Source organism: Homalodisca vitripennis, chromosome 2, assembly GCF_021130785.1.
Source record: "Homalodisca vitripennis isolate AUS2020 chromosome 2, UT_GWSS_2.1, whole genome shotgun sequence".
Lineage (NCBI taxonomy): Eukaryota > Metazoa > Arthropoda > Insecta > Hemiptera > Cicadellidae > Homalodisca > Homalodisca vitripennis.
Genome location: NC_060208.1, coordinates 178,560,496 through 178,632,584, shown reverse-complemented (window position 1 = coordinate 178,632,584; position 72,089 = coordinate 178,560,496). Strand labels below are relative to the sequence as shown.

The following is a 72,089-nucleotide window of genomic DNA, read 5'->3' as shown; positions in this document are numbered from 1 at the left end:
ACTTAGAATTTATTCTAAAATATGTTTTTACTACAATATATAAACTTTTATTGTTTACTAAAACATAATAATTTATGTGTACGGTATAATCTCTTGCATGTCTTTATAAAACAGCATCTTGTAAGAAATGCAGAGAAGTGAATATTGGAACAGGGAAGCAGAAGTTGCCGCGAACGAAATCAATGGAAATGATCCGAGTATTACTGATCCCGAGGAAAGTTGATTTCCTTTTCATTTTAAATTTCCTCTAGCCTTTCTCTCGATGAAGTAAATATCTTTTATGGAAAGAACATTTTAAAATATTATTTTAAAAACGTTTGGTGAAATCACCGATGCTTAACTGGAATTGTATAAATATTAAGTTCTATAAAAACTATATAATTACTTTTTATTACGTCTTTGAACGTATTTATATTGATGGGAAGAACTGCCAAGTCTTCTCAGGCAGTACTTTTGTGTTTAATGAATTTAAGGAATGTCAATTGAAGTATTATTGATATTGAATATCGCATAAGTTTCTCTAACTGGTAAGGGCAAGGTTTCGTTCCTGGAAAAACGCTATGGAGGCTTTTGAATAGGGAATGTCTAATGAAAAGTACAACATTCTAGTTCAGACTACCAGTAAACTTTTCCGATAGCTTTACTGTTTTTGAAAGTACTCTTTCTTCCTGACACATTCCCCTCACTGAATTACGGACCTTCGAATTTTCGTTTTCAGATTCTTCATAATTGATGTACTCTATTACTTGCTAAAATTCTAATTACATTGATAAGACAAAGTCTGTTACAATAAAGAGAGAGCCGATGGCTGAGTTGTCTAGGGCGTCGAACTTCGAGTTTGGGTAGAGTTAGAGCAGGTTCATATTTTGATGTTTTATCATTACTACCAAACTTGTACTTTACCGACTCTCTGCCTTATTCTGTTTGATATGATCGCACCGACCAGCGGCCCATGAGGAGAGGCAAAATAAGGGTAAAAGTGGATCGGCACTTAACTTTTAAGACTGCGTCCACTGATCCGCCTCCTTGAATGAAGCGGCAGTGTCAAAGAATACGACAAGACGAGCAAGAGAGAAGAGAGGACAATTGATAAATTTTGGCTCGACGTGCCAACTGAGGCAGTTTTGGTTTGTAGTCGTGGGTGATGGTAAAACCTCGTGGGTAACCCATGGCACGTATTTGGTAAATGATTGTTATCTGTAACGGAAATTCGCACTTAACAAGGAAACTATTTAAAGCTACAGGGTAAAGAAGTTTAATACGAGAGAAAATCTGAAAAACTCCGACAGTTTTACATGACGTGCAACTTGTTTAGGTTTACTATTGGTTGACAAATGATTGGGTGCTCTAATGAATTTTAAAAACCTACCGGATTACTAAAATGTAAATATCTGCGAGTAGCGGACTACGTAGTACTGAGCGATAATTTAAATTAGCGTCTGTCGTTAGTATAGTAGTTAACGCAGTTTACAAGATTATATCGAGTTCACCGCACCAATCCAATGTACTCATTATTTGCTCATAAAAATAATATCTGGTGTATTTGGCGTGGAGTAAAATCCTGAATATATGTTCATTGAAGACTATAGCCAGAATAAATTGGTAGCATTTGTTACCGTCAGATACGCTAAATCTTCTTACTCTTGGTCCAGTTTTTGTGAGTAATTACTTAATTTAAATTATTTCACTGTAGAAAATGTGTATTTAACAATCTAATAAGGCGATTAGGGGTCAAACGCTCATACAACTTTTAATTTACAAAATCCTTTAGCTTCCAGGCCAAGTACCCCCCTCCCCCTCCGGAGGATACATCGCTGTAACTGAAACACTTTAGACTAATAGAAACACAATTAAATCTTACAGATAAAGTAGAGAAGAAAATAAATAGAATAGAATATTCGTATAGCCTGGTGAAATTTGTGCTTCGAGCTTTTGTGTTGAGTGCAAAAAAGTACCTTTTAGATCAAATAATAAAGGCCACAAGAAAGAATGATTTAACTCATGAAACTGCAGAGCTTGCTGAATAGAAACTCTTATCATACTGAGCTGTGTGATTTAGTGCCATATAAAACTCGGGTAGTGATGGTAGCTTGGTGTGCATCACTGAGAGGGATATCCGCTTCTCCTCCCCACCTTTTGGCAAAATTTCCAAAGCAAATAATAATCGATTTAGTACAGTTCTAGTTTATTCCGTTTTAAGAGTTATTTAGAGGTTACTGCTGTTTATGGTTCTCGTATTGAACAATTTAAGAGAAATTATTAAACATAATAATAATTTTCCATATAGTCATGTACTATTTTAAATCAAAAGAGTGTGAAAACAAAATGGCTTGGTGAATAATTGAAATAGAATAATAAATACGAGCCATATACTGAAGAGTATATTACTTTTATCAAATCAATGCTTAGTTTGAAAATCGCATAAATAGGAAAGCGAATTTAACTTAACCTTTTTGGTAAAGCCCATTAAAATTTCTTTTACGATAGGCTTTTTCTATTAAGAGTATTATCTGCCTCAAGCATATTCCAAACAATCAAAGTAACTTTGGATGGGTAACTATCGTCTGCTTTAAACCACAGTCCTCATAATAAACTCATGACCTAATGCCTGCCGCTTCACAAGTTGTCGAAGTGTTCTCATATTGGTTTTATCATGTACTATTGACACCCATTTGGTACTCACGATGTGCAAGGTGGTTATCACGATTACACTCCTTAGCCATATGTAAGGACTCATCTTTAATCGGGCGCGATTTCAATTACGTTCTCTCCGCTAAAGTACTGAACGCCCAAAGATCTACAAGAGTTGCCCAAAATCCACTGTTGTGATGCTGATGTTGGCTGATTGAACGTAATTCGGCTTCTGTTTAATGATAATAGTTGTAGTAACAAAAGCTAGTCAGGAATGCACTGAAACCTAGACATAGGTCCACGACCTTCTTTTGCTTGGAGTTATCGAAGTGCAGATGAGATATGATATGTACAGGATATCATGAGAACTTAAACATGGAAGGACAACCTCCAAGATCGTCGGGAGAAAAAGGAGAAAAAATAACTGCTGCCTATCGTGGTGTGTAACCTTGTCCTAAAAACTACTGCAACAAAATCTTGATTTTCTGTCTCAAAAAAAATTAAGTGAAATTCCTTTTACCACCAACAGTCTATCCAGGAGTGATTTCAATAATAAGCGACACGCTTACCTGCGTGACGTCTGCCACGCAAATTTCCGCAAAAAATCCTGAATTGTTGCTTCATATTGTGACATATTGAATGACATTCTTGATAGTATCTCTAACGATTTCGCAGGAACGATATCAATAATATGCTCAATAAATATCAATAAATACAACTGATACGAATGTGGTATCCTCTTCATAAACTACTAATGTATTTATATCAGATAAATACAGTTAAAACCAGGATTCGTTACTACAGTTACAACTGGAATGACAAGTAAAATTATTAAAAGCTTTACTTTCTAAAGGTAATCGTCATGATTTATGGATGAGTAAACTAGTAAATGACTTCGATGTATCATTTGACAGTGGCATTGCTATTCAATATGCAAATTAAGACCGGGTCGTGCATGTTCGAATAGAAATGGGCTCCATGAAAGTTTCAGTGTTTCAATTATGCCATATATTGCGTACCGTAAAGATCGAATATAGTTAAAACTAGTATGAAAGCATCAGTGTATTAACCACAAGCGTTATGTTATTCCCGAAATACCAAGGAATTGACAACATTCTCTGTACCTTGTATAATGGTAATTAAACTCGATTGATAAATACAATAGGTTTATTCTTCCCATAAAATGCTGAGCGTTCTCTTTGTTGAACGTCCAGGACTCTGTAGGAGAAGAAGGTTCACATTACACTCAAATATAAAATCTTTGCTAGCGTGTAATATTTTTAATGTTCTCTTTCAACATAATTGTACGATTATTCTATGGATAGGTTTTTGAGTGTTTTTATACATAAGTTAGTTATATTCTCACGCTTCGTGTCAAGCGTACCGCTTGCGAAAGAATTGCAATTCACAGTACCTAATGACGTATCGTATAGTCATGCTTTTAAATTAGTGTTATTTTGTGTAGGGTTCAGTTGTTCAGTAACATCAATACGCATTTCTTCGGGGTGTTTTAATTGGCCTCGTCTACTATCTGCTCCATTTTGTGTGTTTATAAATTCCAAAACACTGGCGGTTTTGTTGGATACGCTAATAAATACTGTATTTTGACATTGTAGGCATTTGGTACCGCCGTGTAAACAATTCATTTTTAAATTTAAATATGGTATTGTGATATTTAATTTGAGAGCAGGCTACTTTTTGTATTGAGTTTTGTTGTTGCAGTTTTGGTAATTCTTTTACAATTTGCTTGTAAAGGTATATTTGTTTCTAACACATTGGAATACGTAATAACTCGTTTCTTGTATTTACATTGTTTTTCTAACTTATAAAGGCACAGACGGGGTTTGATAATTTTGTGATGATAAAAATTGAACAATGTCGTTTTAAGTAGAATTCTATTCATTTTTAGGGTATTCACTAAATTTCAATAAACTTTACGAAATTGCCATATACTTGCATAAGTCGAATGGCTTTTCTTTACGTTTGCTCAAGTTCAATTTGATTTATAATTTTTCATACAATTTAATTCCTATTTATTACTATTTGACACTGTTTTAATTGAAATATTAGGAACATTACCAAAACACGCATCTTTGTTAACAGCTCCACTGTTGCACATTATAAGGTATAAGTAAGTGTAAATCATTGATGTTGTCTTACAACAACACGGCACGAACACAAACATTCTCCTAAATAATCAGCATAAATATTTGGCCAGACCCATCAATCGTTCCGTCCAGAATTAGATTGTTGACGTTAAGTTGCAACCACCAATCAGGAGCCACCTGTCTGTGGCCTCTCTGGAGTAGCATGTCGTTAGCTCGCGTAACTTTGTGCGGCCGCAACTTGAGCTGATTGAAAATCGGTCCGTTGCCTCGGCCAGAGATTGTGTTCTCTCTCTGTTAAGTTTCTCGGATTGGTAGTCCGATGCTGTTAGACGGACTGAGAACGCCCAAGTTCTGCGACAAAGACGCTGCAGAGGCGGCGGCATGGACAAGTCTGACGTGGAACGGATTCATTAGTCGATAAAGGGAGCCGAAGTGCTCGTTGTAAACGACCTTTATTAAGTGACTCAGAATTGGTTCGACTTTGTGCTGTACTTAGTCAAAGTGTGGCTTTGGAGAGAATCTTGTTCTCCACGTCTTTCTGCCAATCGTTATATCCCTGAAAAAGTACACTGATGTTTTGCCTTCTATAGCGCACAAATGTGCTATACTGTTCTTATTTAATGTAATGTAATTAAATTGGTGGCCTCGTCTCTTAGAGAAATTCAAACCAAATTAACTATAAAAAAGGTTCTGAAAATATAGAACCGTATGTGATCCTGCAGGTTTTGATAACTAATATTGTTGGAGGTTCCAATTTTCTAGAGCCTTTGGTAGTTGGATTACTAATATTTTCGGTTATACATTTCTCTATTAAATCATATATATATATATATATATATATATATATATATATATATATATATATATATATATATATATATATATATATATATATATATATATATATATATACATATCTTTAATAGTAGAAGTATAATATGGCACCTGTAGGTATATTAGCACTGAGCGTAAGCTCTTACAATGTAGATGTCACCGTCTTAAACAGGTTTTACCTCGAGATGTACATTTCCTTCCTGGGATTGGAATATGTTGAAGGTACATCAGAAGCTTATTGTAGTAAAAGTAACCATAGCTATATTATTAGTAACAGGAGGTGAGCACTGTGTACCATTTTTACATTTATCTCGTATTTAAGAGAGAAACTTATCACAATGTCAGTTAAATACCTATTACCGTTTTTTATACATAACTTGTACATATTTGAAAAGAACAGTAAATTTCTATGTAGTATGAATTAATTAAATTCTATTGAAGTGCCTTTTGTCGCGTGTAACCTCACGGCACTTTACACAATTGTAATAATTGAATGTTTGAATTGATATACACTTTTGAACGAGAAGGATGTAATAATAATTGTTTTCGTGAGTTGAAACATAGGTATGCATTGGCGGACATAGAGGAGCGAATCAGCTATGCATTTGTATAAAAGCAAGTGGAAGTCAAAGAATTTTTTATTTACCAGGCGAAGTTAATTCTAAGAAGCTCTCTCTAACTCTTATCCTGGGGGCCAACGGCTTAGAGGTGACTTCTGAACCACTACCAGTGGTCAGACAGGCGAGTTGCAAGGTCAGGATATTGCGATAGCCGCCTTTTCCACTACAATGCGTAATTTACCTATATAATCGAAAGGTAGTATATATACCTTTCTTAGGATGTCTTTTGATACTGGAAGGAGGACGTTCAACGGAGATTTATATGACTTCTAGTGCACGGCTGACTCTAGACTTGTGTCCAAGTTATTGAGTGCAGTAAGAGCCGCCAGTTACAGGAGGTGATGTAATGACGGACAAGCGGGCAATGACATGGGGGTGGTACATTGGATAACTACAGCGGTCGCGGTGCGGGCTACCTACACGGCATCTTGCAATCGTGCAGCTTTGATGACCTCCAATTTCTGTTTATCATAGTTTTCCTAGTCGTCCATGTTCTGTATGAATTCAATGTCAACATTTTGCTCTCAAGGACAGTTGGTAGTTAGACTGCCGTTATGCTGTGTCAAAATAGGAATGTGTTCTCTCGGCGAGGTATGATCACAAGATTGTATAGCCTGTCTAGGTAGGAAGTTCCTCGTTACTGTAGCACTTGTTTTCCAGTCTAACGATCACCAGAGTTCCGCAGTATCGAAAGCAGACGTACACCACAAAGTGAAATCTTCCTATACCGGAGCTTCATCACACGACCGCTTTCATTCAGTCCTCCAACTTTTGTTGCTCGTCTTGTCGCTGGAACTCCATATATTTGTTAAAACGACTGCCTTTCAGATTTGTAGCAGTTTTGTTTAAAAAAACTCGGGAACGGTTGCTTGTGACAGAGTTTGGCGAGGTTCAGCTGTTGTAACCAATTTTAAAATTGGAAATACATTAATTGATTGCCTTAATTGAAGTACACCTATAGTTTGTTGTGTGATGACAGTTGATTTTACTAAATGTAACCTATAGTTCTTATAAGAGGTCTTCGTCCCTTTCCTTATGCGGGTAGTAATTTAAGTAGGTATCCATTTCCCTCCAGAACCGTGTCTGTCTAAAATCTCTTTATTCCTCTTGCCGTCGTACTATATTTGCAACCACTCTTACACTTTTTGATCCTAAAATCTTCTGAGAAACGTTCAGTACTGTATATATCCAACAGTTGAAGTCCACATTTTGAGTGTGAGCGTTGAACCTGCCGTTTACCTTATTGCATTTTTATGTAAAGCAATAAAAAACAACAATTAATTAATTGGTTCATTTCCAGAACAAATGTAACAACAATGAAGAGGCAAGTCCTACATGTTGTAACACGTTCAGTATTATGTAATTGTGCTCGTTAACGACCGCGCCCACGTATCGCGGACTCTGATTGGCTGTTATCCGCGATGTTTATTGCTTGTTAATAATCGTGCGACGTTTCAGCGATAATTGTCGATTTTCACTCGCACAAACAAAGCCATCGCATTGTTTTTTGTTTACGTGTACGGCTTATGTTTTATTTGTTTTCCGAGCGATTCTTCAGTGTCTATGATATCATCCTTCTATCTGTTGAATGTATTCATATTTGTTGTAATAACGTCTTCCATCGTTAGCTGAGCGTTAGCGAAGCCTATTTTTTGGAGGACTCGGAGAAAATTTAAATAATTTCTGTCTGCGTTCTTATCATTATGCGTGTCCGCATGATATCTTAAAAACGAACTAACCTATATACTTGAAATTTTGAGTGACATTTAATTTATATATATATACGCTACATTGAAATTGATGATGGTACATCTAAATCCATGGGATGTGGCTGAGGTTTAGCGAATATATTTAAATTAGTCTTAAGGGTAACCGAGGTGGCAACGAGAAAAAAAATACAGAATAAATAAATGTGTACATAACATCATATGAGATTTTACCATGTGACGTAGTAAGACGTATCTATCCTAATAAAATGAGCAATAGACTTGATATTCCGTACGCGAAACGCCATTACCTAGCCAGATACCTAGTTGTCGGTGGGGGGGGGGGGGGTGTGGCGTACTCATATTATGTTCTAATAGTATCAATAGTTGATACTAACTCGACTACCATTTTCATCTTGTTTCTTGTTTGTATATTTATAAATATCAATGCAGTGCTAAGCATGAACAGAATTTCCACAATTTCGAACAACTGTTGCCTACTCTCAAGCTACGAATTGCCTTAAAATGTATTCTAATGAGATTTTTTTATAGACACAGTATGGCTTCTTATAGATATGTTTCCCGGACTTCAAAAGGGAAACAAGAAATCGGTTTAATTATAGATTTAAGTGTAATTTATATTAACTGATCTGTTATAAAAACTATGCCAAATAGGATACATTTCTCACTCAAAATGAAAAAAGTTAATTTCAAATTACAGTTTTATTTTCAATTATCTAATATATAACTAATCAGTCTTACCTTGTTCTTTGCAAAAAGTTAAGAAATTAAAAACAAAAAAATATATTTTATAACTTTGTTTTAATTTTGGATTGTTGGCGAAATATGAAACAATCACTATACTCTGGGATGATTTGTTTATTTTAACACACCGATTTTAATTATGTGTTAGATTAATTGTAATTAATTAATTAATTACAATTAATTAATTAAGACTAAGATTAATTGTAATATAATTAATAAATTGTAATTAATTCACTTGAAGAAGAGATCAGATTGCAGACTCCGAAACGCAGTGTTACTGATTTTGTTTATCACTGGAAGATGGCAAATGGCCGGAAAAAATAGGTTTTCCTTCACATCGTCAAAAACAAACTATAAACAATAAATGAAACAATCGTTAGATTAAAAGACAAATAATTGAATATATTTTACAATATTAATACATTGTGTTTTTTTATTGAATAAGTATTGATTGAGCAATGAACTAGACTATTGTCATATGTCTTACCACTCAATAAAACATTCTCAACTGAAGGTGAGTAAAGTCATTTTAATCTTTAAGAGTGGATAACTAAACCTTCAGGGTTTTTAACATGTCCGTTTTTATAAATTTGTATTTGATAGTATAAGTATGTATGTTTTTTATAACGTTTTACATTGCATATGCATTGTTCGTATGGGTGTGTGATTGTGTTCTTGTATTTATGTGTCTTAACATTTCTGCCAGTTTAAAATATTTACGTACGGTTGAGTTATTCAACTTTCTTTATAGTAAACTGTGGATAATATTACGGAATTATTACACTATATGAATGAAACACTCGAGTTTTCTTAAACAAGTAAGAACAATGTACGAAACAAAGTAAATAACAAATAACCCATATTAAAATTTTTACATGACATAAGTCAAAGAAATAACTCTACATATTGTGAGTGATCGCGTAACGTCTTTCCAACAGGAATTAATAAATTAAACCTTTAGTGTGTATAACCTTTTGTGTAACTAATGCAATCAAAGGATTAATTAAATGTTGCTCGTAAATAAATTAATAGTTTAGGATACGTTTAGCAAGGAATATGTATAATGTCGTGAAAATTAACAATTTAAAAAGTGACTGTTGCTATAAATCATGTAAAAGGCTTAGTGTAAAAAGAGGACCAGGAGGATTGGCATGTTGCCAGATCTTCCCTTGCTGAGGCGAAGAGGTTAGTGTGTTCAAGCACAGTGTATATCATCTGTGAACTGCTTGAAACGACATCAGAGTTCATGTCGTGCTCATGAGATCACTGTTAAAGGTTCAAATTTTTGAAGTCCTTATTTTTGTCGTACAAATAATGTGAGATGTTGCATCTGAAATAAAGATTGATATGTATCTAGCGGATTTGTATGTTTCATGTACAGTAAATACGTTTTAAAATGTAAAATTCTAATGTAAAAATATTATAAAATTAATTGTAATGTTGTATATTCTAAAATCAGAATTTAGGTGTTATATTTGAAATGAAATCATCCCCAATCAATTATATGATAGAAAACCAAAGCGATGACAGTGTTTGAAGTTTAACATATTGGCCAGTGCACCCAGCTCCTACCACATAATTGTTATGATAATAATCGAATGTCTATTGAATGGACAGTTCGATATCAGTCTGGTAAGAGATGGAAGGGAGAACCCCGCGTGGGAGGCTTGCCTCATTATCACTAAGCCTCTTAAATAAGTGAAGCGCCAAGCCCGCACTACAGTTGAATATAAACCACTCGTCTTAGTCAACATGTTTTCGTATTTAAATTATTATAGTACAGAAATATTATCTGCCCTCTTCTGGAACTAATTTGATAGATACATGTAATATTATATATTCATACTTGTGTATTAGTTTAAATGCATATTATACAATATATGCCTCATTACGTTATGAAAGAATAATATAAATAACAAAAAAATCTGAAAAATTTTGAAAAATAAATTAAATTTCTTATTTTAATTAATTCATTTGATTTATATTTATTCGTAAAGTACATATTTCAACGTGCACTATGTGTTGATTAGTGAGAAAAATGAGGAAGTAACTCCTGGTTACACTTATTTCTAAAGAGCAATGTTAAAAAGAAATCTTAAACAAATTGAATGTATACCTTCCAGGTATTTGAAGATCGACCATGTAGGTCTTGTGTAATATTGACTTTCCACACTCTATTACTTCTCTTATGTAGAATATGTTAAATATCGTATGATTGCACTTCGTTTGTAGACAAATTTATTTATTCTGGTGTTTTCTCGTTATCCATAAGATCGGTGTAAAAATATTCGCTGACGTCCAGCCGAATCCCATGGGGCGACATGCACTATCCTCGACCTCACTGTTGCCTATACAGGAATGAAACGTCACGCAAACTCATTTCATTTGTCAGTTCTTTTCCAAGATATTGTGCCGGCAGTAGACAGATAGACAAAAATGAAATTTTTCAGTCTTTCGAGTTATAGACTTTACTAACGCTCAGCAAATTAATTGCAAGAGTAATGAATAAATTATAATAGTAATGTTTACTTTTCACAACATGCCTGTAATGTTAAATTACCTTCCAGTTTACATCAATAAGTGAAAGACGAAAAAAGTGTGGCGTGGGTTTTGGTATATTGTAGAATAATACATTTCTTAATTTTCAGTTTTTTTTGTTATAGCATTGGAATATTTTCATAGTGGCAGTGTCTGAGTAAGACTGCTTACTCGTGCTTGTACAACATATTGTCTTCTGTATATGCGGTACAACATGTTCTCTTCAGTACATCCGGTACAACATATTGTATTCAGTATATCCGGTACAACATATTGTCTTCGGTGTATCTGTACACAATCTCCTGGAGCTGAACTGTTTTGACATAGAAGGATGTAATAAAGGGTTGACAAAATGTCGTATAAGAGCTATTGAAAAGTTGTTCTAAAATATCTTCGTATTCTTGAAATTACGCTATTACTTAACATGAAGGTGTATATACTGTATCGTATTCCTAATTAAATACAATACATTGTAATTTGAGTCTAAAGTGTAATTTCTATGGTGTAATAGTAATGAAAATAAAGTCACTTGAAAACACGTTGATTTATTCAATGTTAAGATTTTTTAGAAAACTAAAGATGGTGCATTAAATTGTCACAACTCTTCTTGTTTTGAATATAAAACGAATTCACTAAAAACTAAATAAGGAGTCTGGCTATCTTCCAGAATTAACATTTTGTCTTAAAGTAAAATTTAACTAAAAATGTTTCAAAATTATTTCTCAATTTTCTTTACAAATCTTTACCAAATACTGTAATTACTATTTAACTTTACTTTAAAATATGTTATGTATTTAAGGTTTGAACATTTAAATTAAAGTACTCATGAAAATTGGAAGACATTAAAATATATATCAAAAATTAAAAAAGTAAAATAAATTAAACTTAAAAATCACTCCGAAAGTCTCCAGAAAGTAAACTTCGTCCGGTTAATAAGACATTATTTACCTTTTTTTTAAATTTTTACATTCATTCAAGACATTCATTTCAGTTCGTATATTTTCTTTTTAACTCTCTAATACAGTAATGATTTGTGGCCATTGTCATAGCTCATCCTTGTATTTCATACAATATACGTGCATGAAAAACATGTATATCAATAGGCGATCTTACTGAATGTTGAGGAGATTCCAAAAGGAACTGTGGGGAAGTTACAACATTTTGAGGAGTTTTAAGCTGGGCAGTGAGATATTCCTAGACATTACGTGGTAATTGGGAGAAATCCCAACTCATATTTCCCATACTCTCTCGTTGTATCACAGTGGAACACCAACAGTTATGGGATGTTGCTTAGGGGGTCATCGACAATATTTACACATATCTAGGGCACTGGATAATCTTTCAGGTTGCTTGTAGCTATTGGAAGAATACCTATTTCTCTGCAACCCATTCAGTCTCGTGTGTTTCCCAGCAAGCTGGGGCTTCTAAAAGGAGACTCTTGCCTGGCTGGAATACTAAGCATCAGTATCGGGGTTACTTGATAAGGGCTTATGCTTAGAGCAAGTAGTTCGGTTTTGTTGGCGCCACCGTATTTCACATATTATACTTCAAATAGTTTGTCGTCTGTAAAATATATACATTTATCATTTTGTCATATTATTCACATATCACATAATTCTAACAAAACAAGTTATATTTGCTTACATATATAAGTTATATATAAGATTTACCTATCTAAAACAACAGTTTGTCCATAACGTATCACGGAGAATGATTTTTAATTCATAAAAGGTTTTGAAAGTAACAAAATGACATTGTCCAATCAAAGTAATAATTTTTAAAGAACTTAATTTCAAACGAAGGCGAATGTTTAAATAGTATTTTTTTTAGCAAGATCTTATTAAATAACCAAAGTTCTTAAGTGACTAATCAACAATCAGATCTATTCGGAAGATACTTTGATATAAGAAATCAGTTGGACAGAGTTCGATAACTTTTTAACCTTTGATTGTATTACGTACACAAAAGATAGATCATTCATATAGACACGTTTTTCTGAGGTCCCAGGGACTATTTTAGTTACTTTTGAGGTCCGACGCCAGGGCTGAGCCACGTAACTTTGATTGTTACTGTTAAAATATTTACTACTTGAGCCTTTAATTCTACCGAGAGCAGTCCCAACGCCCATTTTGCCAATGGCACAGTCTAGTGGATACGGTGGTTATCATGAGATAACCGAATCAGGCAACATCGAGCATGGCTGCTGCTTGGTTGGATGACAGCTGAACGATCCTGTCCTTCCAAGCAGCCCACCTACCCAGCCATTAGTAGTTCGGAAGTCACCTTTAAGCCGTTGATCCTCAAGTTAAGTGTCATTGAGGGATAAATGCAAGTTAATATGTACTTGTATGAATTTCTGTAAACACTTAAATCGTAACATCATTGTAAGGGGGATAACAGAAGTTACATTTATAAGCGTATGGCTGGATGTATTGACTGACATATATCTGCGCTGCATGGCGTTGTCATGCCCTCCCTACATGTTGTAAAGAACCTTATGTTCAACATTTTCTAAACAGGAAATTTACTGACTGTTGTGTTGATAGGTATAATCATGACACAACTCTTCTTAATTTAGTAAGCTATTATACGAGGTACAAAGATATTATACATCGTAATACGTGTATAAGCTAGAATCATTTAGACATATTGCAAATTACACAGACCTTATACTGGTAAATAAAATGCTCTATTTTGTGTTTCAGGTAAGTTTCAGTGAAGGTTGGGAAAATCAATAAACAGTGAGTATGATTTGTTTATAGAACACATTTTCAGTAATGCATAGCTGAAAAGCATTGATTCGTTCATTACTAAAGCATCATCAGCAGTCTCTGTTTTTATTTATTTTGCTGTATTGTATAAAATTATTGTAGAGATATTTCCACGATCAATAGGTATGTTAATGATTTAAGCATTGGAAAAAATTAGGGATTTCTAATACTGCTTTCTCACTTTTCAAACTTGCAAATATTGAAGAAGAAGCAGTGAACAATTATTTACCCTCAGGAATGTTGTTGCTATTACAATGGTTTTATCGGTCCGCAATAATAAAAATTGTGTTAAAAAGTATGTAAAATATAACAGTGAATCAATTACTATCGTGCAATTATTGATATAAATCGTGTTAATGTTAAAATGTTATAATTGTAACCATGACACTGTTATTATGTATCTCCCTGTAGGTGAGGAAACACAGTTGATAGGAGAACAAATAAAAAATGGAGCGAGTTTTCATCAATCTGTACAAAATAATTGCACCAAAAACCTATTCAAAACTCGTATAAAGTGTTTTTGTCTCACAAAGAGAACCACTCCGTTCGTTTTGAGTTGTCTAGTGTTTGAAATCGTTAGATCTGACAGCGGTGTCAATATGTGCTTTTTAAAAACGCAGATTTGCGTTGATTGCATTTATGTGAATTCACGAAATGTTTGAATGTGTGTGAATATCTGGATAATGAATGGCTTTCATTCTAGAAACTGCTATTGTCACAATTTCAATACAGGTGTTAAATAATGCAAAAATGGGTAACATTGCCCATGATATTGCTTCTGATATTATACGGTCATTATCGTCAATGTATACGTTGGTGGACTTTTTATACTAGATGCTGTTTCTTTATGGAACTTAGAGTGAAAATCAATTCGGTGAAATATGTATTATCCTTCTCACCGTTGCGAATGCGCTCTTTTCTCGCTGTGAGAGGATTAGAATGTGTACATAACCGGTAAAGAGGATAGTGGTAGGCTGAATACAGGGTGAGGTGAACCACCCGTCCGTAATGCATAGCGGCTTAACCGGGAAACCTACATTCTTCGTTTTAACGATAACCCTCATATTACGGAAAAATAATTTCAACACACAAAAATACCCCAAAATGGCACTTTTAGGGGGAAGAGGTCGTTTTTAAAGATCAGATGCAACAAAACGTCATGAAAATTAGTATTTTTGTCGCCATTTCTCAACCATCCAAGATAAAGCCAAACTTTAAATAAAAAACATTTAGTTTTTAAAAGAGCAATTGATAGTTGTAATGAAAACCATCCCTTGCTATATGAATTACTGAATTATGTTTTACAAGTTTGAAATATCCTAAATTTTAACCATTTAAAAAATTGGAATTGTGATGAAAAGTGTCATATTTTTAGAAAGTGTTCTTCTTCGGTAACCTTGGACAAAAATTTGGTAACGTTTTACACGAGGTAACAGTAAAAAAACTGAGAAACCGTACATCTTGTGACATTCAAGCGAAATAAATTAAAACTTGTTTTCAAAGGATGATGGTAAATCATAAAAGTGAGTAGAGAGAGATCTATAAAATGAGGTACGGCTTGGCCTACTTTCACACTTGACAATCTTTCAAAAATAATCCCCACCTCCCAAAAGTGCCTTTTTGGAGCATTTAAAGTTATTTTCCCGAATTCTTTGGGGTCAAAATATGGCGTTTTTCGTTAATATGTAGAAGGTAGGTGTCTTCGGTTCAGCTGCTATACAGTGCAGACGGGAGATGTCGCCTTTGTGTACCATCACTTGTGTAATATCCGAGGGTTGTAGCTCATTGTCGATTTAAGCTTTAACTTATGGTCGCTGATAGGATTCTCTTAGATACTTCTATGAACTTCGATAGCTTGAACAAGTTAACTACCAGGAATGCAGGAGTCAGGTAGTTTGTTCATGTATTCAACATGATGACCCTGTGAGTAGTACACTCTTCCTCCATCAAATATATAATACATTTGAAGTTGGATCATTCGAATTTTTCTCCCGCTTCTTTGGCATCCATAGACATGTAATCGAATCTCAATAATTCTAAACATTAGATTATTCAAATTTTCATTTGCCTCTTATTAAGCTTTGAATTTTCTAATTTCCACTGTCCACCTTTCTTATCCCATTTTCCTACTTTCTACTTTCCTATATTGGTTTCCATTTTTGGATACTAGTCACCAGAGTCAGCTTTGTTCCGCAAAAAGTTTCTGAGCTGATAATTACGCGAGGTCAGAACTGAGTTTGTTGTCTGATTGCTGTGATGCAAATATTGAGGGAAATATAAGAAAGTGTGAATAACGCAGCAAAAGAGGTGAAATGAAGTCTTCTGTAATGTTTTAGTTTGTTGTCTGATTGCTGAGATGCAAATATGGGGGAGAATATAAGAAAGTGCAGATAACGCAGAAAAAGAGGTGAAATGAAGTCTTCTGTAATGTTTTAGTTTGTTGCCTGATTGCTGAAATGCAAATATGGAGGGAAATATAAGAAAGTGCAAGTAACGCAGCAAAAGAGGTGAAATGAATCTTCTGTAATGTTTTAGTTTGTTGCCTGATTGCTGAGATGCAAATATGGAGGGGAATATAAGAAAGTGCGAATAACGCAGCAAAAGAGGTGAAATGAAGTATTCTGTAATGTTTTAGTTTGTTGCCTGATTGCTGAGATGCAAATATTGAGGGAAATATAAGAAAGTGTGAATAACGCAGCAAAAGAGGTGAAATGAAGTCTTCTGTAATGTTTTAGTTTGTTGCCTGATTGCTGAGATGCAAATATGGAGGGGAATATAAGAAAGTGCGAATAACGCAGCAAAAGAGGTGAAATGAAGTCTTCTGTAATGTTTTAGTTTGTTGCCTGATTGCTGAGATGCAAATATGGAGGGGAATATAAGAAAGTGCGAATAACGCAGCAAAAGAGGTGAAATGAAGTCTTCTGTAATGTTTTAGTTTGTTGCCTGATTGCTGAGATGCAAATATTGAGGGAAATATAAGAAAGTGTGAATAACGCAGCAAAAGAGGTGAAATGAAGTCTTCTGTAATGTTTTAGTTTGTTGCCTGATTGCTGAGATGCAAATATGGAGGGAAATATAAGAAAGTGCGAATAACGCAGCAAAAGAGGTGAAATGAAGTCTTCTGTAATGTTTTAGTTTGTTGCCTGATTGCTGAGATGCAAATATTGAGGGAAATATAAGAAAGTGTGAATAACGCAGCAAAAGAGGTGAAATGAAGTCTTCTGTAATGTTTTAGTTTGTTGCCTGATTGCTGAGATGCAAATATTGAGGGAAATATAAGAAAGTGTGAATAACGCAGCAAAAGAGGTGAAATGAAGTCTTCTGTAATGTTTTAGTTTGTTGCCTGATTGCGAGATGCAAATATTGAGGGAAATATAAGAAAGTGCGAATAACGCAGCAAAAGAGGTGAAATGAAGTCTTCTGTAATGTTTTAGTTTGTTGCCTGATTGCGAGATGCAAATATTGAGGGAAATATAAGAAAGTGTGAATAACGCAGCAAAAGAGGTGAAATGAAGTCTTCTGTAATGTTTTAGTTTGTTGCCTGATTGCGAGATGCAAATATTGAGGGAAATATAAGAAAGTGTGAATAACGCAGCAAAAGAGGTGAAATGAAGTCTTCTGTAATGTTTTAGTTTGTTGCCTGATTGCGAGATGCAAATATTGAGGGAAATATAAGAAAGTGTGAATAACGCAGCAAAAGAGGTGAAATGAAGTCTTCTGTAATGTTTTAGTTTGTTGCCTGATTGCTGAGATGCAAATATGGAGGGGGATATAAGAAAGTGCGAATAACGCAGCAAAAGAGGTGAAATGAAGTCTTCTGTAATGTTTTAGTTTGTTGCCTGATTGCTGAGATGCAAATATGGAGGGGGAATATAAGAAAGTGCGAATAACGCAGCAAAAGAGGTGAAATGAAGTCTTCTGTAATGTTTTAGTTTGTTGTTCAAGTTTTATGATTGCCGGTGCTGATTAGTTCCAGAATGGTACTTCTGCCGAAAGTTCGCACAACTCGTAACAGAGCACAGCACTTCAAAACTAATTTTGTTAATTAAGCAAAGAACATTATTTATTAACTTGCTGTTTTAAGTTTGTTTATGCACCACTCATTGCTACCTGTTCAACTTTGCTGAGCGATTTTGCTATTGGTTCAGTGGATTTCATTATTCTTTATGAGGTATAATAGGTTTGAGATGTTTTCTTGTACGGGATATGATGGAGTCGGCTACTTATTTGTAAACCCCTGGATGCAGATTCAAATTTTTTCTGGAAACTTCTGTAAAATAACAAATAAAACATACCGATATAAAACCCAATAATAATATTAATGCCTTTAGAGTTTTATCGAGAGTAATGTTTTGAAAGTGAATAAATAATGAAATTTCTTAAACAGTCCAGTACATGGCGATGGTACGATGGGAGATACGTTTTTGTAGTTTAAATATAAGTATAATTATTAAAAAAAGAATTACTAAAAATATATAAATTTTAATCCTTGGAGTTTTTTTATGCAGCTTACACGTGCTTCCACTTTTGTTTTTTGTTCTTAAAGTTGGGAAATGTAATATGTTTTTTTGTAAAATGTGCAATTATATTCTGTAAAATCTACCTTAAACTTGTAAAACGTAGAGTTTTATTTTATTGGAATAATTTTTGAAACCTAAAGTCACCCCTAGATCATCACCTGGATTCCTCAAATGAGGATTCGAATACAACACTGTTAAGTAGACTTATGTCTAAACATAATGGTGTAAAAATGTATATATTTGTTCAATTAGTGTATTAAATAGATAAAATATGATGAGTTTAAATTATTAACTTCAATTTAATAAAATATTATTATTGTTTAATTTTAATAAGGGTAAAACGTTTTTGGAAACATTTAAAGCTAGAAGAACACAGTTATTTTGTGATTTAAAGCTAGTCCATTGCCTTATAAGTCATGACTTATCTTAACAGTATCCCGGTAATAGGTTACCACTGAATTAACTGTTACTGTTACTGACACCTTTACTGCAGACCTGTATTGGCAGCAAGTACAATGATTATTTACATGTTTTATTTATGTCAGACACGTTTATCCTTCAAAATAGTAAAAATTAAGTAAATGTTATACAGTTCCGTTTGTTATATTTTATAAATACACATTATCTAGATTGTTTTTTATCCACCATAACTTTATTACTTTTTATACTGGATTTTAAGTAGTTATATCGAGGATACTTCACTCGTGAATATCGATGATTCGATATTATCGATCATTCGTGTATTGGACGCTTATTATACTGCAGTTACTCGTTATTTACATTATCTGTTACACTATTATGCCAATAATTAGACATTGTTATGATATTTTACATGTGTTTGTTAATGTAATTGCTTCGATTGCTCCGTTAATGCTGTTGTGCTGACTTGATATTGTTTCGTGCTGTTGTTACAAAAATTATTTTTATAACTGTCTTTGGCTTGTATTAGATACTTTTTAACACAATTATATTAATCGGTAAACTAAGGACATTTTCATACATCCATCTAAAGCTAAAAATTACCATTAAATGATAATTATTATAAGTTCATGTCCTTCTTTCTGAATGGATTAATTAATCTAAAGAAGAATATAACATATATAATCGCATACTTTAAATTTATAAATTGAAATTACTCCCTACTATATAATTTAATAAGAATTATAATCAACTTTGTTTGATTTATTTTATACGTTATATCAAAATACAATGTTTACCAGCGTGTGAAGTGATTTAAATTTACCTACAGACAGACGTTTCAATCATTATTTGATTTTTAATCCCGTTTATTTGGCTTAACACCGTATATCGAGTTACAGCGCTGGCTTGTCGGTACATATTGTCAGTATAAAGGACGCGCCACCGCGGGAACGGCTATTGTTCGGGAGAAGACAAAGACCAACTTAAGGTCAACTCATGGCAGGACACTGTCTGGTTTATAAATGCGAGGCGACGAAAACTACATCTGCAACATAGTGAAAATTTAAAAAACGAGTTATCCGTAACTGGATTGAAATTTTGGAAATAATCTAATTGGTCATATTGTATTATATTGCAATACTTCGAGGTGGTGCAATCGATTTTGTAAAAACATGTTTTTAATTTTAAAATCACAGCCCATTAAGATAACTTCCCTGCAAACAGAAGAAGTAGAAAATTTGTTTATGACTGGACTAGGAATTACGGGCATTTAAAGTAGGAATTTTAGGTAACTTTGTAATCAGACTTAAAAGACGCCTAAAAATAGACGAAATAAAAAATATGTGTATGTATATGTGAAACTTCAGGCAGTGACAATATTTTATTAAGTAATAATTTGAATTTAGGAGATTTAATATTTTTAAATATAATGTAATAGGATTTTTTACACAGAAATTGATTTTTTGAAAACATAAAATATGTGGGTTATTTTTAAAGTAAGAAGTCTCCTTGGAAATTACTGGATCATCTACCATAAAGCCCTGACTTAGCACCATCAGACTTTAATCTTTTTTCCAAAAGTCAAGGATTTCTTGGTGGGAAGCGCCTGTAAAGTAATGACATGTTGAAAGAAACCGTTACTAACTGGTTTAACTGTTAGGTGGCAGAGTTCTTTAATGATGAGATCTGAAAGCTGGTGTTACGACTTGAAAACTGTTTAAATATTCGGGGTGACTATGTAGAGAAGTGACTGAACGTTCATAATTTAGTTTGTGATACAATTGAAGTCCATACATAAAGTTTCCCTTGATCCATTACAAAACTGTTCGGCATCGGTCTCCACAATTCTGGCGAAATAAGAAACACATCCCTCGAGAAAGTACCCAAATTCAATCTCAGATAACGTGAGCGCTTGTAAAGGTTATCTTAGTTAAAGGTTAACTTTTTATATCTATAATGCGTAGGTATATATAAATATAAAATATAATATAATAAAAATATAAAATCAAACAACGCGTCCATCTCTAGTGGCCATTACGTAAATACCATACACATGATTTAACTTTGTTTGAATTAATTTAGAATAATAATGTCGAACTGAATACGATATAAACTTTTAAGATTGAATTATAGTGAAGCTATATTTTTATACGTAAAAGAAACATGTGTATTTTATTCTACATATATTAGGATAGAAAATAATACAACGTTGTTTGTACTAAGTTAAAACGGCGAAGTAATTACAGTTACTTAATAGGGTAAACACGTCTGACAGCATTTAAATTGTTCTAATCGTCATTAAATTCTACTGATCGTTGAAGTGTTGTACGCTTATCATACTGCAGCCTAAAGATTATGTATCCACAAAGCGGTCTTTAGATTAATTGTTATGCATAAAGTATTAGGCATAATAGAAAAATTATGTAGACAATTGAACAATCTAACATCATAAATTAATTAAAATGCAGTTACGACTGATAATTAATAACAAGGAAACAACGAAATTGGAAAAAAATTATTTTCGAATCAAAATTAATTTATTTATATACGCCAAACGCAAATAAATTGTTATGGATATTTTTGCTGTCCCCTCATTACTTTTGGTTAGTAATTTTACATTTTGGGAAATATTTTTGCAGAATAAACTTTTTTCCTGATGATTTTTGTGCCTAACGCATACAAAGCCTTATGTATACGTTAAACATGTTGTTTCTCAAACGTATCTCAGACTACACTAGGTTCTCCAACACGGGTTTTATAACATACTACCAACTTAATTTCAAATTATTATTATCATAAATTATTTATGAAGCTCATCCTATCGATCACAATATTTCTTAAATACATAAACATAACAGCCAACTATTATACATTTACGAAGAACATTGTTATATAATAGTTTAAACATTCGAAACATTTCGAAATGGGGAATTTTTCTTAACAATATTATCAAACCAGTTTCATCGTTGAAATAGACATTATTTGATCGAACGCGTGGCTAAAGGAAAGTCAAAATGAACAGGAAATCAACTCAGGATCAGTAATACTGGGATCATTTCTATTGGTTCGGGAGCGATCTCTCATTCCCTGTCTCAATATTGGCGTCTCGACTTCCGTATAGTCTTCTAAACACGGTTTTCACTTACATGTCAGAATTTGCAACATAATGTTTATTTTACGCTGGAAATGCCCTTTTAAAATTACCTAATACCGTTTTTCAGGTTAATATTTTGAGTTTTTTTTTTTACAAAAAAGTTGTTTTTTCACTAGTTGTTTTCCAAAAACGAGACAATATTCTATCATTCTGTGTATCTTCTGACATAAAATATACACAGCTGAGATCAATTCCAATCGATTTGTCCAAGAAATCAGATGTAAAAATGTACAATATATCGTTATACTGTACTTCATCGATGATCACCTGTACAGCAAATCGTGTCTGTATTGATTTGGTCACCGTTAAACCGACAAAAGCCTCTTATTGAATGTTTATAGCCGTCATAAAATCCACCATCGATCAAGGTTTAAAAGCGTTTTCGTCTAACGTTCCCTAGGGATCATTCCTCTAAAGACTCAATCTTCCTGTATTTACATATTCCACAATTCTAACGAAACAAGTCTTATCTGCTTACTGTTTTAAGATTTACCTTTTTTACTTAAAAAAAAAAAAAAAAAAATTAGAAATAAAACAGTAGGTTTATTTAAGGAAAATCCGATCGCCTTTTAAGCCTTATGTGCCCGTTCTCAGGAGCCACTGGCCTGTGCGAGGATAATAAGTCCAACGCCTTAGACGATCGGCCATCGGCACCCCCATAACATAAGTTTGTCCATAACATATAATACAGAAAGCAAGCACCGTATTTCACATTTTAATAGTATACTTCGAGTAGTTTGTCGTCTGTAAAACATATATATTTATCATTTTGTCATAGTATTTACATATCCCATAATTCTAACGAAACAAGTTATATCTGCGTATTTTTTTAAGGTTTACCTATCTAAAACAGTAGTTTGTCCATAACATATCATGCAGAAAGGTTTTTATTTCAAAAAAAGTTTATATAGTGTTTTTTTTTTTTAAATTATGGTGTTATTAAATATCACAATAGTTCTTAAATGACTAATCAACAATGTGATCTGTTCGGAAGACACTTTGATATTAGAAAACAGCTGGACAGATTTCGATAACAGTTTCAACTTTGATTGTATTACTTACTAAAAAGACACGCGTACATAGATACATCAATAATAGATAAATATATACAAAGATACATCATTCATATAGACAATATTTCCTGTGGGAGATTATTTTAGTTATTTTTGAGGTCCGACACTAAGGCTGCGCTACGTAACTTTGATGATTTACTGTTAAAATATTTACTACCTGTGTCTTTTATTCCACTGAGAACAGTTCCAACGCCCACCATGCCAATGGCACAGTCTAGTGGATACGGTGGTTATCGTGAAATAACCGAATCAAGCAACGTCGAGCTTGGCTGCTGCTTAGATGGGTGACCGCTGAGCGATTCTGTCCTTCCAAGCAGTCCGCCTGCCCGTCCGTTCGGAAGTCACCTTTAAGCCATTGGTCCCCAGGTTAAGTGTTAGAGAGGGGTTCTTAGCCCTAACGTCGCTTGGTAAAATAAGCCATTACTTTTCCGTCCTCGATTTATATCATTGCATGAGTTATCTCTTGCGTAACTAATGCAATCAAAGATTGAAGGTAAGGTTGGAACTGAGATATGATAATGTGTGGCAAACACTGTAGTGAAAGAACCATTCGAAGCTGTCAAATGTCTAAACTTTATCCTCATAATTCATTTCAATGGTAAAATCTAAGATGAAAACAAAAATTCTGACTATAAAAACATTTTACTTTCTTATTATAACTAAGCTACTTCCAGCTGTTAGCTAGAGGAGAGGGGTTCAAAAGATTAATACAAATAGTTCATGTCACGTTATGTCCTTTTTTACTTGACAATGCTGACATTTTTTCACTATCCATGATGGCTAAAGACAGTTAATACACTGTAATGAGGGTTCAGATGTTACACATTTGCTTACTCTTTCTCAGATAGTGTGCATTATTGATTTAGGTACAAAATTCTCCGCGATGATACTAGCGATGACGGTGGAGACTGGAGGACACTTGAGCCTCTCTTCTTGATTGATCGCTAAATCTGGTGATGGCGGCACCGTAAAAAGTACCAACGGATAATCCGTATAAAGGATAATGACGTCATACATTTGTTTTTCTACCTGTTCTGCATTTCGTTTTTCCTTTGTTTATACGATTTTTATGTGGTGATCTTTAATGTTTGTCAATCCGCTTTGATTTTGTACGCCAATAAGTGACATTTGACACAATACAAGCGCATTGTCTACAGCCAACTTGCAAAACACCGGATACTCGACCATTAATACTTCAACTGTCTCCCGCCCGCTGTTCTCTCAAATTCGCTTCGATTGTAAACATTTGTTTGTTTCCTGCACATGATCGTATTAAATTAAACCAATAATCATCTCTGTTTTGTGTGGGCGTCTACTGAGACAAAACATACCACAACCAACCCAAATTGTAAACCATTGTAAATTGCCATTAATTTTTACAATTACTTCAATCTAAATTCTATGTTATTCTTTCCAATCGTACTTGTTGGAAAATATTGCGCTTACACAATCAAACACTAGACGCAGTGTGCAAAGGTCTCTACCAATTAATCATCCAACAATCTTGTCCAAAATCGAGGTTTTTCAAATAACGAAAATCTTTACTTTTGTGTCAGATCTTTGTGAATAGTTGCGTAATACTTACGAATATTATCGCAATGGGTGTCCGTTTTGGGTGTAAATTAATAATACATCGTTTCAGAAAATAATGGTTTTCATTTATTTAATATAAACAGGTTATATATTTATTATGTTATATTAGAACGTTTATTAAATTATTTCACATTGTCTTTCATGAAAACGACTGTTATGAAAATCTCGTGAATTCCACAACTTGTACCATTAAGCGGGTATAGTAGTAAAGTTTCCTAGAAAAGTAAGTAATCAATTCATTACTTTTGAACCGAGATACTCATTGTAAAACACTTACGTGCCATCAGAGCAATCGGGGTAAATACTAAATTTGCCGTAGAATATTCCAGTAATTACGATACAAAATTATTTATTGCTTAATACCTCATTTAACCGTATCCTCTACAAACATGTTTCTTTGTTTAAAATAGCACTAGAGTAATCTTAATACAAAAATAATCAATATTTAACAATTTAATGACCGACACATACGTCTTTGCTTTAAAAAATATAGCGAACACAGTCTGTGTTTAAAATTATGATATACATGGGCCAATCTTTAAATCTGCAAATGAAGATCGTGAATCGGGAATGTGGAATTTCCGTCTCTAGGAATGCATTCTGTATCGTGGTTTTCCTCTCAAATGGATCGACTTCAGTGTCAATGTAAGTTTATATGTACCGAGTTTTAATAAGTTTTGAAACCTGAACTATCGTAAAATGTCATGTACAATGTAGTGCTGGATTCGTGGTGGCGAGTTTCTTAACGTCCATTCCAACAATGAATGCATACGAATATAAGAAATCTGCTATAAACATATTTGTATGGTGACCCCTCCAAATATTTTTACAGATTGAGCCTGTTACGGAGGTTCCAGTCGAAAGTCTTCGTGTATCTGGTGTTTTCGCTGTATCACATATTATGTTACAATATTGCTTTTAATTTTCAGGTGGTAAAAAGGTAATAGAATTGAATTCTATTCTCGTTCAGTTAGTAAAGAATTTATTTTCTATAGGATGGTTTTGCTCTGCAGAACCTTAACCAGCTTTTAAATTTCCAGTGTGTGGCTTTTATGGGATTTTGGGTCTAGAAGCATCGTGAAATCTAGTTGGATTCCCTGTATTGCACTGTTCATGTTTCTTACTGTCTTTTTTAGTCAAGGATGTGTAATTAACATTGAATTTTCTGGATTAACTGCAATCAAGATTATTTTTGTATCGTTGGTTTTCCTCCAAAAGATGTTGAATGTCTTCTAAATTTCAATTTTCTCTCCTTTTGTTGAATCCGCTTTTATGTTACAGCTAGATTTTTAAAATTACATACATGTACGAAACCTTTGCCCTGAATAATAGTGTCACCAAATATAGTCTTCTCTCGTTATATAATATAGTGAATATAAACAGGTCATTTATTTATTATGTTATATTATAAGGCTTATTCAATTATTTAAATGATTTTCATGAAAACGACTGTTATGAAAATCTTGTGAACAGTACAGTCTGAAAATAACGAATCAATTTTAAGTCTTACTATCGTTTTAGAAATTTAAACAATAGTGTATTTTACTAGCTATAAAAAAGAATATGTGAATACCTCAATTTTCGATAAAAAAAAAAAACAATTCTTTAATGAATGATATTATATATTATACTACCGTACCCAAAAGAATACAGGTGTACACTCCCCTTTCTCTTCAATCACATTTAGATTCGTCCACTGAGACCCTCCCCTCCTTCACCCTCCCCTCCTTCTCTCTCCACGCTCGCCTTCGATCTCCTGATTACACTTAGTAATTCATTATACTGTCTTATCCCCCGTACCTTTACCACCCGCATCCTGCCATTCAGGTGCTTCTTAATGAAGTTCTTTCCATTACAACAACGCCCCGTGGGGAGTTTTGTGTTTTCTTATGAAGACGAAATCTTTTGCACCATCTTATTATACACCATTCCTCTAATTGATTTCCTTGTGAATAATTACATCATCTTGAGCCTTGAAACGCTTGCTCAAATGACAGCAGGGATACTCGTTGAGTGATAGTCTTTGATGTTTTAACTATGTGTTGATTTTTACTTTGTTCTAACTGTATTAAGACGTAGAACATATTCATTGTCTCTCGTTACATTTTCTGTGTAGCTTGTTTAAACTAACTAAATTGATTGTAGGGGTTTAATTTCTGTAAATAAAACACGCTTTCGTATAATATCAGTTATTTTCAATTTTCATACAGACAATTTATGCATGTTTGACGCTTGCTAGACATACTTGATTGGAGAATTAAGTGGGTCTTAAAATTGAATGCCGTAAAGTTCAACTAACCAGAATGTTGAATCTTCTTTCTTTTATAATAAGATTTTCTGTAAATTCCCCAAGGCATATTGATTTTCGTATGAAATTTATTTACTGTTTCAAAAGTAATATGTGTATACGAAAGTATTTACGAAATATATTACTTATGCGTTTATAACCTCCCTGAAGCGGCTCACCGGCTTTTGAGGTCATATTTAGTCTTATACTTCTAGTAGCAAATCCTTAGTAGTAAGTATGCTTCCATTTTTCTATGTTTTGTAAGTATTGCTCTAAAGGACGTATTTGAGAGATTCTCGCCAATACATAATATATTTAGCGTGTTCTACTGGGACACGCAAGCGTCTTCTTCGATTACTTGATTACAGTCACCCAAACCGATGTCGTGACCTTGTAAAAGCAATATGTAGTTGTACCGCTTTTCCGAGAATTTACCGAAAACACTGCCTGACAACGAAACCCAAATTCCAATTTAAGTTCGAGGCGGCACTGGTTAAAGTATAAGCACTATTTATGTTGCTGTCTGAACGTTTTTTTTTTTTGTTCAAAAGTTTACGTCATGTACATTTTGTCATGAAAAATTTCATAAAACTTATATATAACCTGTATATAAATTGTATAAATGGCAATAGCTTTATTTAATTTCAATAAACATTGAATCACAAAAAGTACTTGCTCCGCCGGGAGTCGAACCCGGATCTCTCACTTGCCGGGATATTCATAAAGAGAAACCGTTATGTTTCAAGTTTACCTAAATATCCTATTTCTCGTTCTACATGGAATCAAATTCATAAACATACACTCGTAGATGAGTGCTGATATTTACTCCCATGCCATATACTCGTATACACGTCCTGCTCACAGAGCCGTCGACTGAATAAACCACCTTCATTCGATATTGTGCGTTGATAAAAAATAAATCACGGTAATTTATATACGAAACTACTCGCCGCACCGTTTACACTAATCTAAGTAAACTAAAATCACGTATAAATTACTCGGTTTTGGTTCGATAATCTAGTAATTTACAAGTCTGAGTAAACTACGGCCAAATTTGATTTAAGGCGGGCCTAACTCCGATTCAAGTCGTGTTTCACGAGCGGAGCAGTTGTGCCGCACATTAATTTGCGACGCGGGATTTATATGGCGGTTCCAGGAAAAGTCGGGGGCGAATGTGAAACTTTCTAACGCTAATAACCACAGCTTTTACTTACCGCCTATAAAATTATGTATAAAGTTTATAGTAATACTAACTGCGTATAGGTTGTTGGTTTTTGGAAGGAAACAAAACATTCTAATTAATTAATTTTTGTTGGATTATAGTTTCCAACGTATTCAAGGAAAATTTCTTTCTTAAAAAAATACATGTATCGTTATTGAATTCATAGATTCTCTTCTAATTCGTAAGGACATTGTACAGGACCTCCTAAAATTACTCCATAAAACTTCACTATTTGATGTTTCAGGTTAAAATATGCAAGATGTCCTATATCAAATATTGTCCTATCTTGCTTAGTTTACCGGATGTCTGTCTGTTTCTGTTTTTGAAGAAAAAAGTTTAAAATATCCAAAATATTTAGTCTATTTAAAATAAAGTTATAGTTAATAAGTCGATTAGTGTATTTCAAGTGAGGTATGGCACTCAGTAAACCTTTAGAACTTAATTATCATTAGTCGTAGCAAAATACTGTGATTTTAAAACGTCTTCCCAAAAGTAACCCCTATTTCATGCTTCTAGTGAATAGTTTATAAGATCGTCCGTTTTTGAGTTGTTACAGTAAGAAAATTTAGCTCTATATCTTTATTCGAGTTATTGATACAATTAAAAAAAATACAAACAGAGAGACAAACGGTACAGTAAGCAAGATAGGACTTTGTTTTATATGACATGTCTTACTTACTTTAACTTGAAAAATCAAATGGTTAAGTTTGATCAACACACAGTGCGTACTATATCATATAATTTAAAATATGTACTACGTTATGAATTGGTACATCAACTCGTACTTAAGTCCAAACCACTGTAGATTTAATACACTATACATCTTTATTACACTTTACTTTATTTATAAAACATTTGTAGTTTAAAAGTAACCTTAATTTTTCTTAACGAGAGGTTTTTTATTTACTATTTATATTTAGTGTTTGTTTTTTATATTGTGGATTTGAAAAATCGTATTTTGCAACGAAATAACAATTAAAGATTAGTTTTATTTTTACATTTTTGATTTAGATCTGTTGATGTAAATCACTATCAAAGTGACTTTTATCAAGTCACTGTTTTTATATACATAGGGAAATATATATATATCTATTGCAGAAGATATCACATGTAATAGTGAAAATGTAGTCTATAAATTATCCTGTCAACATTGCCCTAAAGACTACATTGGAGAAACATCTACGTCACTTAGGCTGAGGATGAACAATCATCGTGCCGATGTTCGACATCAAAATTTACTTAGACCCGTATCTGCACACGCTGTCCAACACAACAAAACCTTTGAAAATTGTTTCTCTCTAATTGGCATCAAGAAGTTTCAAAATTATGACAATAAAGAATACACAAAATTATTACTAAGAAGATATGAACAAGCAAATATAATGGCTCTTCAATCAAAATCACCAGTTGGATTAAATTTGAGACACAGCTAATTTAAATTTATTATTCAAACTTTTTATCTATCTATGTGTTTAGGAAAGGTTACATGTTTAATTTTCTTCTTTGATACCATATGTTTTGTTTTGTTGTTTCCAATGTTTTTATAACCTTCATTTTTATATTTGTTTATATTTTATTGTATACATGCTTTTGATAATGTTACTGAAAAGTAACGAAATATTAAGCTTTTCAAGTTGAAGAAACATGTTTTGTTTTCTTTTATACCTATATATATATATATATATATATATATATATATATATATATATATATATATATATATATATATATAAAATAACATTTCCCTAACTTTTTAGATATGTTTAATTTGTAGTTTAAAAGTAGCCTAACCTTACGTAATATATAAACCATAGTGCTTTATTTCAAGTTTCTTATACATTTTTTAAAATGTTTATATATGTTTTATATCAAATATAGAGAGTTTTCTTACACATATTGAAACTTTGCCTGAAGAGGTATACTAAACATGTACGACGACTTATTAAAAGTTTAACTATATTTGGTTTTTTTATTTATTTGAAGAGAAATACTTTATTGAGACACATATCAGTTGAGGACTTTTCCATTCGTACTCATATATTGAATATCATAACTACCTCTCTAGAAGGTTTTTCGTAAGATTTTGGTACTATTCTACTCTGGCGGACTGCCACGACAGCGCTGATGTCACTGACCCTTCCATTCTCAAGTTAACCTTTCCTGGTTTATTTCGAGAACTCTATTTTGGCATTGTTCTCTGGAAGTCTTCTTCTCAACTTTTGCGGTTTGAATGTTGGAAACCTTGTCATGTACATCTCTGTATGTACATTACCTACTCATGCTCAATATGTATGATTATTTTTATACCAATTTAAAAAAAAGCACCAACATTTTTAATTTTTCAAGTTTTTTGAAATCTAAACGTTGTTATTACTATGTAGACACGGTTTATATCTGCTCTCAATCCGATAGTTAACAGTCAAGGAACCCATAAATTTGAAAAAATAAATGATGTAGATTATATTGTTCCTGGAGCATTGTTTCCATGAGCCCAGTAATTGTTATTTGAACACCACATACTATAATGCGACTATAGCTAGATGAATAATCAATGTGTATCCACGTAGTGAATGTTTATCTGCCCTGCAATCAGTGAGTAGCCCGGTGTTGTGTGAAGCGTAACGCTATCTTAACTGCACAGGTGGCTACATACAATGTAGAATTAAATCATGGGTGCATTGTTTCCACGTGCCCAGTCCTTGTTATTTGATAACCAAATTTTTGTAATGCGACTATAGCTAGATGAATGATCAATGTGTTTCCACATAGTGAACTTTTATCTGCCCTGCACTCAGCGAGTAGCCCGGTGTTGTGTGAAGCGTAACGCTATCTTAACTGCACAGGTGGCTACATACAATATAGAATTATATCATAGGCGCATTGTTTCCACGTGCCCAGTCCTTGTTATTTGATAACCAAATATTGTAATGCGACTATAGCTAGATGAATGATCAATGTGTTTCCACATAGTGAACGTTTATCTGCCCTGCACTCAGCGAGTAGCCCGGTGTTGTGTGAAGCGTAACGCTATCTTAACTGCACAGCCGGCTACATACAATATAGAATTAAATCATGGACGCATTGTTTCCACGTGCCCAGTCCTTGTTATTTGATAACCACATATTGTAATGCGACTATAGCTAGATGAATGATCAATGTGTTTCCACATAGTGAATGTTTATCTGACATGTACTCAGCGAGTAGCCCGGTGTTGTGTGAAGCGTAACGCTATCTTAACTGCACAGGTGGCTACATACAATATAGAATTAAATCATGGGCGCATTGTTTCCACGTGCCCAGTCCTTGTTATTTGATAACCAAATATTGTAATGCGACTATAGCTAGATGAATGATCAATGTGTATCCACATAGTGAATGTTTATCTGACATGTACTCAGCGAGTAGCCCGGTGTTGTGTGAAGCGTAACGCTATCTTAACTGCACAGGTGGCTACATACAATATAGTATTAAATCATGGGCGCTTTGTTTCCACGTGCCGAGTCCTTGTTATTTGAACACCACATACTATAATGCGATTATAGCTAGATGATGATCAATGTGTATCCACATAGTGAATGTTTATCTGACATGTACTCAGCGAGTAGCCCGGTGTTGTGTGAAGCGTAACGCTATCTTAACTGCACAGGTGGCTACATACAATATAGAATTAAATCATGGGCGGATTGTTTCCACGTGCCCAGTCCTTGTTATTTCATAACCACATATTGTAATGCGACTATAGTTAGATGAATGTCCAATGTGTTTCCACATAGTGAACGTTTATCTGCCCTGCACTCAGCGAGTAGCCCGGTGTTGTGTGAAGCGTAACGCTATCTTAACTGCACAGCCGGCTACATACAATATAGAATTAAATCATGGCCGCTTTGTTTCCACGTGCCCAGTCCTTGTTATTTGGAAACAAAATACTGTAATGCGATTTTTTTCCCTGCACCTTTCATACTTTCTTAATTAGGATCGATACTCCTAAATACGACTCACTTCATAATTGGCGTGTTGTTTATTGTTTCATAAAATAATCGTTTCATATTCTTGAATAACCAAATTACACGTGCCATCAAAGGATGTTAAAGAGTCCTCCTCGAATGATACTGTGCAATCACTGGATCAGAGTTTTTTTAGCTACTGTACAAAACATATCCCATCCGGATGGATAAAATACATGTAATATCGAAAATGGAATGGAACAGACAAAGTAATTAAGATTATATATATATATATATATATATATTATATTTATATATATATATATCGAGTAGGCCACAACACAATTTCCTTGCGAATTAGGAATAATCCTACTCCCCTTAAATATTCCCGGGTATGGTATTGTTTCATCCAATTTGACCGACTAGGATGTTACTGGAAACTACGTTGTCTCGACGTATCATCCAAAGAACTCTAGTTGTAACTTGAAGTTATGTTATGAATGGTTCAGGAGTAATCGCTCAGATCTCTCACAAAACATTATTTAAAAAAATTATGGTTGCCTGTAAAGTCGGTTTTACGGGCGAAGATTTTACGTGACAACGTCTTTTTCTCGGTAGAATATTTATTGATATGAATATTATTAAATTGCACAATAGGAACAAGGAATTGAATGAAAATAAGAATTGCACAAATTTTAACTATAGAAATATATTATGTTTACTAAAACATTGTACATAATTTGAAATTAATTAAAATTTGTTATTGTAAATGGTAAAGTTGAATAAAACATTTACTAAAATTGGAATTTGAAATTCTTGCTAAACACAGTTAAATTCTAACTCCGCGCGTGGTGATTGGTCGGTTTAGTTCGTTTGTTTGGTCGCACTGTTATGACAGGTTAGAGGTTATAATTTGTTATTTTAAATGTTTGACTAGCAATACGCGCTGTTTCTTCTCAATCGACTGAATTACGATTGATTGCAGAGTGATTTAAACTAATAATTTACTTAACACTATCAACATTTGTCAATAGTATGACATAACCTATAAACTCAGTTTCTCAACTTTTGTGTCAATCTAACAATTAATCAATCAATCATAGTTTACGATAATGAAATATCAGTTGTACAATTATTTACCTTTATTGTTGTAGTTGTTGTAAATGACGAATCTAAGCACTCCACATTTTCACGAATAAACATTTTTATCTGCTTTATATCCCGTGCGGCGGACCCACAGTTATCTGCTTTATCCCGTGCGGATCCCGTGCGGCGGACCCACTGGACGGGCATCGTAACGTTACCGGGCGTTACACTTTTTCATGAGTGACTCCGAGCCGCAACCTAATTTAAGACGTTGTCATGTCAAAAAGCCTTTGCAGGATATATCTTGCTGGACAGTACTGAAGTTTGATAAGAGATCCTGGCACTTTGTAGGGTTCACTTATAAGTTAAAAAGAGTTTACTGTAAAAAACACATTTTATTGATGCTAACTAAGGGCTTTGCAAGATAGAAGGAGTTCGATAATAATAGATGTTTCATTAATCATTCGTCAAGTTCATCAAAGAGAATACTTCATCAGCCGATATAAATTTCCCCAACAGGCCAGATCACATGTATTCTCAGAACTCAATGGAGTTATCTGAGTTGTATATCATTAAGAGAGAAACGAATAGATGAAAATAGACGTTAATACCTTTAGCTGACTGCAGACTACCCTTGCACTATTTATAATGTCAAGTGAAAAGTATGTTTCTTTGTATTATGACTGTGGGCAGGAAGTTTCGAGAGCGTTTTAGGAAACCATTTGTGGTATATCAATTTCCAGTAGTAAACACCTAACTTTCAGTCTTTGCCCCTGAATAAATAATTCATCTTTAATTTTCATTTGTTCCAATGACTTTATTTTATCTCAAGGAGGCAGTCTCTTCTGATATACTATAATAACTGATGTTATTGAAATTCGCATTGTTATATTAGGACCTGTGATTTGAATCTGAAAACTCTGAAAAACTTCAGAAGCTGAACTATGAACATACTGTTTTACTTAATTATAATTGTTTTTCGGGCCCACCTATTTCAAAATTCTGTTGTTATACTTCGCCCACCAGCACTGTAGGAGTAATATAGCTTTGATTTTATAAGTAGGGTTCCATGGTATAAGACTGACATATGTATTATAAGTCATCACGTGATTTAAAGTTTACATATATCCTTTGTGGACTTCGATAATTCTTATCTGTCAAAAGTTGAGTACTAAACTATGCTGTTTTGTGAACTAAGATTGATTATGGTTTTGGTTGGCAGTTCTATTGTCTGAAGGTCCTATGTGTGACGTGCCAGTCCACATGTCATCACTTATCTAGAGCGCTCTCAGTCCAGATATGTAACTACCCCTCCGTCACGTCTCACACCTCCTCTACCACACACGTTTGTATTCACATTGTATTGAATCCACTGACTATTCCATCCCAGTTAACACATTACTGATCTAATATGAATATTAATAATATTTCGGCAATCCGAAATTTGGCTTAGTTACACATTGTGTGTCAGAAGATTTAGACCAAAAAGGATTATTCTTCTAAACGCCAGATTACTGGTTGACCCATCCAGTATTTTAAGATTGCGTTGTTGAAGGTCAGGTTATGTTGTATGAAGAGTGCCACGTTGTTGTGTCATGTGAATTTGTTCATATTGCAGGGGTACCTGTTTGCCCAAACGTCGTGCCATGTGAATTAGGTCAAATGTTAAGTTGTATGAAGAGTGCCACGTTGTTGTGTCATGTGAATTTGTTCATATTGCAGGGGTACCTGTTTGCCCAAACGTCGTGCCATGTGAATTAGGTCAAATGTTAAGTTATGTGTATCAGACGTGGATCATGTCCTTTAATTAATGGCCGCACAGGTTAGTCGTCATGTGTGACACATCTCAATGTGGGCTGTGTGAACAACAATTCCACGTGGTGTTGTGAAGCGAGTTCAAATTTAGGTCACAAGTTTATTATGTCGTACGAAGATATTCAAATGGAATTTGTACCATGCGGTCCTGTGTAGATAATTTAAATGTTAGTTGATCAATGTAGACCTAGTTCAGTCTGAATAATGTAGTATACTCACCACTATTGATATACACTTCAGGTTATTAAAAACGTTTCCACGATATAGTTTATATAAATTAATGTATTTACCTACAACCCACACGTACGTAATTCATTTGCACCAGCTTAATTTATTATCATGAAGTTGCCGTTCATCACTAATTACAAAATTGATACATTTATATCGGAACATAGTTTACAACATTAGTTCACTGTTTCACAAATTCAAATGTTTAAGTAAATTCAATTAAAACATGTGCTTCTTTGTAACAAGGGCCAGACACGGCCTTCTAGTACAAAGGCCAAATTAAGAATAGGTCGAATATTAATTTCTGTACACAATTTATAACTTTAAACCACTAATTCACAAATTTAAACTTATGATTGGATTAAACTAAAACATGGCACTTTCGTAAGAATAGCGACGCACGTCCTTCCACTGTTATAGTTAAAGCCAGAAAGAGACCGGGAATCTCCCGCAGGGATCGGGTTGAGAAGAGCGGAAGTCGTACCATCCAAAACTACTACGTTTGAATTTAATGTTTGTTAATACCGCCTATACATTACGAATTTCTTTAGTAGCTATTGCAATTAAATAATTCAAATTTATTATAATTTCAAGTTGACTTATCTTTTTCATTATTAATTATTTTAATCTTTCATTTAATCAGGCGTTTGTAATGGACGATTCTATTTTTCTTACCGATCTTGCCGCGAACTATTTTAAAATTGAATTTGAATTATAACTAATCTGTTACAACCATGTCATGTGTTTATTGCTTGAAAGTAGGGAAAATTACAGTGAAAAATAGTACACACTGAGTTTACGACCTGATTATCTCCAAAATGTTAGCTATTCTGGTGACTTTCTCTAGGGTCTTGGACAACTTGATAGAATAGATAAGTAATTAATAAGCCTCTTACAAAAGAGAACTAAACCCATATTCTTAGAATGACAAGTAAGAGTCATGCACATGTTGGTTAGTTGCCGTGTGAACAATGACCGCTCACAGTCAAACATATTCAGTCGATACGGGAAGTGCATACGTAAACAAACGAATGGGTTATACTCAAGAGAATTCTAGGAAATGTAACGTATATCAAGCATTCAATTTTGTCAATTTTGTTAAAAATGAACGGAAAGATGGACATCACTATGTACTTTTTTTTACACTTATCATAAAATCTGATTCTAAGGTCTTAAATAATTGCAGTTTTATAGTAAAATTCCAGTTAAGGTATGCGGTGTCAGTTAGTAAAAATATGTGGTCAACTGCCTAGGTGTGGAAACAAGAGAATTACTTATAAGATTATTTTGCTTTTGTATATTTTAAAAAAAATAATAATATACAGGTATTAGATAATTTAAGAACTTTTCAGAAAAAAGAGAACGTCCAAAAACATTGCTGAAAACATTGTTTCATAGCCAGTACACTCTGGTTTGATGTAAGAGGTATTTTCTAATTTATAATACAAAATAATCCTTCATTTTATAAGTACATATTTATTTATACTGTAATTCACTTCTTGAAATGAGTAAATACAAGTAGGCTACAATTAATTAAAATTGAATTGTAATTTAACGAAAATATTGCAGTATGATTAAACAATTTATAAATAAACTTGATGTTTATTTCTGTTTTTGTACTTATATTTTAATACCCATTCGTTTATTACATTTGAGTATTGACGTGCAAATGTTTTTTTTTTTGTTTATCGGCAGTTTAAAAGGCATACTTCAGCAGCGTACACTGGTTTAATAAGTTAGTAACATTTGTTGAGTAATAAACACTATTTTATTAACATGAAAGTATTCAAAAGTGTTAAAAGTAAATCAAATTAATTACTCTGGAGTCTTGTGAAAGGAACTCCATTACGGGAGACATAATCATGGAGCGCCGCGGTAGCCGGGGGTTGTGGGTGGTGGTTGGGGGAGGGGACAAGGTTTATCTGAACCAGTGCAGGCACTCAAGATACTGGCTACATAATTATCTCTCTGTGCAAGAAACTGATTTGTAAGATTTAAAATTGCGGTAGTATATTAACTTTGTAGGTAAAACAAGTTAAATCATGTTACATCATATTAGTCTGTGTATCATTAGTATTCAATGTACTGTTTTACTCACCGCTCTACATACGAGTTTAACTTTTTGAATTAAACATCGTGTGACTAGAAACACATTGTACCGTATGACGATAACACATGGGGGGTGGTGACTTCTGAGGTCGTAGTAATAAATACTCGAATTGCAAAGTTTACTTATAAGTTCAGTTTAATTATGAAACTTACAAGCACCACTTTTGGATGGTAAAATAAATGTATGTAATCCACGTTGCTGCCATTTAGAATATAAGAACTAAAAATGTATATCTTCTAGGTGGACCTAAAATATCCAATGTTCTCTGAAATTATGCCTACGATGTTTTACTTTATAAGACATTAAGATTTTACTTCCCTTCGCAATGTGTAGACTCACAACCCGGGTGTCGGCGTCTTGGCACGAGACAATGGCGCTGTAGTCTAAGAAGGGTTATGTCTAGTCGGTGGTTACTAGACGATGAGTAGAAGTTAATAAACTGGTAGCCATCTACTCAAATAAAATGTGCCCTGTGAGCCGTGAGACACGTGGGACACGTAAACTCGCCTAAAACAAATTCGCGACGGTATTAGCCATTTAATGATACAAATTACTATTTATAAAAACGTGTTCGCCATAAGGATGACGCCACAACTTTTATCTATCTCAATCAAACAAATAAAAGATCTTCAAGGGTAAGTAACTTTACTTTACGTTACATTCATTTTTATATGTTTGGCATCAAAGGGCTAATTTAATAATACGAAAAGATAAATTTTACTTACGGACAAAGCGCGCGAGGTCTGATCGGTCACGTAGTTGGGCTGCTACAAAGGGTTAGAAGAAAATATTCATACGCGTGCCAATTAGGTAGTTACTCCGCCCAATAATTTAGTTCCGGAACATTGGATAAAAATAATATTAAATTATACTGGCTGACTAGGTTGCGAAAATTACATTATATGAAATTTAATTAATCAATTAACGGTACAACATACTAGTTACATTAATTAGAAGTGTGTGCAAAAGCAAAATAGTTTACTTATTTAAAACCAATAATTGAATGGTTTATATTTTTTTACTTGCTTATATTGTATAGTTATAACTACTTTGTGGAACTCTGTTTTATGTTATTACTCATGTATCTTCGTCCGTAGCAAATACTGCACTCCCAATGTATGTATTGAAATTAAATAAACATACTCAATGTCGAAAACAGCATTTTTTAAATAAATTTAAAACAGTCCTTTCATAAAAACGTACAGTATCCAAAGTGACACCAATTAATTTTGGTAAAATATGAAATAAACAATAAACTAGTTAGGAAATACTAGGATTGTACCGCTGTTATTATTCGTAACTGTTTTTACATTTCGTATTCATAAATTTTATCGTGACGTTTCTGTATGAAGGAAGCAGTTGAAATACAGACATGCAACGACAACACTAAAAATTCCTCGTTTTAAATAAGTTATTGGATTTAAAATGTAATTGTTACTGAGAAATCATACCTATACAAGTTTAAAATAATTAACGCAACCAATGCATTACATAGGGGTTTCGAAGTTTCTCGTAGCCATTCACTTGTCGTTACCGACGGAACGTGTCTGTGTTACACCGGGCTTTAGTGTGGATAAAGGGACGGTTCCAGTCAAAGGCGCTCACGTGGATCCGATAAACTCCCCGGCAGACCTTTAAAATAGAACTGGAAAGGTCACTTGGGATCTCCAAGCCACTCGTGAGTGAGGCATTCAATTCCGGAAAGTAAAAAGTCTTATTCTTTAGAGAAAATTAATCGATGCGCGGCGAGTCGATCGAGTGGTATTTCTCAAGAAAATTGAGACGATATTTCAAAGGCTTGCCGCAAAACTGTTTGTCAAAAAGCTGAATTCTCCCCCATCACTCTCGTGTCTTCTCCACCCGTTTACTCTCTGGATCTTCATTAAGGAATATAATAAAACCATTCGTTTAGAACTGTTTATTCTTAGATGTCAAGGTGAAGAATGTTTATTTTGTATATCTATATATATATGATGAGTTATGTTAACTCATATTTATTTCAAGATCTGGTATGTAATAATCTGTTTCTTTGCTGGTTAAGTGGAAACTGAAACCTTGAAAATTTTGACTTGTTTATTTGACTATATAAGCATGGAAAGTTGGGGACAAAAGGAACTGACTGTGACATAATTATATCACGGGCATTTGTGAGCTTTTAAAATTTAGTTTTTTCCCACAATGCACACGCAGTGTTTAATGCTGTAAATTCTTAGGGTTTCGTTTTTAGATTTAGACGCAAAACCTAATGTTTTAAGAAGATTGGTAATAAACGGATTCAACAACAAAAGGGTATATCGAAGTATAGGACAGAACGTTACGAGGTTTTACAATGAATTTCTTTATGGTGTTACGTGGAATTGTGCTGCCATGCGACCTTTTAACCCCAAAATCAACAGGGATCTTCCTAGGACGTAGAAGAAGGTATGTAGTAATGTATGTCTCTAGGTCCTTCCTACGAAGAGTTATCACACAGGTAGACAGACAGACAATGACACGATTATAAGAACATGTGGGTTCTTAATATCTATTGATTTTAAAACATGCATTTCTTTAGAAAATAATAAGGCTCTAAGGGCGTTCATCGGAATTCGGCCGACTAACACCTGACGTACCTTTTCACAAATGCAAACTCACAGAGCAGACGCTACTATCTACGCGGTGGTGCGATGGTCCCATAACACACGTTACACCCGAACTCATATTTATTTATGGGAGAATACATTACTGGCCGGCCGGGTCAGAGTCAGACGAATAGTGTGGTGTTCTGTTTTGGCCGGCTGCCACGACATCGCGCGTGTCGCTGACCTTTCATTCTTGCGGCATACCGTGTCTGTTTACTTTTGCGGCCACACTTTAGCGTTAATCTTGTGTCCGGAGTAGTTCTCAGAACCTCTACATCTTCATTTTATACATTTAAATTCCTACTATGTAACAGTAGTATAGTGTTCTGAGTGCCCAATTATACAGTATATTTACGCCTTTGGTACGTTGACAGCGGTGCTTAGAGCAATACTGTAGACGTGTCTTTTCGTGTCCTGTCATGTCATGTCTTGTCCTGTCCTGTCCTGTCCTGTCCTGACCTGACCTGTCTGTCCGTCCTATCCTGTCCTGTCTCGCCCTGTCTTGTCGTGTCTTTTCCTGTCCTGTCTGTCCTGTCGTGTCATGTCCTCTCATGTCCTGTAAAAGAATAAAATAAATTGTATTTTAAAATAAAAAATATTTTGTACAGTACTAAAACATAAAGTAGGTGGTTTCTGTTGAAACGAATTTTAAAAGTCAATACTTTGGTTGATCTCTTTACCAAAATATAAATACTATTTACTTGTACCAACGTTGGTTAGCTTGATTTTTCATCTTTGTTTTATTATTATCAAGTTATTATTTTTAAATAGTATATATTTTAACATTTAGTTTCTACTGCTATTAGAAAATTTAATTTTTGTATGAGAACAAACACAAGCATAAGGGAAACTTTTTAAGACACAAAATATGTTTGGAATAGTGAGTGTACGATAATATCACTTTCAGTTGAATACAGAAAAATAAATGATTTTTATTTCTGTATTAGGCTTTAAAACCACAATATTGTTACAACTCTGTAACTGCATTTAAACAAAATATCGTTTATTTCCATACTTTCGAATGCTCGTGGTTACAAAGGAAAGTTTTTTTTTTTAATTTATTGTACAAAACTTCTTATGTTTACCTTAGAACACAGGATGAAAGTTTGCTTATAAGTTAAGATACATCCTGTCTAAATACCACTAAAATAATGATTAGTATACTTTGTGGCGGCCATTAAACAGGTTAGCATTGGATTTTGTTAAAAGTTAGTCGCCTACAATCTGAAGTACTTCTAAGAAATGTATTTTAAAAGCAAAATATAACTCAGAACATTGTAAAAACACATAAATTCAGACTTGAAAAGAGTTTTCTACGTTTATTTAAGTAAAGCCTATGAATGGTTCTGTCGTTAATGTGCGTACTGTTACAGTTCTATAATATTAATTCAATAAATTCTATCCTCGCTGTTTTATTTGACATAATTTACAACTAAAAAAATGAAATAACATTAAAATACCATACGAAAGCGAAACTGTTGTACTTGTCGATTAATATGACAGTATTAATGGAAAATAGTAATGTAAGATATAAACATTTGTCATAGGCACTTCAGCAAAACATGCGCCGGTAAATGGTAGAAGAAACGATAAACTAACGTACGTTTGTGCAGTTTAGATACGTATAACGAGGTACTCGTCATGTACGCTGATGTGAGAGGCGTACGCTATCTACGTTACACAGCCTTATAAAGACAATGGGTGTAATTTATGGAATAACCGACTCCTGCATTGTGTCTCCTCGCTTTTAATCAGACCGTGTTTACGTTAAATTTCGAACAACGCGTTGACAAACTGGCTTCTGTTCAGATCGAGTTGTGTAATTGTTCAGGCCGTGCTTACCTTTAATTTCGATCAATGCGTTGACAAATTGAGCTTTTCGTTTCTGCTCAGATATCGAGTAGTGTAATTGTTGTAGATACTGCCATAATTTGGCCGTGCTTACCAGAAATTTCATCAATTCGTTTACAAATTGGATTCTAGTTTCTGCTCAGATATCGAGTAGAATAATTGTTGTGGATAATACCATACTCAGGCTCTGCTTACCAGAAATTTCATCAATTCGTTTACAAATTGGATTCTAGTTTCTGCTCAGATATCGAGTAGTGTAATTGTTGTAGATACTGCCATACTCAGGCCGTGCTTACCTGCTTACCAGAAATTTCATCAATTCGTTTATAAATTGGATTCTCGTTTCTGCTCAGATATCTATTGAGTAGTGTAATTGATGTAGATACTGCCATACTCAGGCCGTGCTTACCAGATATTTCATCAATTCGTTTACAAATTGGATTCTAGTTTCTGCTCAGATATCGAGTAGTGTAATTGTTGTAGATACTGCCATACTCAGGCCGTGCTTACCCTGCTTACCAGAAATTTCATCAATTCGTTCATAAATTGGATTCTAGTTTTCTGCTCAGATATCGAGTAGTGTAATTTTTGTAGATACTGCCATATTCAGACCGTCCTTACCTTAAATTTCGATCAATGCGTTGACAAATTGAGCTTTTCGTTTCTATTCTGATATCTATTGAGTAGTGTAATTGTTGTGTGTGCTGCCATACACAGGCCATGCTTATCTTAAATTTTGAGCAATACCTTGAAAAATTGGTTTCAGTAGGGAATTACAATTGTTTTTGTTATCATGGCCGCGCAATGCTTAAAGTTAATTGTTCAAGACAAAGGGACTATTTGAATTATACACTTTGTTATACATATTTCATTCTAGTAATGTGTGACATTTTCCTGCTCCTAATGTCGTAAGCCACGCCATCATTCCAGAGTAATTGTCCATCAGAAAACCACGTTCCACGGTTCAACTTAAAGCAGTTCCTCCTTGACTTGTTTCGCTGCTCCGTGGAGTATAATAATATACCTACCAGACAACGTGGGCTCTCCAAATGTTTATTGTGTAATGTGATATGCATGCGTGGTGAATAAACCATGCAAATTGTTTTATGGAACAGTTGCAATAGTTTTAAAAACAATACGTTACCTTTTAAAGTACATTGCGGAATGAATTCTGGATAATTAATTTGCATATGTGAATGCCATACAACTTAGCAATAATAGGACTTTTATAAACAACCGCAGTAGAATAAATCATTTTCTTTGTTTTTAGATCAAATAAAATAATTTTATTAGAAGCCTAATATGAAATTATCACAGAGACTAGTAATTAATTCTTATTCCAAATATGATATAGTGTATCCTTATGTTAAAAAGTCAAACGTAAAAACCAAAAGTCATGTAAAATGCGAGAATATAAATATTCTCCAGTAAAGTTTGTAAAATGTACTTATTATTTTGAAATAGAAATTAATTTTGATTTTGTTTCTTTCATGTATTTTTCTATTCCAGGTGAGTACCACCAACACTTGTAACCAATAGCCTGTGAAAAGTAAGTAGCTTATTATCAACTGAAGTAATTTGTATTATTACCCTTTAATACATAAGATCTACAAAATAATGTGAATTAGCGAAATCCAATTCTTTATTATACTCGTTAAATAGAAACGACCTGCATTGGTCAAGCACTGATAATCAGTACAGTATCAGTAACGTAAGTTAGTCTACTTATGTATACTGAAGAATTAAACCGTTATTTGCTACACTTTGTCCAGTTCACTGTCAGGGGAGTGATGTAAGTTAGCCAGCAACAGGCACAGTGTGATTGTCTGTGGCGGGTAGATTTATGCATGTCGTTACTGCACTGTAGATAACACACATTGATATAACTGTTGTTTGCTACACTGTGGTCACTTCAGTCAAGCATGTTAACTGTCAGGGGAGTGATGTAAGTTAGCCAGCAACAGGCACAGTGTGATTGTCGGTGGCGGGTAGATTTATGCATGTCGTTACTGCACTGTAGATAACACACATTGATATAACTGTTGTTTGCTACACTGTGGTCACTTCAGTCAAGCATGTTAACTGTCAGGGGATAATGTAAGTGAGTCAGCAACAGGCACAGTGTGATTGTCGGTGGCGGATAGATTTATACCTGTCGATACTGCACTGTAGATAACACACATTGATATAACTGTTGTTTGCTACACTGTGGTCACTTCAGTCAAGCATGTTAACTGTCAGGGGATGATGTAAGTTAGCCAGCAACAGGCACGGTGTGATTGTCGGTAGCGGGTAGATTTATACCTGGCGATACTGCACTGTAGATAACACACATTGATATAACTGTTGTTTGCTACACTGTGGTCACTTCAGACAAGCATGTTAACTGTCAGGGGAGTAACGTAAGTTAGTCAGCAACAGGCACAGTGTGATTGTTTGTGGCGGGTAGATTTATACCTGTCCCGATACTGCACTGTAGATAACCACACATTGATATAACTGTTGTTTGCTACACTGTGGTCACTTCAGTCAAGCATGTTAACTGTCAGGGGAGTGATGTAAGTTAGCCAGCAACAGGCACAGTGTGATTGTTTGTGGCGGGTAGATTTATGCATGTCGTTACTGCACTGTAGATAACACACATTGATATAACTGTTGTTTGCTACACTGTGGTCACTTCAGTCAAGCATGTTAACTGTCAGGGGAGTGATGTAAGTTAGTCAGCAACAGGCACAGTGTGATTGTCGGTGGCGGGTAGATTTATACCTGTCGTTACTGCACTGTAGATAACACACATTGATATAACTGTTGTTTGCTACACTGTGGTCACTTCAGTCAAGCATGTTAACTGTCAGGGGATGATGTAAGTCAGTCAGCAACAGGCACAGTGTGATTGTCGGTGGCGGGTAGATTTATACCTGTCGATACTGCACTGTAGATAACACACATTGATATAACTGTTGTTTGCTACACTGTGGTCACTTCAGTCAAGCATGTTAACTGTCAGGGGAGTGATGTAAGTTAGTCAGCAACAGGCACAGTGTGATTGTCGGTAGCGGGTAGATTTATACCTGTCGTTACTGCACTGTAGATAACACACATTGATATAACTGTTGTTTGCTACACTGTGGTCACTTCAGTCAAGCATGTTAACTGTCAGGGGATGATGTAAGTCAGTCAGCAACAGGCACAGTGTGATTGTCGGTAGCGGGTAGATTTATACCTGTCGTTACTGCACTGTAGATAACACACATTGATATAACTGTTGTTTGCTACACTGTGGTCACTTCAGTCAAGCATGTTAACTGTCAGGGGATGATGTAAGTTAGTCAGCAACAGGCACAGTGTGATTGTCGGTGGCGGGTAGATTTATACCTGTCGTTACTGCACTGTAGATAACACACATTGATATAACTGTTGTTTGCTACACTGTGGTCACTTCAGTCAAGCATGTTAACTGTCAGGGGATGATGTAAGTCAGTCAGCAACAGGCACAGTGTGATTGTCTGTGGCGGGTAGATTTATACCTGGCGATACTGCACTGTAGATAACACACATTGATATAACTGTTGTTTGCTACACTGTGGTCACTTCAGTCAAGCATGTTAACTGTCAGGGGATGATGTAAGTCAGTCAGCAACAGGCGCAGTGTGATTGTCTGTGGCGGGTAGATTTATACCTGTCGATACTGCACTGTAGATAACACACATTGATATAACTGTTGTTTGCTACACTGTGGTCACTTCAGTCAAGCATGTTAACTGTCAGGGGATAATGTAAGTCAGTCAGCAACAGGCGCAGTGTGATTGTCTGTGGCGGGTAGATTTATACCTTTCGATACTGCATTGTAAATAACACACATTGATATAACTGTTGTTTGCTAGACATTGGTCACTTCAGTCAAGCATGTTAACTGTCAAGGGAGTGACGTAAGTTAGCCAGCAACCGGCACACTGACTGTCTGTGGAGGGTAGATATATACATGTCACTGCACTGCAGGATAATGTAATAGTTGGGAGTTACACTTTGGGTTACTTCAGTACTGTGCTGAGAACCGGCGCCCTTTAAAAATCATTGAATGTGCTACGGAATCCCAGATAATTTATATACAGCACGATATAATATACGATATGTTATATACATATTACGATTTCCGACTTCTCTGTATCCTCATAGGAAATTGTATGGATTTTTTTGATTGTAGAATTGTTAGTTTTGGAATGTCTCCAGTTTAGCGAAATACCATTGACTGAGATTGAATACGAGTACTACATCTATGCTATAACGGCCTAAAATGTTCGGAAGATGTAACTTTTAGTTCCTGTATATTCAATATTGATGCCCTTGTTCATTAATTTTATTACTGACATTTTTATGAACAGTTTCAACATTTTCAGCATTAAAAGGCTTAAATTCTACTACATAGTTATTCCCTAATAAGACAAACAGTCAAAGAAAAAGCGAAATGCTTCAACATATATAATCCATTATTGTTTTAATTGCTAAATAAAAAAATACAAACAAACGGATACATGACATCGAAATTTGATGTCTATTTACTCCTGGTTATTTTATCTTTTTTACGTTTCCACTTAAAGAACGATATCCCAGAGTTAATAAACTTCTAGAAAATCATGTACAACGTGTATGTGCTGTAAAATTAAAAAAAATTATAATTTCAAATTGTTTTCCGACAGTTGTTTAAGCTTGGATTTATACATGACAAGAAATATGGTTTGATGTAACCATTTCTTTTTGTTGTGGTTGAACTATAAATCATGCTGTGAGTATAAAGTGTCAATTTAAGTAAATAAATTAATAATAACATTATTAATTGTTAAAGTACAATTTTCTATTGGAGATAAAATATAGAGCAGTGTTAAGATTTTACGCATTATTACTAACGAAGTAGTTTTTCAATTATGTAAAGTAACTGCCTGTGTAATGGGTCCATGATTCGACAGGTCGTCGTCCTTGCCCTTGACGTGTTTTGGACTACAGGTTGACCTTGACTCACTGTGCAAGACAGTTCACTGATCAAGGAATTTTGTTGTTACCTCGCCTTTACACTACTAGCTCAGCCACAGTACAGTCCCTCAGTTTCCATCAGTGGTGGCCTGGGTAAAAAAAAAACGGCATTAAACTGCTATTTTCTAATAAATGTTTGATGATCCACTTGTTGTGAATTTTGTCTTTTCAAAAACTTGTTTTCAGTAGCTCGACACATCAGGTGATAATTTGACATCTATTAGATTACTGTTACCACAAAATTAAAATAATCAAATGTTACTATAATTATGTGGCTTACACAACTATATTGCTATATTGCTATAATGAAGTTTATACAATTACACTGCTTGATCTAATGTAAAATAGAGCATAACGAGCGTTGTGAACACATTGCGAAATGAGGTTTACACAATTACAATGACGATCTAATGTAAAAAGCTTGCCGACAAACAGTTCCCAGATGTCAAATTATCAACGCCAACTGATGAAGCACAAGTGTCGAGCACAGACACAAGGTCGAGTGACAACCACTCTTTGGTTGACACCGTTCTGTATATCTACGAGTAGCTCTCAGTTTTAGTTCCAGATGTCAAATTATCAATGTCATCTGATGAAGCACAAGTGTCGAGCTCAGACACAAGGTCGAGTGACTACCACTCTTTGGTTGACACCGTTCTGTATATCTACCTCTCAGTTCAGGTACAGATGTCAAATTATCAACGTCACCTGATGAAGCATAAGTGTCGAGCTCAGACACAAGGTCGAGTGACTACCACTCTTTGGTTGACACCGTTCTGTATATCTAGCTCTCAGTTCAGTTCCAGATGTCAAATTATCAACGTCACCTGATGAAGCACAAGTGTCGAGCTCAGACACAAGGTCGAGTGACAACCACTCTTTGGTTGACACCGTTCTGTATATCTAACTCTCAGTTTAGTTCCAGATGTCAAATTATCAATTTCATCTGATGAAGCACAAGTGTCGAGCTCAGACACAAGGTCGAGTGACTACCACTCTTTGGTTTGACACCGTTCTGTATATCTACGAGTAGCTCTCAGTTCCAGTTCCAGATGTCAAATTATCAACTGTCCACCTGATGAAGCACAAGTGTCGAGCTGAGACACAAGGTCGAGTGACTACCACTCTTTTGGTTGACAAACCGTTCTGTATATCTAACTCTCAGTTTAGTTCCAGATGTCAAATTATCAATTTCATCTGATGAAGCACAAGTGTCGAGCTCAGACACAAGGTCGTGTGACAACCACTCTTTGGTTGATACCGTTCTGTATATCTAGCTCTCAGTTTAGTTCCAGATGTCAAATTATCAATTTCATCTGATGAAGCACAAGTGTCGAGCTCAGACACAAGGTCGAGTGACAACCACTCTTTGGTTGACACCGTTCTGTATATCTAACTCTCAGTTTAGTTCCAGATGTCAAATTATCAATTTCATCTGATGAAGCACAAGTGTCGAGCTCAGACACAAGGTCGAGTGACAACCACTCTTTGGTTGATACCGTTCTGTATATCTAGCTCTGAGTTTAGTACGACCTTGTGTCTGAGCTCGACACTTGTGCTTCATCAGTTGGCGTTGATAATTTGACATCTGGGAACTGTTTTGTCGGCAAGCTTTTACATTAGATCGTCATTGTAATTGTGTAAACCTCATTTCGCAATGTGTTCACAACGCTCGTTATGCTCTATTTTACATTAGATCAAGCAGTGTAATTGTATAAACTTCATTATAGCAATATAGCAATATAGTTGTGTAAGCCACATAATTATAGTAACATTTGAATATTTTTAATTTTGTGGTAACAGTAATCTAATATTAAACATTGTAATTGTGTAAGCCTCATTTCATAACGTGCTCACAGCGATCGCTATGTTCTGTTTAAAATTATGTAAATGAAAAATTGTGTAAAAATGACTACGAAATTTATCTTATGGCTTATTTTTAATAGGTCAGCAGTAAATACTTTCCAACCGTTCAACATTCTGAATTCTAATAAATAACAACAAATGTGTAACTAAATTATTCTCATCCACCTCTGTATAAGGAGATGGTGTATTGTGGTGTTCTCAGGGAAAATGGAAGAGGGTAGACTCCCACACTATCATTACTGAACTGATAACCAGGCCGCATGATTGATTCAATCTGCTCACATCGGTCCGGCCTCGGCCTACTCCTTTCCCCCAAAATAATCTCATCTTTCCTTCCATGTTGGAACGTACAATGTCGATTTCCAACGTCAATGGTCACATGTGTGTTATTTCTTCATGATGCGTGTACATTAGAGTGGTTCAGTTTTCACCGTTTGATTTTGATGTTTATTTTTTGCTCTTTAAGTAGTTCAATCTTCCTTGGGGGGGGGGTGGGGGGGGGGGGGGGTGGGGGGGGGGGGGGGTGGGGGGGGGGGGGGGTGGGGGGGGGGGGGGGTGGGGGGGGGGGGGGGTGGGGGGGGAATAGGGTTTTAAAATTCCCAAGAAAAAGTTTTTTTCCTATTAGAGGATTAGCAGTATTCTTAAAACTGTAAGAAATCTTTAGATAAGAAAATCTCAGAGCTTAACCTATATTGTATAGATGAGTTTATCTTACTTAGCCTTTTTCTAAGCTTGGATTTCATCTACATTAAAAACCATATTTATTTCTATTTGTAATTGGAAACTAACGTGAATGTTTTTATATAAAATAATATATAGTAATATTTAGTTTCTTCTTCTTTGGATTACCCTCAACAACAACTTGTAATGCCTTACACGTAAACCCCACTGTAAGGGATTTCCTTGAGGGTTTGTTCATCATTCACACTCGAACAACTAAAAAACATGACAGTGATAAAAGATTTATTATTTTAAAATGTTAAGACATGATTCTGTTTCAGTGGAATCCATATAGTGTTTTGAGCAATTGCATTACAACTGGGTTGAAACTATAGGGAGTTTTGTTATTTAGAGATGACATTATTTATATGTGTTTCTTTAACTTTACTTACATGCTTAGTACACATGTAAATCACGTATTTAAATCAGCTACTCTTGTAAGAACTGTAGACATAAAGAATAGAAGTTTATTGGTAAAATTAATGGTGTAAGATGTTCATAATAATTGGACTTTACAATAATGATTTAATATCATAGAAAAAGTTCAGACAAATAAATGTAGTAAGTAAATAGTCATATTGTTGAAACACATGTTCCCGTTGTTACAGTTCCCCGTACATCAACCAAGCGGTGTGCGTGCAGGTGCCAGCACCAAGCGTTCCCGTCCCAGGTGAACAGCTGTCGCCGACCAGCGTACTCAGTGAGGGCAACGAGCACGAGTCCTTCGTCGACTGTGAGTGTGTTGACGACAGTGGACGGACCGACAGTTTATCGGACGACCAAGTGCGACAGGACGATAAGGAACCGGAACAAGAAGAGGTGTGCAATGAACCGTCCTCAGAGAAGGCGAGTCCTAGCCCCAGTCCTGTGGTAGACGCGGAAGTGACCTGTGATGAGGAGGTAGTGCCCGACTCGTCGTCGACACTAGAGAAAACTCCAATCAGTGGAGAGTGTAGAAAGTGCGGTCACGGACACCGGAAGCTGTAGTGTAGCGTCGAGATCGGTCAGTGACAACGAAGTCGGACGAAGGACATCTGTGATAGACCCTCCCTCGGGGTTCCAGACCAGCACACCCTCATCAAAGGAAGATTTGGGTGTCTGTGAGACCGAGGTAAATGCCGAGAGTCTTCCTGAACCCTTACACCCACCTGTGGTCGAGGTTCCTCCATGGACTAGGACAGATCTAAGGGCTTCGGCAAAACTTTTTAGAGGACAGAGTGTAGACGTAAGTATGCTTTAGATTGATTTGCTTAGTTGTGCTTAACACATCTTACAAGGCAAAAACATTAAGATTGCTTGGTACATCTTGTAAAAGCAATAAAATATGCAGTGTTTTATGGTGCATAGGGAGTAAAATTAAGAAACTCTAGACATCCTATTTCAAGAGTAATTGCAGTAAACATTCTAAACAAATTTTAAGATGTGACAAACTATATAATACCGCACTCTTCTGTATACTGGATAGTAGTTTCAATCCAAAATAACACAAATCTGCAGTTAAGTGTCATATTTAATATCACACGGCCATGAGATTTGGTGATACATTGATAAAATTCTGTGGAAACCGGATACAGACTGTTAGAGTTTTGTGTTTGGTAGGTCTACTCATTTTGTGAACAATCATGATAATATAACTTTCGGATGAGAATGATGATCTATCCACATCCGTTTATGAGGCATAATCTGTTTAAGCATGCCAAGCATGACTGGTGTCCTTGCTCACTTTACAACTTGGCTTCTCGTTATTATCATAATTAAAGTTTTCAGGGTATTTGGTGTTGTTGAGGAAAGACTGCAGCTGACTGCACACAATATGTTCACTACACAGATTCATGAGTGGTCAAAATCATAGATTCTGAATGTTTTGGAAAAGGATTAACTGTGATCTCCTTTGTTGAAAAAGATAAAGAACCTCTGTAGCAAGTGAATGGACTTTGTGAAAGTTTAGAGCCAGAATGAAGACTCTTGGTTTATCAAGAACAAATTTAGGAGTTATTAAAACCTGGGAGTCCAATACAGTCTTTGATTACATTAGAAACTTACACAGGTAAAATGTTCAGGCCCATTTCTCTTGTATATTTAATTTGTATGGGCTGAAATATGTGCTTTGAGTTAAAATGTAATGCCACATTACTGAAGCTAACTTACTTGCTGTTTGCAGTGTACTTTGCACACTAACTGCAGTGAAACGTTTCTCCATTTTTAACTCCGACCCCGTATAAAAAACGTTTAACGTTCATAAAAATATACAAAAAACATTATTTTAAAGAATTTTTAAATTTCTCTGAATTGAGGCTTTTTATTACTTTCATCCTGTAGCTTTTACTGTAATTTATAAAAAACTAACTGTTATAATCTTGTTTTTGCTCATACTGGACAATAGATTAAAATAAGTAAATGGATTTAGAGTTTTTATGAGAGTGATCCATTTAGCTTTTCACTAATACGATGTTTCTATGGAACTAGAAACACCAGAGGTCCGCTTCACTAACGGTTTCACAGTTAACGATACCTTTACTGATACCAGTGATATCAGTACCTACGATTCAGGTGCCTGAGGAGGATGAGGTATGTTTGTGTTATACAGGTATTCACTGATAAGAGCACTAGTACACACACCTACGCAGCTGTAAAATGTAAACACGTGATATTGCACTGGTGTAATAAAAATATTCTCAAGTTATTTTTGTAACTGGATTGTGTTTTACGTTTTAACAAAATGTCTAATGTAGTGTACAAAATGCACCACACAAATGCACTCTTTGTTCACTTTTAGGAGAAAAGTAATAATATTTTTGTACAAATTCAAATCAGCCCTATGATATTTTATTATGTATTAATTCACTATTTTGTGTACTGACAATAATGAATAATTAACAAATATTTATAAAATATTATTAATTAAAAGAAAAACTTTAAATTATAAAAATGGTACTTTGCTGATTGACATAAGACCAAAAGAGCGCTTATTGATGCATTTGGCATTTTTCCTTTTTAGAAAATCGGATACAAGAGCTTGCTTCCAATTTTTAAATTTTTGATAATACATGAGCACTAACTGATCTGATAGGAATAAAATTTGGACAGCCATAATTTAAAAATGCTCTCAAAAGAGATTGAGAATTGTGATAGTAAAACTTATGTAACAATAATTGAGGATAAATTATTATGTTTAATACCTTGTCCCTCAAAAAGAGTCTAAAAGTGATAATGATTGGCTTACATAGTGAGTTTCATATAAAACATTTAGGTCATATACATCTTGAAGATATTTTAAGAAGACTGTAAACAAAATTTGTTTGCACTTATTCTTATTAATAATTTATTTATGGAATTGAACATTTTAAAATGTATGATTTTTAGTTATATGGAAAAGAGGATTCTGTTATTTAAAAACAGTTGAACATATGTAATAACAATTTTTTTACCAAAAGGTTCATAATACAACTTTCTACAAAAACATGTTTTTTTTTGTATTAATATCAGAGATTATATATAGTAATGCTTTGACATAGTTATTTTGATAATTATAATAATGTGTAATGTTCCTGAATACTATAATCTATAAATAGTAAGTAAATGTAAACTTAGAGATACATGCAAAGTTGTTAGAAGATAATAATACAAATTTTAAGGAAGTAAATGAACTCTTAATAAAATATAATGGTTCACACAGATGCAATTTATATTATTGGAAAGACTGTTTGCAAGTAACTGGTTTATTCAAATAAGCCTAAACGATCATTCTGCTTTATAAGTATATTAATGAAGTTCTAAGGAACTACCAATTCCAAAATAACTTGTTGAAAGTAATTGTAGGTGTTTCTATATTGAACCAACATGAACAGAGTCAAGGCCTGGAGGTATAAAGAGAAGCCTTGCAAAATGCAAATCTTCAAATGAACTGGCATTTTGTATGGCTGCTCCTCTGAATGGGAACATTCCGTTTTAGAAGTATTCTACATGTTCATTTGTACACAATAATTGTGTGGTTCAGTTTTACAATCAATATATGAATTACATTAGGGACAGTTTGAGTAGAGGGATTCATATCAAATTGGTCTATCATTGATATACAATCTATATATATTTTAACAAGCAATGACATTTTATGTGTCAATTGGGGTTTGAGTAGAATTTAATGATTGGAAATGCAAAAATTATAAAAACATGCAGTTCAGGTACATATTAATAGCCCTGAACTGCAGATTGACTAATAACAATAACTACTTACCTTCGTCAGACATTTCAAACTAGTCATACACTATTATAGTTTCGACTTTTAAGAAGTCATGTTCTGGTGTCAGTGTCAAATAAATAAACGTGAGGATTATCCATTTGATGTTCTCATAGTTTAAAATTCATGAACAAAGTACAAACACAATGAATACATAAATTACACTCGAATATTAAACATGATAAAACATCATGGCCGGCAGAATACAGGACAACATTCGTGAATTTAAAACTATGACAACTCCAGGTGGATAATCCTGGCTTTTAATATTTATTGATACAGACACCAGAAGATGACTTATTAAAAGTCGAAACTATAGTAGTGTATGACTACAGTTTAAATGGTTTGATGAAGGTATGTAATTGTTATTAGTATAAAAAATGTGTTTGGTTGAGTTTACATCACATTACAAATACTTTAGTATCAGAGTAATTGATTCAAAATTGTTAATCATGTAACCTTTCTTTTAATTGAATTTGAGCTGTTTGGAAAGAATATTGCATGTATGTTTGAGTGTGAGCGGTTTATAAAATATGATTGATCATATAAAATAAAGTAAAAGAAATGGGTTACACAATAAAAGTTAAAATGCTCCGTTATCAGCCTTTATAAGGTAATTATCAGACAAAAAGTCTCTCTATATGTCAAGAGTGATTAAAGCACTACTTTGTGTGGTTGCAGTTGTGTTTTCTTTCTTGTGTTCTTGAAAAATGAGGTTCCTTCAATAAAGGGGTAAGAACATGCTGTTTTAACTTTCAAAGTCCTAATTCAATATCATTAGTACAATATAATAATACAAAGTAGTATATCCAAACAATATTTTTATTTTTAAGTGGCTGATATTTTTAGTAACATTTTCATTTTTGACTGTTATTGAATTGGTTTATCAAATGTGAGTGTTGCCTTTTCATATACTGCATGTTTTTACATTTAAAAAATAGTTTTTAAATATATGTCATTGACCATGTTGATGTATCTATTACTGATAATTAATAAATCTTAGTAAAATAATTAACCTGTGTATTACCGGAAATTTTCTCTATAAATAACAAGAACAGTTTTTGAGTAAAATGGTCATTTTTTAAGTTTATAAATTCTGATAAATGAACAACATTATACTGATTTTAAATCACTGTTATTTAGAAGTAATTGGACAGTTGAATTTTTGTTGCACAGTGTGTGACAACGACAAATATATAATTATAAATCTTAATTATTTATTTGTAAATTATTGTAAACATTAAACCCTGTAGAAATTCCAAACTTAGCTCTGGGTTTAGATTAGCAGGTTGATGGAGTTACTCTAGACTCTGTTCCTATATAATGTGGTATATTAAGGGTAATATTCATTCCCAGTCAGGATAGAGTAATGGAACTTTTAAATATGAAGTATTCAAATAGAGGACAATAATGAATTAGGAGGCAAAAGTATTCTTTAAGTTTATGAGATCTGGTATTTCAATATTTAGCCTCTTTACTTTTAAGGATGAAAGTTTTCTGAACAGCTCACCACCAACTGGAATTCTTCAATGATAATGGCGAGTCAATAATTTATTTTCAGAAAACTGAATAAATCCAGTTTTTAATCCTAAATAGAAATTTCATCAGTTTGTAATAACCGTATCTGTTAGACATTCATCAATCTAGCATTGATACATGTGCATGATATTGAAAAGGTTTCAAAAACCTTTGCTGTTTTGGCAGGTTGAAAGCACTTCTGTGCTGCTAAGGCGCAGCAAGCTACTCCGCTCTGCCAGCACAGGTCAGGAGGTAGATACTGTTGGCAACGGGATGACTGTGACCAACCCCACTACTTCGCAGTCGTCAGTGCTGCTCGCCAAGCATTGGGGGCCTGAGAGAGCAGTGCACGTCCTGCGCGAGCCCAACTGTAGCCTGGGTATCAGCATTGTCGGTGGCAAGGTGATTACTTCAAGTCTTGATCGTGCAAGTTCTGTTTTCTAAATATTTGTATGGTAAAAATGTTTTTCGCTCCTGGAAGAGATAGTTGCCATTACCAAGCTGTTTGGTTACCGAACTCAGGAGTTTGGATCAGAACTAACATGGAGTTAATTCTCGTTTGCTACTTTAACAGTTTTGAAATCAATACTAACCACCGTATATTGCATGGACCCTCCCCCCTATTCTGTTTATTGCCCACATAGAACATGAGAATGGACAGACTAATAAAAAAAGGTTTAATACACATTTCTCAAGTACAATGTATAAACATACCCTGAATAAAATAAACAAACAAAAGAAGAAACACTTGATAATAAACCTTCTAAATGTAAATAACAATTGTTGATAACAAGTTTTGATTAGTTGTTGATTTGAAAAAATAATAACATAATGAATATAATTTTAAATTTAGGTAAATTTGTAGATCAGAGTCTAAGGATTCAAGTGGAAAATATTAATTTAGCGAATGTTAAGTCCTTATGGTTGTTTTGATTTTAATATAAGTTGGTATGCAAATTCATTATTTCTTAGATTCAAATCATTTCGAGAGCTATTTTCACAAGGTTTAATTTTGCTTATAGCTTTAAGTTTATAGCAACTCTCAAAGTTTTGTTATGGCGAATAGCGTGTAAGGCTACTGGTTTTTATCGTCTTTGTGATTAATAGAAAACCGGTGACCGGTCATTCTTACCCGCAAAGAATTTGAGGTTCAATGTAGTCCTTGGGACAGAACCTACAGGTTAGCTGGTAAATTGAATTGTTGGAGGTACAGTCCAATTTACCAGCTATTGGATAAGTTTTCTTAGTGATGCTACTTTGGAATTGATCGGCCTTATCCATAATTTTTGTAAATATCACAACGTGGTTTATTACATGGTTCACAACCAAAGATAAATTTTGAGAATTTTTTCCAACATGAATTTTGGGCCTTACAAGCATATTCTTCAAATTTTTAGGTCTCTTAAATACTATTCTAGGTGGCCTGGACAATAACTTCTCAGTTAAGGATGATTTTATTAAAATTTCATAGCCAATTTTCATAACTCTATTGAATTTGTGCAAACCAGGATCATTGTGAAAGTGATTTGGAATAACTGTAACCTTTTTAGGTTGTCTGTGCTGCAGGTGTAAATTTTGAAATAAAAAAGCGTTTTTACATCAGGATTTGGCTCTTTGTTTGAAAATAAATAAACTTTGGTTTAATTTGGTGTCTTAGGTTTGATAGACATATGAAACTTCATATTGTACTGAACAATGGATGTGAAGAATTAGTGTAACACAGTACCAAAAAAAGTATTAATGTTGTTGAGATTTCTGTTTCAATATCATGTTTTGTTAATTGTTTTATTTTCATTAATATTTTTAGCAAACAGTTCATGTAACAGCCGATAAATTCAGCAGGTTTAAAAGTTGTGTAAAATAAATTTCTCTTTGCAGGTTGACTTGTACAATGCAGGACCAGACAGTGGGTCAGCAATTTCGGGAATTTTTATCAAGAACGTCCTGCCACAAAGCCCGGCCGGACGTACCAATGAGCTTAAGGTAGGTTCTGTAGTTGTCTCAAGGAGTGGTTAAAAATGTAGATCAATATTGAAAATCACTACTTATAACAGTGAGGAGCAATTTATAGTTGGGAAATGTGACTTTCATACAGTTTAGTTATTAGCATTTTTTATATGGTAACTTGATTTGTTACTTTGTGCAGTTATTTCTTTCAAGATAATGAATTTTAGTACATTGTGATTTGTTTCAGAGTGTAGTAAAATTCTGTTTAAAAATACCATTTTTCCAGATACCTTCAGTAGGAAAATTAATCACAAAATTGGTCAGTGTAAAAAGTATGTTTTTGAATTAATATTGGTAAACTGCAATGGGTTCATTACAAAGTAAGTTGTAGTTATATATAAAAATTAATCTTCTAAAATCCATAAATATACCTTTGTAGATTACTTATGGATTTTCAAGTAATAATTTGTGGTATGACTCAAATGGAAGGAAAAACCATGAAAGACTAATAATATATGTACTTGTTAGATATATTGATTGTTCGACTTCTAACAGCTGACCTAAAAGCAGTCATTGGATTACATTGACATAAAAAGTGGTTGCTTCAGTTAAAATATTTTAATGTGAGAAACTTCAACACTAATCTGGTTGCAGCGGGTCTCCTTGAACGGGTTGTTTCTTTTCTTATCATCGGTCAGGATAAAATGGCACAGTTGGGTATTTGTTTGGAGTGAGATTCTTGCAGTGTGATGTATCTTCTGTCAAACGATTTAAAATATTTGAAACAAGACAATTTTAAGAAAATGGGGAAGGAATGATTTGAATGGGGATGGTTATAATGAGCAGCCTTATCCTCTGTTTCTCCTCTTTCCATCTCTTCACTCAGATTTATAAATAATAACAAAATTTGCTTTGCTTTGTTAGGAATTGAATTTGTTCAGGCAGTAAATATTACAAGGAATTTATGACTGCTCTTTCAGTCCTTTTTTATAAATATAATTTATTTGTGTACTGTAGGCCTCTAATATACTATACAAACATAATTTAAATTTTTCATTCTGTGATTAGTTTTCTACAGCTAGTTTTAATCATACATAGTCCAAAAATGTATTGGTTTTGAGACAAAGTTAAAATTTCTTTATAATCTTATAATTATCGCTAGTATTCACTTTATTTAGTATCTTTTTTCTATTATTGCTCTTTAACTAAAATCTGACACCAATTTTTAAACATTAATATCTTAACAATTGTTGGCCTGCTTGCATTAAATTAACATGAACTAATAAGAATAAGAATATGTGTATTATCATAAAGCTTACACAAGCATCGACACAAGTCATGTATAAAATATGAAAACGAGCATAAGTCCAGATAAGGGAGATTTGGTAACTAAAATATAAAATTGCAAAAACAGTCACACTACAATAATTTAAATATTATTTTAAAATTTAAATAAATAACAAATGAAAACAGGTATATAACAAATAAATAAATAACTAATAACAACTGCAAGTAAAACATAGTGTTGGGTCAAGAATTGAATGATAAGCAAGAAACACACACATTTTATATTGACATGATGTGTGGGTAGTAATCAAAAGTGTAGAAAGACAGATTTACCTGATGTGCTGTGCGGTAAGGCAGATCTAAAGAACACTAGTTTTGTCTCATTTCCATAATTCATGTACTGAACAACGTATGATTGCAGACTGGAGATCGGATCCTGGAGGTTGACGGTATTGACCTGCGAACTGCCAGCCACGAACGTGCTGTCGATGTTATCAGGGCTGCAGGCAACCCTGTCCGCTTCCTCGTACAGTCGCTCGTCCAATGGGTGAGTCCACGTATTCGTAGAAACTCATTTGACTTATTGGGTGGATAAATTCTCTAAGATAAATTCATAACTGTTGCAAGGCTTCTCTTGTTTTATCTGCTTGTACCAACTCTCCTCAACTATGAGTGTCATTCGGAAAAATAAGTTGCTTTAATATATGAAAACTCATACTTTTATAGCTTTTGAATTGTATATATTTGAAAGAACAGCTCTAAAACTATTTTTCAAAGCTATTTAGATTAAATACTTATCATATTTAGTATATAATCTTTTCAATACCTATTGATTAAAAACTCTGCTGCCTACACACGTATCCAATCATGGCGGTTTTCATGACGATGAGTTGTGACATCACTCCATTGATTGTCTTTTGTTTGACATTGACATAAGGATCCCATGTTTCATCACCAGTGACGAGTGTTGTTAAGAAATATTTGCCACATTCTTCATGGTACCAGATAAGAAATTTTAGACCTGGTCCCATTATATTAGTTTTGATTTCATCAGTCAAGGGTTTGGATATCCAATTATCTTTATATCCAAGTTTCCTAATCACAGTCTCATACTCTATTTTTTTTATGTCAGTATATCATATACAGTTTTTGATGTCTGTGGAAAATGTTTTGAAAAGATCTGTGATTGTGAATCTTGGATTTTCCTAACGTTATGATTGATTTGTTCGATGAGGTCACTGTTAATCATCAGAGATAATCAGCCACTTCTCCTTATTTGTGAGTATTAAGTGATTCTTCACAAAAAAAAATTTCACCATTTTTAACTGCCTTATAGCTCATAATGTTTCTTCCTTGTACAGAACACAAAGCACGATGAATTTCCACTGGTTGCATCTTTTCACCAAAAGTAATGGAGTGGTGCTACTTACTTCACAGTCGGTGGGATAGTTGATTATGGCGGTCATTTTGAACATTAGTACAGAGCACATAGAATGGCATAGCGACCACACAGTCACAACCTGTGTGTATTGAACGTAGCTACATATCACCACTCAGACCGTGCTGTCAACCGTTTGACAAGAGTGATCCCAAATCCAAAAATTATTACTCTAACTGCTGTAATATTAAAATTCAATTTTGGGCATTTTAGAATTTTACTAGTATTTCTAATTGAGTACTAAAACCACATAAACATTTTGTTTGCGTACGTTACATACAATTTCTCAGCATTTCCAAATAAATTCCTAACTATTAAATCCACACTTTACCTTGAAACTTAAGCTATCAATCTTATGTGTCATGAGTCTCTATATCAAGCTTTTTGATGCACACTGTGTCAAAATATTACTGACACATCCAGGTATTGGCTACCATGAGATATTTTAACCTCCCTGTGGGTAGTCAACTTTAGTCATTTTAAGAGATTTTTAACTGAATTTCAGTGTCAGTTTCAGTTGAGAGATATATGTGTTTTTGTTCTTGCAGCAACATGAGGCAGAGTGTTATCATAGCAGAGTGACGCTGCTAAAGAATAGTCCTTGTCGAGGATTTTAACAAGTCTACTGTTTACGCACATTTATATTGTTCACAGGACATTCATTATAAACTGCAACAAGCTGCATGTAAATGTTAGCTGGACAAAGATAACAAAATTAGAAGTAAAATAACAATGCACTTTACAATTGGTAGGATTATATACCAACAAACAAAAGCAGTATAACCACACAACCATCAGTGACAGAAACTTGAACATGATTTTGGCATATTAGGTGATCGACAAAGAGTGTGTAATTTTAAATAAACACAATACAGGACAACCTATGTGGACTTGATAGACAATTGATTCTTACTTTAAAAATTATCATTTTGTATGTGTATGTATGTAGTAAAGTTTATTTTGTAAATATAAATATTATGTATGCAAGCATTAGAAATTCATAATAATCTTACTAATGTTTCATGTACTTATTACCTGACCGGCATTTAGATTGTTATACTGATGTTTGCAGAGTGTTGACGGTGAGAGTGAAGGTGCCTCAGGGTACGGGAGAGGGGAATCTGTGAGGAAGCGTGCCCCAGCACCACCATCGCCCACAGACCTGTTAAAGGCCACCCCCTACCCCATCCCCTCTCCGCGTACCCCCACCCCTGAGCTGATCCAGGTAAACAACCACCAGGTAACCACATTTACACTTACTTCCAATACTTGCAGACAAGGTTTCTCTCACCATTTTGCAAGTGAAATTTGTAGATAATTTGTACAAAGTTGTAAAAAAATTGAATTAATGATAATCTCAGTGTAAAGAATAAAAACCCTAAATGTGGCATAGAGTAGTGTTTGTGCCATCCTTTGGACCTGAATACTACTCAAGAGGTACATTCAAATGGATGCTCTAGATATTACGGGGATTTTTGGCAGAATTGTATGGCATGTTTTTCTTTTTTTTACCACAACATGTAAAACATTTTAAACCTTTTATTCTTTTTTGGTTCGTTTAAGATTAAATGTCATATCTTTTCTATGTAGGTTTTTTATTATATCTCCAATCATAACTTTTGTACAAATCAAATGTTTACAATTAAATTTCTGAATAAAAAGGTATATAATATAATTATTTTATATTTTACCTATTATAATAAAATAAATACAAGACAAAGTCCGAGGTACAAAAAACATTTCACTACTGAGAGAAATTTGACCGCTAGTTCTGATTACAGACAACAGGTCATATATTAAGCTAACCCAGTTAAAAATTAATCATATTGATTTGTAAGGTAATCTACACAAACACTACACAAATACCAAGTATTAAAAAATTAAAACTCTTATAGAAGAAGTTATATAGATACTTCTTTTTTAGATTTGGTATGTTTTTTTCTATGTACCAAATGTACCTATGTATTGTAAGGAGAAATAAAAATGGTGCATACAAATAAATTAAGATCATAAAGTTACAGTTTTTGTATTTCAAAGTTTTAAACAATTAACAATTTTTAAATTTGTTTATTTATTTATTTAAAAATCTTAAGATGTTTTTATATAAACAAAGTTTACAAGTTATAGCCTACTTTCTCCCATACAAAATAAAATAAAAAATCATCTTGTTATGTTTATTTAAAAAAGTTATGAATTATTTGGCTTAACACTTACACAAACACCAAAAGAGTGCTTGGCACTGAGAGGGGTGACCTTGTCATAAATGCTTGGCATTGACAGCGCCACCACATAAAAAGTGCTTTTGGCACTGACAGTGCTTGGCACTCAAAAGGTAAAAAAACTTTATCAAATAACATCAGTAATGAATGGTTTGCGTATATCATCAAAGAGCCACAGTTTCAAGCTTTTAGTGAATATTTATGATTTTTTTGGATTTTACAGTACTTGGCAATATATTGAAAGACTTTGGTGCAACATAAAGAAAATACCTTTATCATTATCTCAAAATATGTCAATTTAGACTTCTAACAATATCAAACTGACTTTGGTTTCTAAAAATTGGTCTTAAAAGTAATGTATTTCTGTTATTTTTTCTGACTAGAGTTTCAGCTGTTATGAATCAACCATTATAAACAGCTGACCTAGGTACCTGCCAATTTCCCAAATGTTAGACTCTAAACTAAGCGAAGTATATGAAGAACAAATTGTATCGCTGTTCTTTGTATTTTTGTACTAATAATAAAATGTGGTAAATCAACTACACTGTCAGTACCAAGGCTGGCATTGTAAGGGTTTTTGTGTTGAGTTAATTGATAAAAAAATTATTATTTCACAAATTAATTATAATACTACATGAAAACACACATACTATATTAATATTTTATCACCAACATAAGGACATTATCAGACATAGTATCACCTTATTGTAACGTTAATATTGTTACGCCATTGTAATTTTGTTTTATAAATAAGTTTTGTTCAGAAATTTCAAACAAAAGAGATTTTAAACCACATGTGTGAAAAAAAATTAAGCCCTTAAATTAAGCTGCACTTTTTTGTTTGAAAATAAAAATGTTTTTCTTTATTCATAAAATATATCACGTAAACATGTGTTGCAGGATGGCTGGTCAGATGGCAGGAAACAAAGTTTCCAGGGGAGAAGGGCCTCCACTAAGTCGGGTCCACCCCCAAAAGCGCCGCCCCAGAAACAAGCCTCTGTCAAGAAATACTCATCAGACAGTGATAGTGAAGACGATGAGGAAGACACGAGAGACATGGAGGGTCGTATCTATACAAAAAAAGGTGTTGAGGTAAGAATTTGTCTCCCTGACTAGTTGTGATGGATCTGTATAAATTATGATAAATGTTTTAATCAGTTTATATGTATGGTCCCATGTTGATGCTGCCATTTGAAGTCGTTTGGGTGACAATTTTGGAAGAATTTCAATAAATTTCAACCTGTTGGTGAAGTCTGTAAAAAAATAAATAATTAATTTGTTAAAATGACATTTATGGCACAATATTATCATTTTTATTTGTTGAGGGTACTATAATATCAAATAAATGACTAAATCAGAGTTATTGAAACCTTTTCTTCATTCAGTTAGTCAGAGTGATCAAATTTCTTATCGGTTTTTTTTTGTAGAGATGGGTCGTTGCAACTGGAACTGCTAAGTCGTGACTTTCTGTAATTGCATTTTATGTTATGGAACCGCAACAGCAAAAAATCAAAAGGTTCCAGTGGAGCTGTTGCAACGAATGCGTGATTGTAACAAAACGGTCTACCATTACAACAAAAATGTAGAAGGTTCCAATGGAGTTTTAGCAACAACACGACCATTGCAACGTATTCTGGGCTGCTGGAACTGTTAATGGAACAATGAGATAATCGTGACGTTTACAATACGAGTCCAAAGGGCTTTTTTGCCTTTTCTCCTCTCCCTCCAATACTATGTTTTATCGTTTGGGAATTTAATTCCTTTTGAGTACCTTTTTAATCTATAACACTACTATATAGCTTATATTTAATAGCCAATTTAATTCCTAGGTAAAACAGTGATTGAACGTTTTCCACATTAATGTTATTATCAACATTTAATTGTTATCTTAATCAAACTATACATTAATATTTACAATATACTGTATTTGATATAGTTTGTAATCCAAACATAACTGAATGAATGTAATAAAAATTGAAATGTTACATGATTTTTGTGTCTTTTAGCTATATTGCATTAAACAAATCTGATATACACAACATGACTAAACATAAAGAAACGCATATGGCGTTTTATTGGAACACAACTATTAGTCGGAAGCTCTTCACAGCTGTCGCGAACTTGTTGCTACATTCCATATCTGGACTGGTTTGGCACACATCAGGTTTTTTGGAGTAATATTATATTTACATTGTCTTGGCAAACGATGTACACTTTGACATAGAAAAATGTCTTTTATACTAGGCTTTAGATCATATATTTTTGTAAATTGTTTATTTTATAGGGAATTAAAATAACATCTGTTCAAAGCACATGATTTAATTATGCATACTCAATGTTAAATAAATTTAAAATTGAAATAGCAGTAGAATAATATAGGTGTTGGAGTTGTGTAACATTAGCATGACCTTAAAATTTGAAAGGGCTAACATTGTTCATCTTGCATTTTTGGTCAAGGTATCAGATAAATTATATTTTTAGTGTTACAAAGTATAAGATTCTTTTAGAATTTACCTCTATACAAATATGTTTTTAAATTAACAACTTTAAGCTTTTCAGAGGAACAATGAATACCTACATTTATTCTCACTTTATTTCTCTTCACAAAAACTTCCCTGTTTTCCTTTCCCTGTGGGGGGGGGGGGGGGTGGGGGGGGGGGGGGGTGGGGGGGGGGGGGGGTGGGGGGGGGGGGGGGTGGGGGGGGGGGGGGGTGGGGGGGGGGGGGGGTGACCTGTAAAATGAATTTCCTCTAAATGAAAATAAAATATAAAAATAGTTATTTATAAAAACCCAAGAATTACAGGAGTTTACAATCTGAAAAAATTATATTTAAAAACTGAAAATCCCAACTGAAAACTGATTGAATTCTCCTAGTGACAAGAACGTAGCCAAGAAAATTTTTTTGGGTGGGGGTCCAGGACAACTGATATTTTCCTGTAGTGGACAGAAAGTAAGGTAAATTCAGTCAAACGCTCATTCCTGAATTTTGTTTCCTAAAAAGGTTCTTAACCCTTGTGTCAATGTTAAGAACAGTCCTTTCAGCCGTACATGTTCAGTAATAACTAATTATTTAAATAATGATAAATCGTTATTGCTAAAAAAATAATTTAAAAAATTTTTAAATTTACGAGGGAGGTCCCTGACCCCTTGAACCCCCTCGCTTGCTACGCCCTTGCTTAGTGTTGATATTCCACACAAACATTTATTGAACCCAATCTATAATTAGAATTTTTAGAAAAATTGTTTTAAATGGTAAATTGTTTTAAAACTTTAATATAATATCCCCACTTAAAAATTATTTAATAAACAAAAGTTGCCAAAAGACAAAAGCTAGAAGATAAAAAGGGTTAATATTACATATCTCATTATGATAAATACATTACTACTCCAAACAGGACCCATAATTAGGAACTGTTGAAAAAACAAAATGTGAAAGTTTTACAGTATGTGTATGAGTTATATCCATAGGAAGTGCCTATTCTATTCGTTTATGACTTACTTTGAAATATAATTGAATAAAATGGCTTGTGTAAAACATTTTTTCTGGAGAAAATTAAAATTTGTTGAAAATAAATATCTGAACACCGACCCCCCTTCTGTCATCTTCAAGTTATCATTTTTTAATCTTGTACTGGTTTTTCTTATGGTACCAAAATTGTTTAAGATGTCTCATAGATTTTGCTTCAAATTTCTACCACAAGTGATTAGCCTTTCTACCACATATTTTATTTGCCTTTATACCTGTCTTTAGAACTGTTATAGTGAGTAGGTTGTGACCAAAATTTTAATTTGAAAATTAAATAAATTAACTTATTGTAATTGAAAAAAGTAGTATCCTAGGCCATGTTTTTTGGCACTATTATTTTTAGTTGGTACAACCAAAACCCTAATTTCCAAGTTTTTAAGCGAAATGTTTGGCTTAATACTTGGTAGAACATTGTATGAATCAATAAGAATTATGCACAACAAGATTGAACTATAATGAGTAAATAGTTGCAAAGGTAACTATAGATTACAGTGTTTTAGCATATTTATATCAGTTTAGAAAAGTTATTGTTGTGATGATAACATACAAGTTGGCATAGGTAGTTTGTTGTCCCCCCCCTTGTTATTATCATCAGGGGTCAAACTTTTCACTCCGCCTCATAATCACTTGAAGTGCATCGATAGGATCCTGTTTGTTTGAGTAGTTCAAAAGCTGACAGAAAATAGTTTATTCCTGTGAAGTGAAATTGTAAACTGGTAGGTAAGAATAAGTTAATATTATAACTGAATACTATTTGGAAAGCAAATTATTAGTTACACAATTTTTCATTATGAAAGGTGCATTACAATCGTGGAGTAGATGCATTCAAGAGTTGCCTGACCAACTGATGAGTCAAGATTTTCCATACTCAACCAGCCCACACTGGTTGTTTGTACCACACTAGGATCTTGTGATTCCGATACCTTGTGAAACATCAACCCTTTAGAAACTTTGTAGTAGGACACACTCCAATAAGGCCTTTGAAGCCTCCAAACACAACCTTTTGCCTTGTTGTGTCCCGGGTGTTTGATAAATAACTCCACAAACAAGCAAGCTGAAAGCCTTAATTATTCAGCTACAAGAATGTACGCAACACCATTACTTAATCAGAATCACCGCTGTCCTGTGCTGCATGCAATTCCAACATAATTTTACTGGTGTTAAGAACCGATTATGAAAACAATTATCTGTCTCCCTATTGTAGCACAACAAACACAATGGCTAAAATATATACATATATTACTTTTCTAGATATAACTTTCTCTTTAATTATTTTTTTATTTTCTTAAAAATTATAGTATGGCGAGATAAGAGTAAAAAAAAAAAAAACAGTTTACTTTGACTGCTTCTTAAAATACTCTCCCAATAAACTTTTATACAAAGTAATGGCACAAAAGGCCCATAGCCAAATATGGGTAGACAGACATTATACAGGACTACAGTAAGATAATAATTATAAGAGCCATTTATTTAATTTTGGCTTGAAAAAATGTAGAACTGAAATAAATAGTTCTTTATGATAGTTATATACTTATCCATAAAAGAATATGGAACAAGTGCAATTTCATGATGCTACAGTGTATTATAATATCTCTTTTTAATTGACATTGTATTATGAACTAAATGTTGAATAATTTTAAAAGTATTTACCAACTATAGTAACTTAAAAATATTGTCTTATAGTAAATAATGATGTAAACAGTAGTAAATTGTAACAGCATAAAGGTTTATTATTATTTTAGAGCATAAACTTGGTATTGTCATAGCAGGGAAAGAAATCTTTTTGTACTGTCCTCTTCATAAAATATTCTTATTATGAAAATATAATTTTTTCAGTTTTTTTGACAGCTTTGACTAATAAAATTCATAGAATATGATAAACAAAAAAAGAAACAAATGCAGAGAACAGGCAGGGAGTCCCTTAGAGCCGTTTGCTGTGCCGGATCGTACCATGGGGTTGGAGTGAGGTAAATTATTCACGGAGCTGGAAATTCAAACATAGCAACTGCCAAGTCCCAGGCTTTAATTACAGTTCTGGACCTGAATTGCATTTATGATACAAGCTGGGCGGGACATAACGTTTATATAGGTTTTAAATTACACAGTATCTTCATGGATTCTTGAGTCTTATTCTTAAGAACCGCTTCAGTAGGTTTCAGTTAATGGTGAAATATCCAAGGATGTTTTTGTTTAATGAGTTAAGTACCCTAAATAATGACCTGTGTTGGGATCAAATAAACACATTAAGATATTTATGGCAGAACCTTTCACTTCATTTTGCCTTGACAAAACATCAGACCTAAATTTGAATGGGGTATTTTAACCACCAACAACAAAACCATGTTAATAAAAGATTGAGAAGTTTAGTGAATCTTTTTAACAATTTCTTCCAAATTTTATAATTAACAACTATTGAGAGTAAAGATACAGATTTTTTGTCCTTCCATTTCAATACTTAATTAAAATAATGTTTACTGGGATATAATTTACATCACAAAGTTATTTGGTATGTATATATACATTAAAACAAAAGTCGGGTTATGTTACATCATTTATAATGTCAAGAATGGCCGTGACGGATTATAATGACCTATGATTTATTGGAATCATGTCCACCTGGTGGTATCAGAATAACTATTAAAATATCATAAACGGTCTGTGTAAACATTGTTTTTATGAAATCACAACCATAAGTACGGTTAAAGATATGTTTAATTAATTTAACCACTATTTTTAAATTTGTTTACTTTTATAGGCCTTGAAAGCATTAAAGTAAGCTTGATTGTAACATCACTTCTTATTTCAACCTTTTCTGCAATTCTGTTAAATGTTGAGAAATGAAATATCCCGATTAAAAAAATGATAAGATTTAAGAAAATTTACTTTTAAACTACATTTTTAACAAAAATTAAGTATCGGAGCTAGTGCTTTATTGGTCAGGGCTGTAATGCAGATTTCAAAGTCAAATTACTATCCAACATTTACTATATATATCTATATACTATATATATATATGATATATATATATATATATATATATCCCTTCAGCACTCAACTTATCACAGCTTTTTTTAGGTTTGATACACATCATGATATACTATAAAAAAGTGAGTGTTGAAGTTGTTAAGAAAGGATCAGTTAATTGTTTTTAATAATTTGATTTTAAATAATTAACATTAAGTAGGATTCAGTGATTATTATAACTTTTTTATGTTTTACAAGGAAAGTAATTTAATGAAGATAAGGTACTTGTTGGATACAAGAAAAAAAATTATCAGTGTTGTATTGTAATTATTTAATTAGAGAAGCTTTAAGAACTATCAATTTCTTATTGTTTTAGACATAAATTTTGGCAAATTGACTAATTTTGTAACCACCACTTTTCAGTTTAGGTAATTCAATTCTGTACCAAGGAATTTTCTTATAGACTTGAAATTGTAAATTTTTTTGTACACATTCTTGATATCCTTAACATGATTAATGTTATTCAATTAAAACACTGAAAAATTTTATTACAGAAAAACATAGTAGTAAGGATTGTTTTCAAGACATAACGCTTACACCCCCCCCCCCCCCCCCCCCCGGTAGTTATTGGACAAGCTTGAGATGTGAGTTATCTGTTACATATTTCCTCTTTACGATATGATATATTTCAAATGAGCAAGTTATACAGTATAATTGTCTCACATGCTATATTCGAAGAAATCATACCCAAGTTGGAGTGGCTTTAGTGATTATGGTATGATACTGTCACCACCACGAACTCTTTGAAAAGTAGTAAGGCCAAGGTCAAATTAAATAATTGAAAATTCCAGAAATTAACAGAAAATAAAAACTATAATTTTGAGTAATTAGTCACACAAAAACCGAAGTATTCCATATTTTTTTCATATACTTAGATATTAAGCTTTACCATTTCATGCCACTAAGGGCCATGCTTAAACCCATTTTACAATTGTTTCATGTAAAAGATTAACATTTAATCATTTTTAAAAAGTGGAATATGTTTATGATTGTAATTAAATATACGCCATCATCTCCTATAGTCCGAATTGTACCTTGTGTAATATTATTTTTTAATGCTGATGGAAATAGGCACCACAAGGTCGGCATCTTTTACGACACATGCGGGTGCAGTGTTTATCGTCTCTTCCATATGCTGGTGGCAGGAGACGGGTAAAAGTTTTATTGCCACAGTGTTTTAAATTAAAACAGGGGACTTTGGGGCATGGGTTGAAACTTCTTTAATTTAACAGAGTGTTTGTTTAGCAAAAAGATTTTTTTACTCAATATCACTACAAATTGTGTGTATATTATGAGTACAATTTTTATATTTTAAGAATTATTTCATAATAAGTATAAACTCATCTCCAAAATATCGAAATGGGGTGGGGGGGGGGGGGGGTGGGGGGGGGGGGGGGTGGGGGGGGGGGGGGGTGGGGGGGGGGGGGGGTGGGGGGGGGGGGGGGTGGGGGGGGGGGGGGGATATTTCTCCCCCGGTAGTCTCAAAGCGTATTTTCGGGATCCGGAAAAAAATTAAGGGCTGTCCCTTTGGGGTTGGCTCCTCAATATAGCACCGATTGGTCCCATACATATAACCCCCTAATATTACCATCATGGGGAATAATGCAAAAGGGGAAATCCGAACTTACGATAATTTTTCCCTATAAATAGGGACAAGGGGAAAATTAAAGGGACAAGGACAATGGGGGGTTTTTAAACCCAAAAAGTCTCAAGTTGTAAATGAGTACAAAATTCCAGGGATCGGAAGAAGGGAGTCGGGATGGGAAAGCCGAAGGCTCACATTAAGAGCAGAATCAACCTCATGACATAGGTAAAGTAGGAGGAGGTGTATGCTGGGATTTCTCTAGCGGCAAGGGAATGGGAGACAAAAGCGCCTGGATTACTCTAGCGAATGAAATGAAGGTTCCGCTGGGATTTCTCTAGCAGAGGAGGCAATTCAAGAGTGCTTGGATTACTCTAGCAGTATATTGTCTAAGCTTGTAGTCTCAAAGCGTATTTTGCTGGATCTCGGGAACAAATAAGGGCTGTACCTGTGGTTGGCTCCTCATATATAGCAGCCGAGTTGGTCCATACATATAACCCCCTAATATTACCAGTCATGAGGAATAATGCTAAAGGGAAATCCGAACTTACGATAACTTTCACTATGAAATAGGGACAGGAGAGGATTAAGGACAAGGACGAATAAGGGTTGTTACACTGTCCTGGCTGCTCTTCTGGCTTAATAGACAACTCACCAATGAATTAGAGTAAGAAAGATTGCTTAAATACCCTTTATCAACTGGTATTTTTTTACCGATGTAGATTCAAAATTTACTCTCACTCATGTCTCTTATCCGGAGTTGGAACACCATAACATCATATGCAAATCTCCTCATTGACAATAATTTCACAAATTATCCACGATCATCGACAAGAATAATTACAGATTTTCTCAGTTAATCTTATTCATTGTATTTTGTATTGTTACATTGCTTCGTAAATTTATACACACTATATATTTCAATTAAAACACACAAAATTACAAGAATCACAATATTTACAAACAGCTTTCTGGAATTAATTTTTGGCACTTCCAATAAAGTAAAAGAAACTGAAGACTCACCATGTCTTCATTACTCAGGAGGTCTTCCGAGCTGTCAGGAGGCAGGGAGTCCGGCAGGGCTGGCGGTTCATCCTGAAACAATATGATAAATTGTTAATCTCGGCTACTGTTTAGAATTTACATTCTCCTCTTCCAGAGACGATATCATATATGTTTCTTGTTCTGTATTAGTGTCATCTGTTTGGACTTACTACAATAATTTTGTTTTAAAATATTAAAAAGCATGCTAAGACCTGATTCAGTGATTCAAGTAGTTCATAATTCCTGCAAATATACAGGTTACAAAATATCTAAAAATATTGTTTTACAGCTCTTCCCGAATAATTTGATACCAACTAACACTTTTTATACTCGCGCTTTTGTAAATGCGTACATACAATTATGTTGCAAAATGAACACTAAACATATTTAGTAATATTCAACTCAATCCAATATTGTTTTTTTATTTAATTGTTATTGCTATTCATACCTCACTTTGTTTAAAGCAATGCATAAAAGTTTATATATATATATATATATATATACTTTTTACTATGCGTAATTGGTTGAGAATGTACGTTTCAATTTAACATTGCACTGTTAATTTCTATTTGTCTGGCTTGTACAAAGTCCTTAATTTACTGTTTTCACTATAGTATTATCCTAAATATGAGAGAGTAGATTAATCTATTTCAAACTGACCATATTTTTACAACGAGTTGTATGCCACAAGCTTGGTATACTGAACCATAGTTATACTACCATATGACATAAAAGCTGGATAGGGGATATCTTTA

At 33.9% G+C, this 72,089-nt stretch overlaps 1 protein-coding gene across 1 annotated transcript; it reads left to right on the top strand.

Moving 5' to 3' along the window:
- The first annotated feature begins 47,517 nt into the window (after positions 1-47,517).
- On the top strand, positions 47,518-63,288 carry LOC124355921 (PDZ domain-containing protein 2-like). The gene is made up of 9 exons (XM_046807072.1): positions 47,518-47,606; positions 50,120-50,393; positions 50,440-50,736; positions 51,978-52,079; positions 55,453-55,668; positions 57,145-57,249; positions 58,922-59,047; positions 61,011-61,178; positions 63,058-63,288. The coding sequence occupies exons 1-9, from the start codon at positions 47,518-47,520 to the stop codon at positions 63,271-63,273; spliced, it is 1,593 nt and encodes a 530-aa protein (XP_046663028.1). The 3' UTR covers positions 63,274-63,288.
- Positions 63,289-72,089: the final 8,801 nt, after the last annotated feature.

What these genes read in the sequence shown, in the direction of transcription:
- LOC124355921 (XM_046807072.1), top strand. Translation starts at nt 47,518, where the DNA reads ATGAAGCACAAGTGTCGAGCTCAGACACAAGGTCGAGTGACTACCACT. An exon ending in AGGTGCCTGAGGAGGATGAG is followed by an intron (nt 52,080 to 55,452) that starts GTATGTTTGTGT and finishes CTGTTTTGGCAG; the next exon opens with GTTGAAAGCACTTCTGTGCT. An exon ending in GACGTACCAATGAGCTTAAG is followed by an intron (nt 57,250 to 58,921) that starts GTAGGTTCTGTA and finishes GTATGATTGCAG; the next exon opens with ACTGGAGATCGGATCCTGGA.